We start from the raw sequence: 57,987 nt of genomic DNA, 5'->3' as shown, positions 1-57,987 counted from the left end.
AAAAGAATCTTATAAAAATGACAAGAGTGTGGTAAATAGTTTCAGCTTCTCAATAGCAGCAATGATCCAGGACTTCAAACTCCTCACAGGGGGTCACCATCTTGGAAAGTGTCTGCGACACTCACATGCTCAGTGGGCTCTGAGAAGCTGTTGAGAAGCTAAGCTTTGGGGTAATCACAAATTACCAATCAAAAAATGAGGTTTGCCTCTAATAGAAGTTGATGCTACAGGACTGATTATTAAATTCTGATGCTAATTGCACTAGTTTCTGTGATGCCATGTAGTATTTGCCTGTATTAATTACTAATCAGCCTTATATTGTGACATTTCTATTCTGTAAATACAGCATATTGTGTCAGTCCCTAAGCTCGGTAACTGACAGCAGCACAGAGCATGTGCAGTGAATCAGCAGAAAAGAAGATGGGGAGCCACTGGGGCATATTTGGAGAAACAGCAGGGTTGTGGTTGCCTTGGGCTGGTATAGAAGCTCAACACATAGGGGCAGATTTACTAAGGGTCGAATATCGAGGGTTAATTAACCCTCCATATTCGACCAGGAACTAAAATCGTTCGACTTCGAATATCCAACGATCGAAGGAATATCCTTCGATCAAAAAAACGCAGGCAAGCCTATGGGGACCTTTAGCTGCCGAACTAGGGGGTCGAAGTTTTTCTTAAAGAGACAGTACTTCGATTATCGAATGGTCGAATAGTCGAATGATTTTTAGTTCGAATCGTTCGATTCGAAGTCGAAGTAGTAGTCGAAGGTCGAACTAGCCCATTCGATGGTCGAAGTAGCCAAAAAAACACTTCAAAATTCGAAGTTTTTTTAATTCGAATCCTTCACTCGAGCTTTGTAAATGTGCCCCTAAATGTACAAAAATATGCACTACTTCTTTGGTTAAGCTTTAGTTCTCCTTTAAGCAATATCACAAAGAAGGAAATTAAAGCCAGGACATAAGAGATATAACTTTGTTTCATGTAAAAAATGAAGCCAATCATCAGTGCCACAGCTAGGATCTCCTTAAAATGTATATAAATTAGTATACACAAGAAGGACAAGATACACACTGGACATCCAGCATGCAAAGTGCAGCGCAATAGGCTGAAAAGTAGCTCTGTTAGCACAGGTCCATTTAATTTTGGACCATTTCAATTTTGAAAAAGTGCTAACATGCGTTTTGCTGTCCTTTTAAAGTGGACCTGTCACCTACACATAAAAAGCTGCATAATGAAAGTCCTCTGCAAATTAAATAACCCCAAAAATTGTTTTCATTAAAACATCCATACCTGTTATAAAGGTGTTTAAATATATAAACTGTAAATCAAATATTACTAAATTATTACTAAATAAATTAATTTCACTTTCCATTTAGCACTTCCTACATGTCACTGTTCTCCTTTCCCCTTCCCTCCTCAGGCTCTATAATTGTGTAGGGCACTGCACATGGACATCAGGTCCCCCATTCTGGTGCATACATAAGATTTTGGGGTGATACACAATTTCCCTTAATAACCGTGTCCACAAAATGGCTGCTGTAATTGTGTAAATCCAAGACAGAAGGAAACAAAATTTAAATAATAAATACAGTGTAAGTAAAGTTTATTTTGCTCAACTAACATGATAGTTAAAGGTCCCCTTTAATGTGGCAGAAATAAGGCTTGACAATAATGTTGGTTTGACATGCTGCTCCTCTGATGGTATAGTTGCTACTTGCTCTAGCTTTAGAAAAGATTCTGATGGTGTTGTTGCTTACCTGCTCTAGGTTAAGAATAGATTTGGAAAATACACATTTGTATTTTTTTTTAATACTTGATTAAATAAACACAATTCTTTGGTGGTGGATTTTTGGAACCTACTAATTGGACTGTTAGTCAACATTGCACCATATTACCAATGGTATAAATTAATTACTTGTAGTTTTGATTATAAACTTGACCACAAAAGCTACTTGTCATTTACCTGTATCAGCACATTATACTTCTTTCTCTTTTGGAAGATCCTGGTAGGATAAACCTCTCTGACATAAAGGATAAGATGAACAGAACAGCCACCTCTAGAAATTCATATAATATATCTGCAACAACTAAGGGAAATTCTATAGATTCTATAAAAGGTCAAAATAAATGAAGTTGTGAAGCCAATCTTAGCATGAAATGTACAGCCTTGGAGGACATTATATGAAATACAAAACAAGGAGCAGGTTGTCTAACATCTCTGTATGATCAAAAGGTGTCCTGTAAGTCCTAGTTATGATTTTAAATTTGCACATGCAAGGGCACACCAAGGTAGTGCTGATCCAGCAGAAAGGCAAAGTTTCCTTGTAGATTACAGTGAAAAAGCAGATCACACTATAACTTACTTTTGGAGGGAGGTCCAGTGCAAGAGTACTTTATTTGGCTTATTTTATGCAGTGCATAACGGCAACTAATTCAAAACAGGCTTCGTTAATTGTGGGGCATCTGACCCAAACAAAAAACTTAGAGGGAGATAATGCAAGCAAACTATGGGGAAGCTGTTTAAAATAGGGCCGTGTATCAAGTGCACCAGACAGATAATGAGATGATGTAATCCAAGATCGACATGAGTGAGATGGATCCAATGCAGAGAAACAGTTGGGGATTATTGTGTGTGTAGGGACACATAAACTGCAGTTGATACAATTGAAGGGCGTGTATTGTGATGTAGGTGCATAACTGACCAATGTAGAGATGTGCTTTTAGGAGATTATGCACAGTGGTGCACAACAACTTGATGCTATGCGTGAATACAGCTGTGAAAGCAAATACTTTACACTGAAATGGGAAGTGGAATTGAACTACTGTATAGAAATTGATGGGTAACTGATCATGCAGGGAGAGTCAGGGGGCCTGGTACTAGTCACTAGAGTCACAACAAATATATGTGAGATATTTAACGAAGAAACAAATCTTTTTTTCTTTAAGCTTCGGCAGTAATGCACAGCTGTCATGGGAGGCTAATGGCTTACTGATTGAACTGAGAGATGGCAGAAGTCTCTGTCCTCAAGTGAGATGGGGGTCCCAAGCAATTCTTTTATGAAGAAAAAAAATCCTGGTAAATCCTTTTTGGCAGTCGCTTGCAAAGAAAAAAAACATGGTATTTTAGAACATTAGGAGGAAATTCTATAGGAAACATCTTGCTTCATGGGTGTCCATGTATAAACTACATTTTCTTTCATGAGGCAACCATTTTGAGGCCTATAATGCCTGCTGAATGCACCCACTGCTAAGTCTTTGTGACTAATGCTGAAAGTGCAAGGCTTCATACTGATGTGTAGCATGAAAGCGGGGGCAACTTTCACTTAGTATACACCCACCTACATGCCGTTTACTTGTACTCTGTTCAGTAGGCATGAGAGCACATGTAGGCACAATACATTAATGGAATCTGGTACTTAACACCTGCCTGTAGAGCTCCATAGCACCCAAGAGCACTGCACTCTGTCCCTTGTGGTATGCAAAGAGTGGGCAGCTCATGGGTGTCCACCTACAACAAAGTAAATATAGCCACGGCTACACGGATACAATACATATAGTTGGCCCCAGATCCCCTTGTGGGAGCTATGTACTGTTTGGAATTTATACTTTAAACTGGGCATGCTCACCATATGGCACCCCATTGTTCCAGCCATATTAGGAATGATTGGCACTATCACTATTCCGGGCTGGTTTGGTCTCTGTAATGGCCCACCCAGAATGTAATGTAATTGGCCCCTCTGGAAGCAGCCTTTGTGGGTGACAGAAAGTATAAATCCCTGTTCTGAATTTACGACAGGGGCTGTTCCTTTTCTGGCATGCAAAGGTGGCTGTTAAGAATTTCAAATTGCTAGTCTTTTTATATACATGGAAGATTATAACTGTACAGTTGATAACAAATTGTTATCAACTGTACAGTCTACAAATTGACCAGCAGATGGCCTCTGTTGTTACAAAATTCACTATATTCGTTTATAATCAACGTGATAGCTTTGAAACGAAATATTTACAGTATAAAGTACCCCTATTGTAAATATAAAGATATTATAAGTCACATTGGAGTTCCAAAACCATATAAAAGCACAAGGCTGAAGGCCGAGTACTTTTATACAGGTCATGGAACTCCAAGGTGACTTATAAGATTCTTATATTTTTCAACAGGGGCTACTATATCTATAATAATATACACATTTCTGTTAGTCATTTGACAGAAATGACATAGTAATGTAGGAGAGCTGTGTACACTGTCTCTGATCTGTATTGATTCTGTGCAAGGAGGGGGAGGAGCCCCACCCTCTGTGAGCTGACAGGAAGGAAGAGAGAAAGTGCTGCTGGGAGAGAGAAGCAGCAGAGTCAGGGTTGCCAGTTTGGAGGGTTTTCTGCCAAATTGGGCTACTAATTTAAAGCCCAGGGGTATTTTGTAAGTACAAACTAGTCAAGGTACAGATTTGGGCTACTTTTGGGCTACTGGGCCAGCCTTTGGCTGGTTTGTACTTTGGAAACCAGGCAAAAAATATTATACTGTAAACCCTACAGGACAGTGTCCTCCATTTGTTTGTCTCCTTGACACTGACAATCTGTATTGTAATTATATTTTATATTTATGTGAATTGTATTTCTAATGATGCACTTATTGTTACTTTTTATATCAATGACCCCTTGTTTGTCACTACTAATTTATTGTTTTGCTGTACAGTGCTTTGCCCTCAAGGAGCGCTATACAAATAAAAATATACATACATACTTGCCCTAATGTGCCGAGCCTGCGTCTCCCAATGCATGTTGGGTAATGTAGTTTTTGTTTAACAATTTGCCAATCTGGCAAGTTTAATGTAAGACTACAATACCCAGCATGCAATGGGACTGACTTGTGTAGAAGACGGGCATTACCAGATTTTGAGCTCTGTACCCAATTTCCCATCCCTGAAGCATTCTTGCATTCCAGGCAATTTTGGAGTAAAAATCTGCTGGCCACCAAAAGTCTAGCGGTTGACCTGTTTTACCAATATTTATTGTATATGAATAAGGGCCCTGTACCTCCTGGGCCCCCTCTGTACCTACACCCCTGGTGACAGGTGAATCTGTCCTATTTTACTTCATGGACAAATTTGCAAATCAGTGAAAATTTGAAAAAGGTGAATTTTCACATATATTAATTTTTTTAGGCTCACTGCAAATATTGGGCTATTTTTGGGCTACTTTTGAAGTACCTCTTGGCTAGTTTTGGACTGGTTTTGTAGCTGACTTTGGCTGATTATGAAAATTAGACCTGGCATCCCTGAGCAGAGTACAAGCAAAGTGTGCATACTCCCAGAGTTTCTTTGTGGGAAACCCAGTGGCAGAAAAGCACACTCTCTTTAGAGTGTGGAAGGAAAGGGGGTCCTTGTCAGGGCTCTGAAGAGTAAAGCGTGCTCTTCTCAGGGCACGGAAAACTAAAGTGAGTCCTTCTCAGGACGCTGAAGCAACTGCCACATAAGTGGGGATTCCCTTCAGCAGTTCAGGGATCATCAGCAGGGCCACCATCAGGGGGGCACAGGGGGTACTAACTTACTGGGCCTAAAGGGGCTGTGGTGCACTTTTTGAAATAGCAGGGCCCCCCCCCTTGACAGCTCCTAAGCCACTGAAGTCGCGAAGAGCCAAAGCCACAAAAAGACCCAAAGCCACGAAAGGAGCTGAAGTTAAAGTCCTGAAGCCACAAAATTACCCGAAGCCACGAAAGGAGCCGAAATTGAAGTCCTGAAGCCACATAAAGACCTGAAGCCATAAAAGGAGCCATTTTTTTTAATTGTTGGGGGCCCTGAGATCTGACAATGTTTTTTTTAAAAAAATTTATGTGGGGCCCTGATGCCACAGTTTTTTTTTAACTCATAAGGGAGTCCTGACCATCAATGGCATTTTATAACTTGTGTGTGTTGGGGTTTTACTGTTTTTAGCGCTGATGTCTGTGTGGTCTTTTAACTGTGGTGGGTGGTATCTGGGGTGGGGCTTGGGGGCCCTGAAAATGTTGTTGCATGGGATATACAACCCCTTTTATTGTCTGAGTAACATTGTCCAGAATTACTATATATGCTATTGTTTCTAAAATTAAGAGCATTACAGTATTTAATTCTTTTTTAAACAAAAATCAGGGCAGGCCTTTGATAAAATATCTCCTTGTGTCATATAGGGCAATGGATGCCCCACAACTATTTGAATATCATTCAATATCTTGATCTACTGTATGCTAGAATCACAGCCAAAAGCTGGTTATCTACGTGTTCAGTGCATACTTGGAATCTAATATGAAAAACTATGTGTTTTACAGTTTGTATAATGCCAGTGTGACACACCACTTCCAAATGGCACCCTGTTTGGCCCCTCAGGTTAAATACTGCAAGGGCAGGAATAGGAAACAAAATATTGCATGAGATTTATATAGCCAAAAAATACAATTTATTTGCTCTGAATAGGTTTTATCACTTACATAATAATGTAAGTGCCCCCTTGCTTGGCTTACTTTTGTTTAGTAAAAATTCTGTTTTATAAATCATAATCCAAATGAAGCTATCCATTAGCAGCATAAAATGTGCATTCGAAATCCTTCATTTTTTAGAATATTTGCTGTAAAACAGTGCTGCAAACAATTTAGACAAAAAGAACATTTTTAAATAAATGACAGATTTGACCCCTTGAGCATTAGTTCTCCTGCAGCAGTCTTACGGGGTTAATTAGAAGTGCCCTGTGCCCGAGGCCACCAAACCATTGTGTATTGCTTGTACTGAATATTGCTTATCTTTGCAGAAACAAACCACGGGCTCATTGACCAGATGTTCTAGGATGCGCGACTCTGTATGCAAGACTGGATCCAAAAGTGAGAGTTCTGAGCTAGGCATGCATGAGTATACCAGCATACAAATTGAAAAAAGTAGACTGTAAACAATACAGACAGTTAGGCTTTTTTTATTCAGTTAACCTAAGTGTACTCCATTGTGTATTCACATAAGTCCTTGTGTTCCTTTTAACACATTGCTTCTCTTTGTTTCCAGACCCTCTCTCTCCTCACCAGGGAACACAAACAGGAGGGTGCAGGAGCTGAGGACGCTTTGTTAGTGACAGTTTTCTTATTGTTTTGGTTTTGTAAAGGTTTCGCTAAACCTAGACAATATCCGATTTCCACACCTTAATAGTAAGAACATATCTTTTTTTTTTGCTTCAAAATCGAAGTGAGCCACTAACACATACGTTATAGAGAGACACACAATAGAAGCACAAACACACAAAACCATTAGATTAATGTTCTTTTAATAATGTATAAATATAATTTACAGCAATCATTAATCTGTTCATGGCACCACATTAAAACACTCGGTATGCTTTCCCTCACCATACTGCTTAGTATACCTGCTCAGATTTTGGTCTCGATTGGCCTTCTCCCCCACCCTCCTCTTTACACCCCCTGCTACCCCTCCCCTCCTTCTGTACTTCCACTCTAGCCTGTGTGCTGCTACACAAGCAGATTTCAGCAAGCAGCCTCTGAAACAGGTAGAGGATCAGATTGTTCTCAGCATCCTATGCTCCCATCTAACCTCTAGGAGGGGTGAGTAAATAGAGCAAATTATAACCACCAGAGGGTTCTCACGTATAACATTATATCTCATATGAGTATGCCATTTGTTAAAGTCCTTATTTTTTGTTTTGTTTGTTTAAATATGTTATAATCTGAATGATATTAATGTCTTTGTGAGCACAAATTAATTTTCAAATCTCTCACTTTGGTTCATATCCTGTCTGCCTGTTTTCCTTTTCCTAAGCAGTTATTCAATATGCACTTAATTCTAAGCATTATATTACCAGTTTGATAAGCTTCTGCTTACTTAGTGATTAGCAACCTACAGTGTGCCTTCTTTCTCTGTCTCTGCTGTTTCCCATTCTTTCTTTCTCTTGTGTAGATGTGGGTGGGGGTTGCATCCAGAAATCATATTGCTGCCTTTTCTTTTTAAAGGTGGTACGTGCAGACATTATTCAATGGTGCACATTTTAATTATGGTGCTAGATTAATCACTATGCTACCCCACTGGTGTCAGTTACTTTATCATCCTATCTCCAAGCTACCTTCTTTATCCTGTCTCTAAGCTTTTTCATCCAGTCAACTTGTTTTTCTTTTTTGGGGTAGATAAAATACAAGTACAGCATTTATATACATTGGGCTTTAATGTGGAATTCTAGTGCATGTCTGCCCAAAAGAACACAATGAAACTTATTTTAAATCTTGATACACTCTTTATAATCATTGCATACTCAAGTGGCATATATAAGCACTTTCAAAACCAATAAATATGCTATTTTTTAGAAACAATGCTGATGGGCTTCCATACACTTTCCATTTGTTTGTCAGCTATCTCTCATTGTTTGTATTAAATAGCAAAACATCTTGCAATGTATGTTTATATTTCAGCTATTTCTATCATAAGCATATAAAAAATTCACCATACTACCATGCTTTATTTCCATATTCATTAGTCTGTATATTGATGTATACATAGTAATGAGTTTCCGATCCTCCAGATACCACTTTCTTCATTTTACACCATACCCAACGTCCTTTGGAGAAATCCCAATTTGCTTACTTCAGCTTGTGCTGCTGACCTAGTACCCTCTAGCACTGCTTGCAAGCCATACTGAAATAATTAACTGATATTGCCCACACTTTATTGCTCTCACCCTGGAATCCTTTTTAATGTCACAAATGGGTCCCCTAAATTTTTTTTTTGTTTGATTAAAGTGAACACGTGTACATGCTATTACTTGCAGTATAATTACAGCTCATTTTATTTGCTTGTTTCCCTCTGCTCCTCCTACTGATTGATCCCATTAACTAATTGTCTGCAAGGCAGCAGATCCTTGCAGCTGGCCTCTTTGACCTGTAAAGTATTAACATACATTATACATACAGCACTAGATAAAACGATGGTACTAAAAACATCTTAATATGCAGTTTGTAAAAGGATGTTATATCTTAAAGTGGACCTGTCACCCAGACACAAACATTTGTATAATAAAAGTCCTTTTCAAATTAAACATGAAATCCAATTTCTATTTTTTATTTAAGCATTCATAGCTGTTGTAAACTCATTTAAAAATCTCAGCTGTCAATCAAATATTGTCTGCCCCTCCTCTATGCCCGTGGCATAGAGGAGGGGCAGACAATTACTTTCACTTTCAATTCAGCACTTCCTAGAACTCACTGCTCCCCACACATTCCCCCACTTCTTTTTACCATACAATTGTGTAGACAGGGCATAGGGATGGACATTGGGTCCTCCATTCTGGTGCACAAACAAGATTCTGAGATGATACAAGACTTGTCTTAATAACAGTGTCCACAAAATGGCTCCTGCCTGCTTGTTATAATTATGAATTCCCAGACTGAAGAAAACAAGATTCAAATAATTTTTATTGTGTAATTAAAGTTCATTTTCCTTGACTAATCTGATAAAATAGGATTTTGAATAATTTTTTTGGGTGACGGGTCCCCTTTAAATAAACAGGTACAAATTATAGAAAGACCATCTCCCATAAAATCCATTTTATCTAAATAATCAAAATTTTTAAAAAATATTTCTTTTTCTGTTATTATAAAATAGTACATTGTACTTGATAAAAACTAATATATAATTAACCCTTGGAGGCAAAACCAGCCTTTTGGGTTTATTTAATGTTTACATGATTTTCTAGTAGACTTTAGGTATGAAGTTTCAAATTATGGAAAGATCCATTATCTGGAAAACCTCAGGTCCCGAGTATTCTGGATAACAGGTCCCATACCATATGAGAAATGTACAGTCTAACAAAATGTGCCCTCGTACCTTTAGCATGAGGTGTGTAATCAAAAATGGACCTGTAAACTTCTAAACTGATTTATTTCACACACACACTTTTTTCAACATTTAAGGCAAATAAAATATTTCTTCTCTTGTGTTTATATTAAATAAAAAAAGCATATTTATAAAGCTGCGTAAAATAGTTTTGTAAACAAGTTGGTGTAAAATGTATAAAGGGTCATAGTAGTACTTACATGAATTAATGGCATGCATTGCAATTCAGGAGTTATCCATAACATAGAGGAAGTTGCTGTTTTTAGATTAACGCTCAGAATTATGCCAATACTTTACACCACCTCAGATCAGTGACAATGTCAGCAAAACAAAAGCAAGTAGTATGTTCTATTGTAGAACTGCTAATCAGTTGTTTCTATATATCTATATATCTATATAATACTGTTCATTTTACAACTAGTGATTTTTGGTATATTTCAATGGCATTTTTTACACAGCCTTAGAAATATGTCATACAACATAGGGCAAGTATACCTGTGCTAACACAGTTGCCGATTTGTGCCTTGTTGTTTAGAAGGCATTAAATATAGGGCTCCCTAGCAACTGGTATTCCTGACCTGCACATTCTCAACCTTTGACTAAAACTCTGTACAATAATTCAGTTATTGCAAGGACTGTCCACCATGCTGGTCATACGCAGACTAATAAAAGCTGCCAACTCTGCCAGGGACAGATTTTGGCTCCAATAGGTCATCCAGCACCCAACACAACCCGCCCCCTACTGCACACGTGCTCTGTTTTTTAAAGGTAAGTTTTTATTAGATTTAGTAAATAAACAAACATAATATCACATTATACCAAGCCAACATTGCATTACAGTAAAAATCTGATTTTTTTATACAAGTTTGGTGGACAATACCATGTGTGAATTGCACAAATACACTGGCATTCACGGCAAGTTCAAGCAGGGAGGTCCCCGTGCGTATTTATTTGCAGAAAAGCAACGTTTCGGGCTATACCCCTTTGTCAAGCATAAAACAGTGTGCATGTGAATACAATTTAACACCCCACAAGCAAAATGATTGGTTAATGAATACATTTGCATAATTAATCCCAAATAGCGCCACACAGTGGTAAAAAGTTTTTGAATTAGCATATCAAAATTAGATCGTTAACGTATGATATATACAGTTATTGACCCAATATAAGGTGCATAAATTAATTAACCATAAGGAATTCTAAAGCAAATGTGTATAAAAAATATTGTGAAAAGTCCTAACAATCAAAAAAAAATTTTCAACAATCAGCATAAAGTATATTTAACAAGGCTTTGACCTGATTAGTTAACTTTATTCCATGAAGTCTTTTAGCAAAAACTTGGAAATCTGGAAGGAGAAAGGAAAACAAGAACGAGAAAAGCAAAACATAATCATCCAAAGATCAACCTGGGACTTGTAGGTAGGTGCAATCTGGATACATTGTTGCACCTACATGTATCTACAAGTCCCACATTAATCTTTGGATGATTATGTTTTGCTTTTCTCTGGACTTAGAATTTTCCTTTCTCCTTCCAGATCTCAGAGTTTTTGCTAAAAGACTTTGTGGAATAAAGATAACTAATGACTGAATGCTTTTGTCCTTATCATCCTATTTATCGCAAAACCTTTTTTTCTTGTAACTTGTGTTTAGCCAAACCACATTCTTCAAAAATTTGCAAACCATTTAATACTAATTTTCAATTTCCTCTGTTAGATATCTTAGCTTTAAGGTGGCCATAGACGTAACAATTAGGATCTTTCTTGGAAAAGATCTTTCCAAGAAAGATCGTTCGTTTCAATACACACGTGTAGAGCTGAATTGTCAGATATACAGGTAGATATACGGGAAAAAACAATAGAATTCTACCTGTATCTGACGATTCAGCACTAACAATGGTCGATGTGTGGGTCCCTTCAAAGGCACCCGATCAAAATTTTCCATCCAGCTCGATCGACGAGCCGACCGATATCCAAGTCTTCTGCCGATATCGGTCGGCTCTTTTTCCACCATACACGCAACGAATATCGGACGAAAATTCGTTTCGTACGATATTATCTGTGCGTCTATGGCCACCTTTAGAGTCAGCATTCGACAAATAAATATTCTTAGCTTTAAACACCACAATATGCAATCACTGCCTTCTTGAATTAAATGTTTACTATTATTGTGGATGTTTGCAAGGAATTAACCAACAATTAACTTATTGGGCTATTTGCAAATGTCAGATTGACTGCAATGACATCACCGTGCACAACTGCAAATAGTTTATATAAACCCATTTTATCCTTAAACTCTTTGTCTGAGCTTTATCCTTAAACTGTTTGGCTGAGATTATGCTATGCCTAAAGCATGGTAGGCATGCACAAAAGCTCTCATTTTTAATCTGCTGAGTTAGCCTATAAAAGGTATCACTTATGTTATCCATGTCATCAAGGTTACATAGTATAGATATGGGTATATATAATTTATGTGAAAGTAGGGAGGGGGAATGCAGAATCTGCAACTCTTTTGCCAGCAATCTAGATTCTACATTGTTGGTGGGGGTAGGGTTACTATTTATATATATTTTTTTCTTTTTAGTATTTATATTGCACTACTTGGCTTTTGCATTATATGTTTTTCCCACTGGGATATATCCATTTTACATTTTGCTAGCCTTCAATTGATGACTTGTTACATAATGCATTTTTTTTAACCATGCTCATCTCTTTACCACTGGCCATCCATTGCATTGACTATTGATCTTTTCTTCTTCTTTCGCATATCGGTTTTTCTGATTTGTATATCATGTTTCATAGTCCTCCCACTAATCATTATGATCCCTTTGTGAATTTATGTTGTGCACTCATTATAAAAGCGCATTTTTGCTTTATCTGCAAGACCTAGATGTCAGTGCAGGGACAACAAGGACACAAATAGATGATAGAACTGTACCAGTCGATTTTAGGATATGCCTTTAGATTTTTTATCCCAGTAGGGTTCAAAACAATGTGTAAGGGCTAGGATCTAACCATACATGCCAAAATTGAACATGTAACCATAAAACTATATTAATATAAATATATATATATATATATATATATATATATATATATATATATATATATGTATATGTATATGTATATGTATATATATTCAAACAAAATGTTTAAAAAAAAAAAAAAAAAAGACGTCTTCATGGATTCTTTCATTTCTATAATTGTGTTCTTTCCAAAACTTTTAAAGCTTGCCAGGTTTTAATTTTGTGTTATCCTTAAATGGTTATGTTGCTGCATTCCCTGTATGGTAAGGAGAGCTAGAACTAAGATAAAAGCAGTAATATAGTTTCCTATTATATTTGCACTACCAGTAAAAGCAACACTTTAATGAAATGACTGACAATCTATCTGTGCTATTTATAGTCCATCAGCTGATTCATACTCAATAGGTACATAGATAATTGTTTTATCATATGATCTGTAATCTCTATTTTTACCTTTGTTCAAGCTGTGTTCATCTGCCTGTTAATACAGCAGATGCCAACACACCACAGGTGCACCATACACCTTTGTGTATTCAACACTGTTTTCAGCTGTTAGTACAGTTTGGAAAACATTTTGTCTTTGCTTATACCTATGTATATTCAAAGCTTATTCCAATGAATTCAAAAGATTACATTAAGGTTTGCAACTACAGGTATGAGACCTATTTTCCAGAATGCTTAGGACTTGTAGTTTTCTGGAACTCCATACCTTAAATCTGCTAAAAAATCATTTAAACATTAAATAAACCCAATAGCATTGTTTTGCCTCTAATAAGGATTTATTATATCTTAGTTGGAATTAAATACATGTACTGTTTTATTATAACAGCATAATTTTTTTTTAAATATTTAATTATTTGATTAAATTGGAGTCCATGGGGCAAATTCACTAAGATGCGAAGTTGCGCCAGGCGCAACTTCGCCGCACTTCGCCGCACTTCGCCAGGCGTAGTTTCGCCAGCACTTCGCAAATTCACTAAAATCCGAAGTTGCGCACAGGGGTAGCGTAAGGTTGCGGAGTTGCGCTAGCGTTGTTTCGCTATATAAAGCGAAGTTGCGCTAGCGAAGGCTAATTTGCATACGGCGCGAAATTCAAATTTCAATGGAGGAACACGTATCTGCACTACAAATGCCTAGAAAACCTTCAAATCTGCAAATAAAAATTTTATTTTGCCCTACACATGTGCCCACTGTCTAGGTAAGTTGCCATGAGTCAGGAAATGTAGGGGGGAGGAAGGGGAGCCCCAAAAAATTTTCGATCTTTTTCAGCCTATCAGCCATCATGTAGAAAACACGCCAGCGTTTTTTGGGACTTAGAAAAAAAATTGACTTTTTTTTAAACAATCCCTATCTACTCTATTGCGCTTCGCCAGGTCTGAGGTGGCGAAGGAAGTCTAGCGTAAAAGGTAGCGTTCACTACACTGCGCAAGTTATTGAATTTGCGTAGTTTCGTCGCTAGCGAAGATTCGTCTGGCGTAAGGTTGCGAAGTAACACTAGCGAAGCTACACCAGCGTTCGTTAGTGAATTTGCGCAGTAGCGAAAATGCCAAACGCTAGCGAATTAACGCTAGCGTTCGGCGCTTCGCGCCATAGTGAATTTGCCCCATAAGAGATGGCAATCCCATAATTCAGAGCTTTCTGGTTTCCAGATAAAGGATCCTATACTTCATTTTAAAATTTCCATTTGCAATCATTTGTTCATTTTTTTTAGCGGAATTAATTTTAATGCAAAATGGAGAAATGAACACACTTCTTTATCATCTTCAAGAGTGATTACTGTTTTATCAAGGGAACTTAGATATGTGCAAGGAAGCATTAGGCAATAGGTTCAGTTTATTTCAAATACAAGATATTGTGGTAGTTTTGTCTTAAACATACAGATAAGTGAAGGAAAAACTCATCCCAGTTATTTAAAAGGGATTGGTACAGTCAAAATAAACGTGAACAACCATATATTCCAAACTTCTTCTTATTTTATTGTTCATTAATGCTGGGAGTTTCTCCATCTCCATCGTCCACCAGAGTTTGTTCCGTATGTCCTGCATTGTTGGTGGGGTTAGACATATTTGTGTGCATAGTTTATGTTCATTTGCTGTGGTCTGGTTTGGTTTTCTTAATAAAAGATGCAGCCATGGGTCAAGTGGTAGGTCCGTAGCCAAGGTTTCATTTATTGCTTTAAATACCTATTTCCATGTCTGTTTTATCATGGACATGTCCACCACATGTGCATTTTGTCTGCTATTAATCCACATCCGCGTGGGCATGAGTTTGTTGTGTTAAACCATCTGTGTAGTAAAGTTCTTTGGGTGTATAGTACCAGTCACAGTATAGTTTGTATACTTTTTCTTTTTATGCAGATGTTAATGGATGCTTTTGTCATATTTCTGTGTATTTTCTCCCATTCTTCTTCCTCTAGGGATTCCCCTAATCTTTGTTCCCATTTAAGCATTGCTTTTGTTTTTTTGTTGAGTTGAGTAGAGAATCTCAGAGTACAAAAGACTAATGTTGTGCTTGCGGATGAGTTGATTTTTTTCAAGTTAAAGATATTTGTTATTTCACAAAAGTGCTTTATTACTTGAATTTTGCATTGAAAAATAGTACTACTGGTAAGGAATCCATTATCCAGAAACCTGCTATCCAGAAATCTTAAAATAACTCAAAATAATCCAAATTTTAGAGATGATTACCTTTGTCTCTGTAAATTATAATTTGTACTTGATCCAAACTAAGATATAATTTATTCTTATTGGAAGCAAAACCAGCCTATTGGGTTTATTTAATGTTTACATGATTTTCTAGTAGACTTACAGTATGAAGATCCAAATTACGGAAAGATGCATTATCCGGAAAACCCCAGGTCCTGAGCATTTTGGATAGCAGGTTCCATACCTGTACTGTATGTTACAAGTCTATTCTTAATTTTTCAGCTGGTCTTTAGTTTCATTTGAGTTCTAAGTCTCCCTATTCTACCACTATCCAGGACAGTTAAAAATTCTGTCACTGTAAAATAAAATAAAAAAATGAAAGTGTTGTGAAGCTACATTTTTATTGCTTATCTCTATATAAAGGCTTTTTTTCATTTATATTTTTTCTGACTTCCAAAACTATGCCTGACTTCCTCCCAGTGTCTCTGGTGAATACCATTGTCTGCTAAATATTAAAATTAATAGGGACAACCCCTTTAACAGAGATATTTATATTTTACCTATTTGTAGGATATCAGAGTTTTTGATCTGACAGAGATCATGTGTTATTTGCAAGTATTTTCAAAACATACAAGCTGTAGTATTAATTACTGTTGCTGTCATCTGAGCATGATTTATCACGTTAATACTAAAATGCTGGTTTCTAACTTAAAAAATACTTCTTTGCTTAAATTAATTGATTAATTGTGTTTTCTTTTATATTTTCAGAGATAATATGCAGTTTTTCTTCAGCTTTGTTATTTATTAAAGGTTGAATTGTGTTTTCCCAAAAAAAATTTAGTTTTTCAAGGATAGTTTTAGTAAAAACTCAAATTGTTAGGGACTAAAAAAAACTTAAATTTTTTCGAGATTTATTATGCCCTGAACCTGCAAAAAGCCAGAATCCGAAAAAGACTCCAGGTAAAACCTGTTGAGGTCATGTAGAAGTCAACGGTAGAGGTCCATTGAGCCATTTGAAGATGTTTTTAGACTTCATGTTTTTCAGGTTTTTTTCCAGTGGTCTGCGCTTGAAAACTTGATCAATTCGAGGTATTCAAGTTTTTTTTGGCTGATAACCTGATCATTTTGAGTATTCAAGTTTTCACCTTGATTGCATTCAGACTAGTTTTTTTACATTTCGTTTTTTTCTTAAATAAGAAAACATTTGAGTACCTTACAGACTCAATCTTTGATAAATAACCCCTCTAGTATGTTATTCTTCTAGAATGTCTGAACATCACAGACACCTTTCAGCTGTAATGGATGCCTCAGACTTAACACACAGAGATCAGCCTATGTGTGAACAGATCTAGTGGCAAGAAGTCTGATGTGAATAGTAGCTTCATACATTGCTAACCCTTACTCGTGTACTTTCAGTTCTGCTAAGATATTGAAACCGGTACTCAGTATTTAGGAAAGGTCATTGTAACATTGTCACTGTTTTTCTACTGTATTTTTAGCGTATGGTAAAAATGTCAGTGCCCACATTGTTTAGTCACAGTTCGGTCACAGTCCTACTTTCAATCCACAATTTTTAGTAAATGAAATTGATAGTTTGCAACCACAAAAAAAGTGTGAAATAAGAAGTGAAAAAATATAAACCATTTATCTAAATACATGTGCTTGCTCAAGCAGATTTTGCCATAAAACGTGCACAAAAAGGCCTCATCTGGAGTATGCAGTTCAGTTTTGGACTCCAGTCCTTAAGAGGGATATAAATGAGCTGGAGAGAGTGCAGAGACGTGCAACTAAATTGGTTAGAGGGACGGAAGACTTAAATTATGAGGGTAGACTGTCAAGGTTGGGGTTGTTTTCTCTGGAAAAAAGGCGCTTACGAGGGGACATGATTACACTTTACAAGTACATTAGAGGACATTATAGACAAATGGCAGGGGACCTTTTTACCCATAAAGTGGATCACCGTACCAGAGGCCACCCCTTTAGACTAGAAGAAAAGAACTTTCATTTGAAGCAACGTAGAGGGTTCTTCACAGTCAGGACAGTGAGGTTGTGGAATGCACTGCCGGGTGATGTTGTGATGGCTGATTCAGTTAATGCCTTTAAGAATGGCTTGGATGATTTTTTGGACAGACATAATATTAAAGGCTATTGTGATACTAAACTCTATAGTTAATATAGGTATGGGTATATAGAATTTTAATTAAAAGTAGGGAGGGGTGTGTGTATGGATGCTGGGTTTTCATTTGGAGGGGTTGAACTTGATGGACTTTGTCTTTTTTCAACCCAATTTAACTATGTAACTATGTAACTATGTAACTATGTAAAAGATCTGTATTCACTACATGATAGCTGAAACAGCCTGCTTTATATCAAACAAGGATTTCAAAATCAAATAAGGATTTCAGTACAACAAGGATAGAAGGCTCACAAGGACCTACTTAGATTGAAAAGATAAATATCCTTGGTTCTAACTAACAATAAAAGGAAGAATATTCCTCTGATGGTTTACATTTGGTGTTTAGATAAAAAAAAATAATCTCCTATGCAATGTTGCTGCCTGTGATGCTGTGAACTGGTCACCCTCCTATGTATGTTCATCTCTCACATAAATCCTTTGTGGAATATCGGAGGTAGGGAACAAAAACATCTTTCATAAGAGCCTTGAGCTTCTTTATGCCCACCTTAGCTGCATCATTATAGAAGCCAAAGCTTTCTCTTTGTATTCACTCTCATGGAAAACCGTTAATATCTGCTCCAGAAAGTAACAATAAGAGTACTATGGTGGGAAACCAGCATGTGGAGTTGCTGGGGTATATATCTTTGATGTTTAATGAGACTTTAATTCAAGCTCAACATGAAGTCCTTGGTCCTGCCAAGCTCGTAGACTCAGAATTTATGTAGAACTAAAACAGTCCCGTCTTGATAAAAACACAAGTATTTGTAGCCTGAGAGGAGAGGCAGTAAATTGTAATGTGGGGGGTATTGATGTGAAGCACAGTACTCTCTGCTACTATGTGAAAGTGTACCCCCAGTCGTTGGTTTGGTAGGGAAGGCAATGATATGTAGTTGTATCTACTATCTTAAGTAGGTTATGCATTTAATGGAAGTTATATTTCTTGTTATATCAGTATACACACTGACATACACAAGTGCAATGCTACCAAAACTGCCCTGTGCAAAATTTGTTTCTAAATTGGCAGTTTCTCTCCAATTAACATTGCAGAAATACAGATATATACAGGGGAATGTAATAAAAGTCGCAAAGAGCAAAACAATTCGCACCAATAAGACTAAAAATCCACATCTCGCAATGTAATATTGTTCCTTAAACTGTTACTGCATTGCGAATCTTAATTGCGCACTCATAAGATGTGCTTGAAGGTGTTGTAATCTTTTGGAGCAAACATAACGACTTTTTCAGTAAGAAGTTTTATTACATTGACTGCGCATTAGCGCAAACTATAAAATTTGCAAACGGTCTTTCACTGTCGGAAGTGGTCGCTAAACAGTTTCAGGGCTCGCAAAAGCTATATTAAATTCGCACAAAGCAAAATTTGTTCGCGCAAAGGCATAACTTTTCGCATTGCGAATAGTTTTTGCGTTAGCGACTTTTATTACATTCCCCCGACAGTCTTGCTTAGCACAATAATACACAAAGCAATTACTAATCTTAGTATAACAGCAAGGTAAATGTTTTGAAAATGCAGTTTCTGTTATTAGAGTATTGCAATATGGTGCTGGGAATGCCATACTGCAAAACTGACATGTTCAGGGTTACGGAATTTTGACTCCTTCTATTTTTGAGTGCTGCAACAGAGTGTGAATCATCTGTTTTTCTGCAAAAGTCAGAATACCGAATAGTTGAGAAATGTAAACGTTTCTATGATCTATTAACATAAAACTGTCACTTTTTGTTGTCAAAAGATTTAAACTCACACAATATTAAGGGGCCTATTTATTAAACCTTGATTTTTTTCTGGTCGAGTTTTTAAAGGGGAAAACTGAAACAATTTGAGTTTTCGGAGCTTCAATTCGAAAAAAGTCAAACTATTCAAATTGCCACACTTTTTCGAGAATAATTAAGGGGGTGTGGGAGTATAGTCAAATTTTTTCTTATTACCGTAAAAAAAAGTCAAATTTTAGAAAATACTTCCCTAAGGTAGAGATGTGGAAGAAACTGAAAGTGTAAACCAATTCACAAAGTGAAAGCAAAAAGGAAAGTTACATTGGCAAAAGAAAATTATAGTGATTTTATAGTTTATATTTTAAGTTTATAGCAACACAAGTAGCCTCAAGGGACAAGAAAACTTAATTAGCATTTTCACAAATTCATACTCGAATTTCACGCATCATTTTGTTTTGCCAGAAAAAAATGCTGGAAAAACACAGACATTATTATTATGCACTCCTTGCCTTCTACATCAACAATCGGATCAGATTGAAGTCCATGCGGAGGAAGCTGTGCAGGCGCCATGTTTTAAAGAAATTGGCAACATGGGAGCATTTTTTTTTTCTGTAAAGAACAGTTGTGGAGTAATGGAAATAAGCTTTTCTAACAATGAAGGCCAATATATATGCTATTGCAGAGCAAAACATGCCTTAAAGGTCAAGTAAAGTCTATTTTATAGGGGCTATTAGATTGCTACATGCTAGCAGGAACACCAACTCAAGGGAAAAAGTGATATATTTCACAGGGGCGTGGCAGTCACAGTGAGAGAACTTTTCATGTCTTATACCTGTAACTGCAATATAGGTTTGCCTTTCCCTTGACTCAATGCATATGTTTTGGGAATTTTTTCACACTTTCACAAATTCTTCAGCAAAGTGAAATGTGCTTGTTTCACTAGTAGCCTCTGTATTATCTGATCATTCATTAACTTCGCTGACACCCGTTAAGACAGAATGAGATCAAGATACTAATTAATTTGATAACTCCTCCCAAGAGTGTAAAATGATTTATTTTTAAGATAAGAAGTACAATAATGAAACCAAAAACATCATCAAAATATTGTCCATTCAACAAATGGGTCATATTTGCTAATATTATTATTATTGTTGTTGTTAACATAATATATATCTATATATCTATATATATATATCTATCTATCTATATATATATCTATATATATATCTATATATCTATATATCTATATATATATATATATATATATATATATATATATATATATATATATATATATATCTATATATATATATATATCTATATCTATATATCTATATATCTATCTATATATCTATATATCTATATATCTATATATCTATATATCTATATATCTATATATCTATATATCTATATATCTATATATCTATATATCTATATATATATATATGCTAAAGAATAGAAACTGAATTAGGCATTTTCAGGCTAATCTTATATGATTTCACTCCATGAAGGAAGGTCTTTGCCAAGACCAGCTGGGCAGCACTGTTGGTGATCACAGCAGCTGTTCTGTCCTGGCAGAGTCCTTCATCTAAAGGAGGAGGCGTCCTTTTGCATATACAGTATGTGTAGCAGCAGGGAGAGAATAAATTGGATGGAGTTAAATTAAAAGGAAACATCAGAATGATTAATTAAACTAATTTGCATGTGAATCTGGAGCACATTTTCCTTGTGCAGATAGTGTCCGTTCATGTTCTTGCCAGTAAACAACTCAGTTCATATAAGACAATCTTTACTAATTTAATGACAAACCCTTGGGTGACCCACTGAACATCTACACTGGGAGTCCACTGTTGATACTGAACTTCCATTATTTCTCATTTGTTGGTGTTTATAGCTTTTAGCTAACCATATAATTTTCAGACTTAAACTCTGTGAATCAAGCTCCATTCTTTAGTAAGTACTAACACACAAAGGAGTGGATTGTAGATCCAGGCTTAATATCAGTGAATTCAGCAAGCCCCCTGCAGATGTATAGTGCTTGTCTTTTTTGAGGGAACTTACCAAGCCAGTTAAGTATTTTAGTTAAAAAATAGAATATTATTATTAAAAACAGGAGATGTAGTGTGTCATTTTATATTCTAATCAAGTATTTATAAAGCAACAATTAAAAAGGATACTGCTTCTAGTGATGAGTATTGGATATATGGGGATCAATATAGTGAATCAGTAAAATGTTTTTACAAAACGTCAAAAAATTTATATTGAATTCAAATTTCATTTCAAGGGACTATATTTCTATTTATTTGAAAGAATGATGGTGCTTGGCATTTATTCATTTTAAATTTGGTGCCAATATGCATCGCTCTGACATTACTTGCAGGGGCAGTGATATTATGTCAGTGTAATGATGTTGCACCGCCATTTTGGATCTGGTGACACAGGATATGGAGCACTGGACATCACTTCTGATGCTCTTTGTGACTTCTTAAAACCTTTATGATTCTCTCATGAAATCCATGTCAAGGTTCTTGAGGGATTTTTGTAAATTGTTCATTCTCTTGCCATACCAAGAGCACTGGATACCAACTGTTCCACAAACCCCTATACTGGTATGTTGCTTAACCCTTTAAGTGCCAGCAGAATTTCACATTTTGGTTACGCGAAATGCCAGCCGTTTTTGAAACATTTTGTGCTCTCTCACTTTAGGGGCATTTTCTGAGGGGAAACCTATAGTTTACCTAGGAAAACTATACATTGTTTTTTTCGGTAGAAACTGAGCTTTCTAAATCTGCCTGAGTTTTCATGTATTTCCACCTGTGCAAAAAAATTTATAGTGCTAAATACCAAAAAAAAATGAAAAATTACCATTTTTCATCGTATATCAATTTATACCAGAAAAATATTTCATTTTACGGATGAAAATCCAACTGATTTGGAAAGCCTTATGTCTCTCGAACGTGCCAATACCAGATATGTATAGTTTTAGGGAGATTTAGGATTTCTGTACAGCAAAAACTCCCGGCAGTATATTACCGAATTTTGAAAGCACTAAGGCAGAAAACGGCATGCTTTAGATTCCAAGGCAAAAAATCCTGAAACCGTAGGTTTACCCCAGAAAACCATACATTTTTGAAAAGTACACATTCTGCCGATTACAAAATGGGTAACTATGTCTCTCTACTCCCAACTACCAAACATAAAAGCTTGTCTGAACATAGTGGTTTTTCAACAAAAAATTCAAAATTCTGAAAAATCATTTCAAAGGTTTTATTTTGCTGCTCCGCATATCCCAAACTATATTAGGTACCAAGAAAAAGCACCTGAAATATGATTGCCAGGGGTCCACTGAACAGTTTGATACCCATTATGCATAGTTTTACCAAAGTATCTGGCATTTAGAGACACCAATATGTAGTTAGCACATCCAAATTGTTCAGGACTTTACTTCAGCTACTGAGAAATCAACACATTGACTGCATTTTTTGTGGGGTAAAAACACAGAAATATATGTTTACCCCCCAAACCCATATATTTTTGGAAAGTACACATTCTACTGAATCTAAAATGGGTACCCATGCCTTTCTGCTCCAAACTACTGAGTCGCAAGGCTTTCCCAAAATTGTCGGTTTTGGTGAAATATCTGAAAATTTCCTCAAACCTTCAACTTCCCAGCACCATATCGCCCATTTATCATTATGTACTAAGAAAAAGCACCCAAAATATGATTGCCAGGGTTCCTCTGAACATTTTGGTGGTCATTGTTCATAAGTTTACCAAAGTATCTGGCATTTAGAGGCCCCAAAATGAAGTTAGCGCATACAAACAGTCCCGTGGGTAACCAGCTAATGAAAGATCAACACATTGACTGCAGTTTTGTGGGGTAAAAACACAGAAATATATGTTTACCCCCCAAAACCCATATATTTTTGGAAAGTACACATTCTACTGAATCTAAAATGGGTACCCATGCCTTTCTGCTCCAAACTACTGAGTCGCAAGGCTTTCCCACAATTGTCGGTTTTGGTGAAATATCTGAAAATTGCCTCAAAGCTTCAACTTCTCAGCACCATATCACCCATGTATCGTTATGCACCAAGAAAAAGCACCCTAAATATGATTGCCATGGTTCCTCTGAACATTTTGGTGGCCATTGTTCATAAGTTTACCAAAGTATCTGGCATTTAGAGGCCCCAAAATTAAGTTAGCCCATACAAACAGTCCTGTGGGTAACTTCAGCTAATGAAAAATCAACACATTGACTGCATTTTTGTGGGGTAAAAACACAGAAATATATGTTTACCCCCCAAAACCCATATATTTTTGGAAAGTACACATTCTACAGAATCTAAAATGGGTACCCATGCCTTTCTGCTCCAAACTACTGAGTCGCAAGGCTTTCCCACAATTGTCGGTTTTGGTGAAATATCTGAAAATTGCCTCAAAGCTTCAACTTCCCAGCACCATATCACCCATGTATCATTATGCACCAAGAAAAAGCACCCTAAATATGATTGCCAGGGTTCCTCCGAACAGTTTGGTGGCCATTGTTCTTAGGTTTACCAAAGTATCTGGCATTTAGAGGCCCCAAAATGAAGTTAGTGCATACAAATAGTCCTGTGGGTAACTTCAGCTAATGAAAGATCAACACATTGACTGCATTTTTGTGGGGTAAAAACACAGAAATATATGTTTACCCCCCAAACCCATACATTTTTGGAAAGTACACATTCTACTGAATCTAAAATGGGTACCCATGCCTTATTGCTCCAAACTACTGAGTCGCAAGGCTTTCCCAAAGTTGTCGGTTTTGGTGAAATATCTGAAAATTGCCTCAAAGCTTCAACTTCCCAGCACCATATCACCCATGTGTCATTACGTACTAAGAAAAAGCACCCTAAATATGATTGCCAGGGTTCCTCTGAACATTTTGGTGGCCATTGTTCATAAGTTTACCAAAGTATCTGGCATTTAGAGGCCCCAAAATGAAGTTAGCGCATACAAACAGTCCCGTGGGTAACTTCAGCTAATGAAAAATCAACACATTGACTGCATTTTTTTGGGGTAAAAACACAGAAATATATGTTTACCCCCCAAAACCCATATATTTTTGGAAAGTACACATTCTACAGAATCTAAAATGGGTACCCATGCCTTTCTGCTCCAAACTACTGAGTCGCAAGGCTTTCCCACAATTGTCGGTTTTGGTGAAATATCTGAAAATTGCCTCAAAGCTTCAACTTCTCAGCACCATATCACCCATGTATCGTTATGCACCAAGAAAAAGCACCCTAAATATGATTGCCAGGGTTCCTCCGAACAGTTTGGTGGCCATTGTTCATAGGTTTACCAAAGTATCTGACATTTAGAGGCCCCAAAATGAAGTTAGCGCATACAAACAGTCCCGTGGGTAACTTCAGCTAATGAAAAATCAACACATTGACTGCATTTTTGTGGGGTAAAAACACAGAAATATATGTTGACCCCCCAAACCCATACATTTTTGGAAAGTACACATTCTACAGAATCTAAAATGGGTACCCATGCCTTATTGCTCCAAACTACTGAGTCGCAAGGCTTTCCCAAAGTTGTCGGTTTTGGTGAAATATCTGAAAATTGCCTCAAAGCTTCAACTTCCCAGCACCATATCACCCATGTGTCATTACGTACTAAGAAAAAGCACCCTAAATATGATTGCCAGGGTTCCTCTGAACATTTTGGTGGCCATTGTTCATAGGTTTACCAAAGTATATGGCATTTAGAGGCCCCAAAATGAAGTTAGCACATACAAATTGTCCTGTGGGTAACTTCATCTAATGAAAAATCAACACATTGACTGCATTTTTGTGGGGTAAAAACACAGAAATATATGTTTACCCCCCAACCCCATATATTTTTGGAAAGTACACATTCTACAGAATCTAAAATGGGTACCCATGCCTTTCTGCTCCAAACTACTGAGTCGCAAGGCTTTGCCAAATTTGGCGGTTTTGCTGAAATATCTGGAAATTGCCTCAAAGCTTCAACTTTCCAGCATCGTATTGTCCATGTATCATTACCAGCATAAAGCATCCTAAATATAAACATATGGGTCTACTAAACAGTTTGATGCCCAATGTGCATAGATATACCAAACTTTGTGGCGCACAGAGACCCCCAAATGACAATATGTATAGACATTTTCACGGCTGACGCGCTGGCTGCTTCAATATAACCACCTGGTGTGTGTATTATGCGACATTAGACCACCTAACAGTAAAGAGACCCCAGAAAACCATATATTTTCAGAAAGTACACATTCTGACGAATCCAATATGGGTAAATAAGTGTTTCTACTGCAAACTGCCAAACTGCAAAGCAATGCTGAACATAACGGTTTTTATCAAATTTCTGAAAATCGTCACAAAGCTTGAATTTTACCCCATTATATGCCCCACATTTCGTAACTTATCAGTATAAAACATCCTAAATATGAACGCCAGGGGTCTACTAAACACTTTGATGCCCAATATGCATAGATATACCAAACTATGTGGCGCACAGAGACCCCCAAATGACAATAGTGTATATACATTTTCACGGCTGACGCGCTCTGGCGCTGCAATATAAGCACCTGGTGTGTGTAATATGCGACATTAGACCCCCCCTAACAGTACAGAGACCCCAGAAAACCATATATTTTCAGAAAGTACACATTCTGACGAATCCAATATGGGTAAATAAGTGTTTCTACTGCAAACTGCCAAACTGCAAAGCAATGCTGAACATAACGGTTTTTATCAAATTTCTGAAAATCGTCACAAAGCTTGAATTTTACCCCATTATATGCCACACATTTCGTAACGTATCAGCATAAAACATCCTAAATATGAACGCCAGGGGTCTACTGAACACTTTGATGCCCAATATGCATAGATATACCAAACTATGTGGCGCACAGAGACCCCCAAATGACAATAGTGTATATACATTTTCACGGCTGACGCGCTGGCTGCTGCAATATGAGCACCTGGTGTGTGTATTATGCGACATTAGACCCCCTAACAGTACAGAGACCCCAGAAAACCATATATTTACAGAAAGTACACATTCTGACGAATCCAATATGGGTAAATAAGTGTTTCTACTGCAAACTGCCAAACTGCAAAGCAATGCTGAACATAACGGTTTTTATCAAATTTCGGAAAATCGTCACAAAGCTTGAATTCTACCACATTATATGCCACACATTTCGTAACTTATCAGCATAAAACATCCTAAATATGAACGCCAGGGGTCTACTGAACACTTTGATGCCCAGTATGCATAGATATACCAAACTATGTGGCGCACAGAGACCCCCAAATGACAATAGTGTATATACATTTTCACGGCTGATGCGCTGGCTGCTGCAATATAAGCACCTGGTGTGTGTATTATGCAACATTAGACCCCCCCTAACAGTACAGAGACCCCAGAAAACCATATATTTTCAGAAAGTACACATTCTGACGAATCCAATATGGGTAAATAAGTGTTTCTACTGCAAACTGCCAAACTGCAAAGCAATGCTGAACATAACGGTTTTTATCAAATTTCTGAAAATCGTCACAAAGCTTGAATTTTACCCCATTATATGCCACACATTTCGTAACGTATCAGCATAAAACATCCTTAATATGAACGCCAGGGGTCTACTGAACACTTTGATGCCCAATATGCATAGATATACCAAACTATGTGGCGCACAGAGACCCCCAAATGACAATAGTGTATATACATTTTCACGGCTGACGCGCTGGCTGCTGCAATATGAGCACCTGGTGTGTGTATTATGCGACATTAGACCCCCCTAACAGTACAGAGACCCCAGAAAACCATATATTTTCAGAAAGTACACATTCTGACGAATCCAATATGGGTAAATAAGTGTTTCTACTGCAAACTGCCAAACTGCAAAGCAATGCTGAACATAACGGTTTTTATCAAATTTCGGAAAATCGTCACAAAGCTTGAATTCTACCCCATTTTATGCCACACATTTCGTAACTTATCAGCATAAAACATCCTAAATATGAACGCCAGGGGTCTACTGAACACTTTGATGCCCAATATGCATAGATATACCAAACTATGTGGCGCACAATGACCCCCAAATGACAATAGTGTATATACATTTTCACGGCTGACGCGCTGGCTGCTGCAATATGAGCACCTGGTGTGTGTATTATGTGACATTAGACCCCCCTAACAGTACAGAGACCCCAGAAAACCATATATTTTCAGAAAGTACACATTCTGACGAATCCAATATGGGTAAATAAGTGTTTCTACTGCAAACTGCCAAACTGCAAAGCAATGCTGAACATAACGGTTTTTATCAAATTTCTGAAAATCGTCACAAAGCTTGAATTCTACCCCATTATATGCCACACATTTCGTAACTTATCAGCATAAAACATCCTAAATATGAACGCCAGGGGTCTACTGAACACTTTGATGCCCAGTATGCATAGATATACCAAACTATGTGGCGCACAGAGACCCCCAAATGACAATAGTGTATATACATTTTCACGGCTGACGCGCTGGCTGCTGCAATATAAGCACCTGGTGTGTGTATTATGCAACATTAGACCCCCCTAACAGTACAGAGACCCCAGAAAACCATATATTTTCAGAAAGTACACATTCTGACGAATCCAATATGGGTAAATAAGTGTTTCTACTGCAAACTGCCAAACTGCAAAGCAATGCTGAACATAACGGTTTTTATCAAATTTCTGAAAATCGTCACAAAGCTTGAATTTTACCCCATTATATGCCACACATTTCATAACGTATCAGCATAAAACATCCTAAATATGAACGCCAGGGGTCTACTGAACACTTTGATGCCCAATATGCATAGATATACCAAACTATGTGGCGCACAGAGACCCCCAAATGACAATAGTGTATATACATTTTCACGGCTGATGCGCTGGCTGCTGCAATATGAGCACCTGGTTTGTGTATTATGCGACATTAGACCCCCCTAACAGTACAGAGACCCCAGAAAACCATATATTTTCAGAAAGTACACATTCTGACGAATCCAATATGGGTAAATAAGTGTTTCTACTGCAAACTGCCAAACTGCAAAGCAATGCTGAACATAACGGTTTTTATAAAATTTCTGAAAATCGTCACAAAGCTTGAATTTTACCCCATTATATGCCACACATTTCGTAACGTATCAGCATAAAACATCCTAAATATGAATGCCAGGGGTCTACTGAACACTTTGATGCCCAATATGCATAGATATACCAAACTATGTGGCGCACAGAGACCCCCAAATGACAATAGTGTATATACATTTTCACGGCTGACGCGCTGGCTGCTGCAATATGAGCACCTGGTGTGTGTATTATGCGACATTAGACCCCCCTAACAGTACAGAGACCCCAGAAAACCATATATTTTCAGAAAGTACACATTCTGACGAATCCAATATGGGTAAATAAGTGTTTCTACTGCAAACTGCCAAACTGCAAAGCAATGCTGACCGTAACGGTTTTTATCAAATTTCTGAAAATCGTCACATAGCTTGAATTCTACCCCATTATATGCCACACATTTCGTAACTTATCAGCATAAAACATCCTAAATATGAACGCCAGGGGTCTACTGAACACTTTGATGCCCAATATGCATAGATATACCAAACTATGTGGCGCACAGAGACCCCCAAATGGATATATAGTAGATAAAATTTACAAGGCAAAACAAAATAAGGCAGTAAAGAGTGAAATGCAAAAAAATCCAATAAAACCACAAAAATCAATGTTTTTTTTTCCAGACTAGTGTTATCGGCCGTCAGAATCACAGTTTGAATATTTTAGCTGGGCCAAACAGGTTATACGGCTAGAAACAAGTGAACACAACATACGCAGAGCTGAAAATGCAATAAAATGGCTAAAAATTCAATAAAATGGCTAAAAATGCACCAAAATACCCAAAATTGCAATATAATCACCGAAATAACATACAAAAGATATTGCACAGTACGGTTAGCGAATACGCTATTCGTAATGGCAATAAAACATTTTTTTCAGCCAAAAAAAGAGACGATGCGATAAGAAAAAAAAAAAAAAGCCACAATGCCATGTATGTGCGTGTGGGTGTGTACAAATGGTAAATTACATGTTATGTGTGCGTGTGCACGTGTGTGTAAGTGCAGTGAGTGTAAGTGACCCCCCCAATCCCCAAAAATGTATGTGTAAGTGTGTGTAAGTGTGAATCTAAGTGTGTATTACTGTAATAAGTGTGTGTTGGTGTGTTTGTGTGTGTAATTGTTGCACTAACCTGAAAAAGTCGCTGGAGACTGTTGCAGACGATCAGGAAGAGCCCCTGGAAGAGATCTGCGACGTCATCTGTGTCCCTGTGCTGTGGGGGCGGAGATCTACGGCGCGGTGTAGGCTGCAGCAGCAGGACACGTAAGTAACACGTGCCTGCTGCTGTTTTTGGGCCCCTGGGCGATCGCACCCCAGGGGCCACTCGATCCCCTGCTCTGCTCGTTGTCTAGGGGCAGGGGATCGTGAAGGAGCGGAGCGAGCGGCTCTAACAGCCGCTCCTCCGCTCGCAAACCCGGAAGTGCTGCAGAACGTAGAATCTACGATCTGTGGCACTTTGGTCCTTTGATCCACAGAACGTAGATTCTACGTTCTGTGGCACTTAAAGGGTTAAAGGGGTTGTTCACCTTTGAGATAACTTTTAGTATGATGTAGAGAGTGATATTCTTAGACAATTTGCAATTTGTTTTCATTTTTTATTATTGAAGGTTTTTGAGTTATTTAGCTTTTTATTCAGCAGCTCTTCAATTTGCAAGTTACCCTAGCAACCATGCATTGATTTGTATAAGAGACTGAAATATGAATAGTAGAGGCCTGAATAGAAGGATCAGTGATAAAAAGTAACAATAACAATACATTTGTAGCCTTACATAGCATTTGTTTTTTAGAAGGGAGTCAGTGACACCCATTTGAAAGCTGCAAAGTGTCAGAAGAAAAAGGCAAATAACTATAAAACTATAAAAAAAATGAATAATGAAAAACAATTGAAAAGTTGCTTAGAATTGGCTCTATAACATAATTAAAGTTACCTTAAAGTTGAACCACCCCTTTAACAGTGGCTGCAGAGAGATGTTGATTGCCTGTTATTTCCTAAGTTTCTCTTTTCATCAGCACTTTTATAATTACCACTTTCATCTATCATGCTTTTAATAAGCATTTGGTATAGTAATAATCTTTTGTCTAGTCTGTCTCTACTTATGTTAAGAATTCCTTTTTTTGCAACAAAGATCTTCATGCTCCTGTGCATTCTGATGGTTACTAGGAAGTTCAGAGTATCCTTAATTAATCGGGAGGTAATTGGAAGTGCTTTGGTCATGAGAAAGTTTCAGGGTTGTTGCTAATTATGTTAATGCTTCATATTTGCTTAAAAATGTTCATGCTATGTTTATTGTTAAGTTCCCAGGCCTGTGCACCTGGAAGTATTCTTTGGTGCAGCCTACTTTATCATATATGCATGCCTTGGAGTCTGGGTGCCACTTTAAATAACATCCTTTTCTGTTTCTTGTGCCCAACCTATTGTGCTTGTTATTCATAAATTTGGACATCACTCTGTTTTCTGCTAATATATTCATAAAGGGTTACCATCTTGACATGCACATGTTAAACTTCATCTTCATTTATTCAAAAGCAAGGCAACGTTTCGGACCCCTCCGGGCCCTTTAACAAACCTTGAAAAAAGGGGCCGGAGGGGTCTGAAACGTTGCCTTGCTTTTGAATGCTTATGGGCTAAATAAATCACCTATTTACACACAGCAATTTTTGGTGTGCTGCTGGATTTTCTGATATCCATTTTTCAAACTGATGTCCAAAGCTTCTCTGGATCCAACAATGCACAAGTGCACCCCCTTTTTAAATGCATGCTGTTTCAAGCTCTGTTATATATAATATCCCCTAATTCCTTTTAGTGAATAATTTCAAAGGAAGGTTCAGTTTGTTTATAAGAAGCCTGTAGAATTATTTGCCAAATGAATAATTCTGCATTTTTGTACATCTAAACCAACCCAAAATTTCTCACCTCCCAAGATTTTTCACGTTCACTGACACAGATATTTGCCTTATGCAATGGTATCACCATTCTGCACTTTGCTATTTTGCAAGCATCAGAGACTTAAGATGAACATGTTTCCTTACATCACATTATTTGTTAATTCAGATAGTAAAACTGGTAATTCTAAAACCTTCCCAGTATCAATCTGGTAACATTAAATATTGCAAAAGTCTGTTGCTGGTATTTTAGTGAAAATCAGGATTTAATTAATTGTCAACTATGTTCTTTCACATTGACCATAATGTGAACTATAAATACAAAAGAGAAACATATTATTGTGTTTACCAACAAGCATAAGTTGTACCTAAATGCTTTCATTTTTTGCTTTGCAGGTGCAGGAGAATGTCTCTCTTCAGCTGCATTCAATTATTTGGGTTTATTATGATTGTGATTCTCAGTCATGTGGTCTGTATGAGCATGTATGAGACCAGAGCTAAACCTAAGAAAATGTCTGAGAATAGCCAGTATGAGCAAGACCTTTGGTCTCATCAGACTCAGGAAAGGAATCACAGAAGGTCACAGATGTCAAAGAAAGATAGGACTTTTGGTGCGTTGCCAACTCCAGCCTTTCTACCAAGTGAGGAGATGATTGGTTCCCCACTCTGGAGAGTGACAGGGGAAAAAGGGCAGCCAAGTGCTATGAAACAAAACAGAGATGAACTCCAAACCTTTCAGTTATCCTATAATCAACGAGTAAATCAGCCAGAAGATATAAAAGCCAAGAGAAAAAAGCACAGGGACCAAAAAAGGTCTAGTCTGAAAGACCGTGTCAGACATCACAGAGGTATGATGATTTATATTATTTAAGGTGGCCATAGACTCCAAGATCCGCTCGTCGGCAACATCGCCAAACGAGCGGATCTTTCCCCGATATGTCACTAAACTGCATGGCTATATCGGGGGTAATTCGAACGATCGAATTACGATGCGCCAAGCGGCTCCGACGGGTCGGTCGGGTAAAAATCCAACCTTCCCGATCGATATCGTGGCCAGATATCGATCGGGAAGACCCGTCGGAAGCCCCCATACACGGGCAGATAAGCTGTCAAATCGGTCCAAACGACCGATATCGGCAGCTTTATCTGCCCGTGTATGGCCACCTTTACAGTTATGGGATCGAAAGTTCTAAATTACGGGAATGTCATCTCCAGTAGACTCCTTTTTAATCAAATAATTCACATTTTAAAAAAAGATTTCCTTATTCTCTGTAATAATAAAACAATACCTATAATGAATCCATATTGGAGCAGCATACTTTTTACATGTACTGTATGTATGTTGCAGTGATGTTACAATGTATGGGGTAATATAAAAAGTTGTGATTTTAGGCCAGTTCTTGTGACCCACTGCAACCCAACAGATATTTGTGTTTACAGTGGACCAGTAAATGCTATGTTCTGGTTGTTTGTTATGATTTACTAGACCTGGTTCCAACATTATTACATGAGGACATGGCAGCTTTGAAAGCAAGAGTCTGCACTTTTACAAATGTTATTTCTCATCTAATACTATCAGATACAGCAGTTTGTTATTCTAGATAACATTAATATTTTATAGAATAACTGCAAAGTATATACGGAGACTTTCTTGAAGTTACTAAAGCCTATTCTACCTGCCACGGGCCCTATTAATCACTATCTTGTACCTTATATTTTAACCCTTCTTCAATCATGTTTTCACTTTTCATCACTGTTGTTTACTGATAGCATACATATGGATACAGTATAAGGACAGAAAACTACAAGGAAGATGTCCCAAATGTAAACTTTTTGTAAACATAAAGTTACTTAATTGTTAATAATAAAAAGCTAACAAACTCAGACAGGTACATTTTTGGACCACTGTCCTCTAGAGATGTTGCGAACTGTTCGCCGGCGAACTTGTTCGCGCGAACATCGGGTGTTCGCGCTCGCCGGAAGTTCGCGAACGTCGCGCGACGTTCGCCATTTTGGGTTCGCCATTGTTGGCGCTTTTTTTTGCCCTCTCACCCCAGACCAGCAGGTACATGGCAGCCAATCAGGAAGCTCTCCCCTGGACCACTCCCCTTCCCTATAAAAACCGAAGCCCTGCAGCGTTTTTTCACTCTGCCTGTGTGTGCTGAAGAGATAGTGTAGGGAGAGAGCTGCTGCCTGTTAGTGATTTCAGGGACAGTTGAAAGTTTGCTGGCTAGTAATCGTTTTGATACTGCTCTGTTATTGGAGGGACAGAAGTCTGCAGGGGTTTGAGGGACATTTAAGCTTAGGTAGCTTTGCTGGCTAGTAATCTACCTTCTACTGCAGTGCTCTGTATGTAGCTGCAGTGGGCAGCTGTCCTGCTTCTGATCTCATCTGCTGACTGCTGCAATAACAGTAGTCCTTGTAAGGACTGCTTTTATTTATTTTTTTGTTGTTTTACTACTACTACTACTACTACTACTATAAGAGCCCAGTGCTATTAGTCTAGCAGTGTTGGGGAGTGGGACTGGTGTGCTAATCTGCTGCTCCTAGTAGTTCAGCAGCACCAACTTTAATTTTTTTTTTTTTAATATTCATTTTTTTTTTATTTACTTTTTTTATTTTACTACCGCTGTAGTAGTGTATAAGTTGACCTTTTAGGCATTATTTGCCCTGTAGGCATTATTTGCACACTGTTTTCTTCAACCCGCCATCGAGCTGTGTGACCTTGTTCACATTCTGTCTAAATATCCATAATATTACCGTCTCCAGAAAAAACACCGGAGTCACTTTTTTCAAGCAGCCATAATATATTTTACGTAATCCGTATCCACCGCTGTAGTAGTGTATACGTTGGCCTTGTAGGCATTATTTGCACACTGTTTTCTTCAACCCGCCATCGAGCTGTGTGACCTTGTTCCCATTCTGTCTAAATATCCATAATATTACCGTCTCCAGAAAAAACACCGGAGTCACTTTTTTCAAGCAGCATTCATATATTTTACGTAATCCGTATCCACCGCTGTAGTAGTGTATACGTTGGCCTTGTAGGCATTATTTGCACACTGTTTTCTTCAACCCGCCATCGAGCTGTGTGACCTTGTTCACATTCTGTCTAAATATCCATAATATTACCGTCTCCAGAAAAAACACCGGAGTCACTTTTTTCAAGCAGCATTCATATATTTTACGTAATCCGTATCCACCGCTGTAGTAGTGTATACGTTGGCCTTGTAGGCATTATTTGCACACTGTTTTCTTCAACCCGCCATCTAGCTGTGTGACCTTGTTCACATTCTGTCTAAATATCCATAATATTACCGTCTCCAGAAAAAACACCAAACAATGCCTACAAGGTCAACGTATGGCAGTTGTTTAAAGAGAACAGTAGATTACTAGCCAGCAAAGCTACCTAAGCTAAAATGTCCCTCAAATCCCTGCAGACTTCTGTCCCTCCAATACAGAGCAGTATCAAGCAGATTACTAGCCAGCAAACTTACTATCATCTGTCCCTGAAATCACTAACAGCTCTCCCCCTACACTATCTCTTCCAAGCACACACAGGCAGATTTTTCAGATACATTTTTGCCCTTGATCCCCCTCTGGCATGCCACTGTCCAGGTCGTTGCACCCTTTAAACAACTTTAAAATCATTTTTCTGGCCAGAAATGTCTTCTAGATGTTAAAGTTCGCCTTCCCATTGAAGTCTATGGGGTTCGCGAACCGTTCGCGAACCGCTCGCGTTTTTGCGCAAGTTCGCGAATATGTTCGCGAACTTTTTTTCCGACGTTCGCTACATCCCTACTGTCCTCTTCCAAAAGTTTAAATGTCAGATCAGATACCAAGACAGGTACTAGACAATGCTACAGTAAAATGTTTGTTTACCTGTTGACATTTAAAAATCCCAAACCCTATTAATGTTTTATATTGTTATAAATACTTTTGTCTTTGGCTTCTATAAAGCAGGGTCTTTTTCCACATTTATCCTCAATGACTATATGGGCACTCATTTTATCTGCATTCCAATCAGGCTGCTGCCTTAGGAAGTTGATACTTGAGGAAATGGAATTCTGGGGAATGTAGTCTTATCTCCATCTCAAAGCACCTGTAAGGAAAAAAATGGGTTAGTTTCTTTAGTTTTCTAAGAATTTTAACATGTTCTTAACCCAATCAACAAAGCTATACAATAACAGAGCCCACTGAAATGGCCAATTAAACTCCATTACTCCCAGACTTGCCAGTAACTGCAAAAAGGACAAATGAGAATTTAATTAACCCACACTTGCCAGTAAGATCACTGCAGAAATGACCATGAAAACTCCATTAACTCCAAACTTGTTAGTTAAATCCCTGCAAAAATGGCCAATGATCACTCCACTATCCCCAGATTGGCCAGTAAGATCACTTCAGAAATGGCCATGAAAACTTGAAACAAAATTCAAAGATGGACTTGCATTCCACTGTGGAACGCACAACCATCTTTGATTTATGAGTGGCAGGAGCCCTTCAGGACCTGGAGCCCCCTGTGCTACAGGGTCTGTGGAGCCTTATTTATACCAATGATGTGTGTCCATTTAAAACACTGACAGCTCAATACTTTATTCACAGTAGGGATACACTGAATCCACTATTTTGGCATTGGCCGAGTACCAAACCAAATCCGAATCTGCATATGCAAATCAGGGTGTTTCTTCTTCCCTGTTTTGTGTTAAGTATTTGGATTCAGTTTGGCTGGAGGGATTTGTCAGAATCTGAATCCTGCTTAAAAAGGCTAAATCGTGGCCAAATACCGAACCAAATCCGGGATTCGGTGCATCACTAATTTACAGATATGTATTATTAAATGTACCTTATACAGAGCTGCACTAGTTTATACACAACCTAATAAACTAAATTTATTATTTTTAAACTAAGTTTTGGTTAGTAAAGGAGTAAGAGGGTAACCACCCCTTGCACTAAACTACAGTCCATAAATATTAGTCAGTTTAATTTTTTCACTGATCTGGTATAACCTTAGATGTACTGATATAGATGGTACACTAATGTATTTTGTTTGCACTGGATTACATTGGAATTGATTGGTGACAGGTAAAACAGTAACACAGTACTGTAAATTTGGTTGAAAAACGACACGTCCATCATGTTCAACCTTTTAACTTTTTTTAATCTTGCTAAGTGCTAGTTGATCCAGAGGAAGACAAAAAAAACCCTATCTGAAGCCTCTCCAATTTGCCTCAGAGGGGGAAAAACACCTTACTGACTCCTGACTCCAAATGGTATCAAACGCTTTGGCAAAATCCAAATAGATCTACTGACCCCCACTGTCCAGCATCTTACTTATCTCATCATAAAAAAACAAAATCAAATTTGTCTGACATGACCTATCCTTCATAAAGACATGTGGATTGTTGCTCATAATGCCATTCATTAGAATAACATTTTGAATCTGACCACTTAGCAAGCCTTCAAATAATTTACCCAACACAGATGTAAGAGATGTGAGATTGTAATCCCTTTTTAAATATTGGAATGACATCAGCTTTTCTCCAATCCATAGGTACCATACCAGATGAAAGCGAATCTGAGAAAATCATAAATAAATGCTGGTCTAAAACTGAACTAAGCTCTCTTAAAACCCGGGGGTGTATGCCATCAGGCCCTGGAGCCTTGTTTACCCTAATGTATATTAACACTTTATGAATCATATCCTGAGTCAGCCACTGACTAGATTGAGTTGAGCCATCAGTGCAGCTATTAAGTGAGCTCTAATACACTCTACATTTCCTTTCTTTGCCTTCCGAATTGCTGATTTACAAAATTTATTATAATGTTTATATTCATTAACTGCAGCTTCTGTCCCAACAGGTGAATGTGTTATATACATTTATATCAATCTTAGTATGTTGGCAGGCATACAGAAACTCTTTCTTTCATTATTAGATAGCCCTGCTCATAGCCAAGGTGCATCTAGATGTAGGTCATGATATATATGATAGACTTTTCTTTCCTGAAGCATTACCTTTGGCAGCAGCCACTAAATGGAGTCAGGTAAAAGTGCACTTGAGAAAAGGCACCATTCTGGGGGAGAAACATGTTATGTCAGTTAAAATGAAAAAGTTAAAATAAACATTACTGTAGCAGTTAATCTGCTCCTTTCATCTATATTAGCATTATTCTCCTAAAGTACTTAGCTCATACTTAGTTAAGTAATTAGTACATAGCTTTGGGAGAGCCAGCATTGTACCTCTTCTTACTTCCATTTTATACTTCAGTATTCAGTTCCAGTGAATGTTAATGGACACTGGTTTTGTTAGCATAAATGGTGTTATGTTCAAAGAGGTTTGCAACAGACCATTCGCCTTTAATTGATGAAGCCACCCCGCAGGACTGCTGAAGTCTACTCTTTTGGAACTATATTTATAGAAGTGTATGGAATTGCTAAAAGCAGATAAAACTGGACATAGACAATATTATCTCTATTTATCCTTTGAGTGTGGTCCCATTGTTACAGTCCCTATAATGAAGAAGAGGGTCACTTAACTTCTGTGTTCCACACAGAAACCTAGGTTAAAAAACCTACTGTATGTGTAAGAACCCCTAAAAGTGTATCTTTTGTTCCCCACTGAGGCCCTTTGAAATTTGCTATACACTCCCAACAGAAAATTGTTTACTGCAACTATCTGAAATAATCAGAGATAATGAGAATATAAACTTGCCAATTATACGGAAGAAATTTGGCCCTACAACATTAGAGGAAGTTTCCTTGCAGGTTAGGCTTACTTAATATTGCTTATTGCTTTATCTTCATTACTAGCTACAGTGTCCACTGATCCAGTCTTGTTTTGTAGGATCATGTATTTCTTGCTTCTGTTTTGCTCTTTAATCTCAGTTTGTATGTTTGCAGGGAGAGGCTTTGAAGTGGAATCCAGCGGTCTCATAAAAGAAGATTTAACCTTCAAAGCGCCCACTCAGTACACTTATTTGGACATGTCCTCAAGTGGTCCTGCTGCCATGCTTCCCCAGAGCACATCCAATCCAATGTTTATTAATGAGCAGCCTACAACAATGTTAGAAACAGCTCATCGAATGCGGGTAAATGCTGTGTAGTTTTAGTATTTCACATTATGATGTACGGTTTTACATACCATTTTGAATGGTTTTTATACAACAGTCACATTATACAGACATACAATGTATGTTATTTATATGAACAAGTATTATTGCAGTTTGTGTGTGTGTCTGTGTGTTTATGTGTGCACATACACATGATGCAATATCTACAACTTTACTTATGTAAGCCTTAAATTAGGTTTTTCTTCTTGCTTATAGCAGAACACCATTTTTCAAGAGAGAAAGTTGGACTTTAGCATTAGGTGACACTGCTTTGTTAAGACTCTTTTGGCACTGATGATGAGAAAGTAAAAAAAGGGGATTAATACTAAGACCTCTCCAGGCTATTACACTCCAATTGCTTTGAAAATAGGCTCCATTGTACCATCTGAGGCCCATCTCTCAGCATGTTCCTCCAACTAATGCCATCTGGTTTTTTTAACTCTTGTTCGAGTATTAGAATTGGATGGAAATCCAGTAATAAAATCCTTATCTATGTTAATGTTGTTGATATTGTTATTATAAATATACTTTATTTATACAGTACGGATACCATCTAAACGCTGGTGAGGTCATGTAGAAGTCAAAGGGAGATGTATTAGCAAAATTCAAACTATTTTTCATTTGGGAGTTTTTGACATGAATTCAAAATTTGTAAGACTCTTTTTGTTGTATTCTGTCTGATTTGGGAAGTGGTCAGTGTATTTCTTGGGCCCAGGCTCAACCATTTTTACTCAATATATGGAAATATGGGGGGAATGTAATATCGGTTGCTAACACAAACATCGTTTGCATTTCGTTTGCAATGTGAATAAATGTTTGCACAGTGAAAAATATTGCCTTTGCGAACACTTTTCCCCTCATGCAACAGTTGGATAGCGATATCGAATTTTATAGTTTTCTATAGTGTGCAGTGCATGTAATTCAATTTTGCAATAAAAAAACTTTTTATGCAACAAAATATTTAACGAAACTCCAGAGCAGGTGTTAAAGTTTTGCAATGCGCAATTAAGATTCGCGATGCAATAAAAGACAAAGAATATTGTATTGCAACATGTGAATATTTATTTGCAAAGTTTTGTTCTTTGCAGATTTTATTACATTTCCCCCTATGTATTGTTGTGTGACTCTGATATATGCTCTTACATAATGACTTATGAAGTGCCCTGAGTTATTCAGCTCTGAATTCATATGGCTCTGACTTTGAAAGGATAAACACTACGAGGAATTATGCTGCACGATAAAGGGGTTCTAATAAATAGTGTATTTATACAATGGCAAGTAGTGATGGGCGAATTTGCGACGTTTCGCTTCGTCGAAAAATTCGCGAAACATATACCATGTATATTTTCCTCACCCAAGCCACATTATTTGTACTTCATATACCCCCTCCATTTTACACATCATCAGTAACATTGACATGTGCAAACAGGACATGTGTGCTGTAAAGTCGTGCAATGCAGAATGCGGGTTTACAAAGGTACAACATACATATATAAAAAGTTCTGCTGGGGTTGAGCACTGTAATGGTCAGGAGCAGGGCTGCCATTAGGAATCTCGGGGTCCCATATAACAACATTTTCTGGGCCCCGCCCATCCCAAGCCCCAACCCAGATCCTGCCCACACCACAGTTAAAAGACCACACAGACATCAGCGCTAAAAATGGTAAACCCTCCCCCCACACAAGTTATAAAAAGCCATTGATGGTGAAGGCTCCCTTGTAAGTTAAAAAAAACTGTGATGCCAGGGCCCCCCATAAAAGTTTTTTTAAAAAAGCATTGTTGATCAGGGCCCACTACAAGTTGAAAAAAATATTTGGTGACCATGGCCCACCTATAAGTAAAAAAAAAAAACATTGGAGCCAGGGCCCCCCATAAAAGTTTTTTTTTTAAAAAAACAAAAAACATTGGCACCAGGGCCCCCCATAAAAGTTTGTAAAAAATCACTGGTGGTTTTTTAAAAAAAACACATTGGTGTTCAGTATAACTGAACTCATGGCTTCACAACTTCGGCTCCTTTCGTGGCTTCAGGACTTCAACTTTGGCTCCTTTTGTGGCTTTGGGTCTTTTTGCGGCTTCGGGACTTTGACTTCAGGCTCCTTTTGTGGCTTTGGGACTTCAACTTTGACTCCTTTCATGGCTTTGGGTATTTTCGTGACCTCAGCTCTTTGGGACTGTCAAGAGGGGAAGGCTATTTCTAAAAGTGCAGCACAGCCAGGCCCCCCTTTAGGCCCGGGACCAGTACAAGAGTACCCCCTGTGCCCCCCTGATGGCGCCCTGCTTAGGAGTGGTGGTTAGGAGAAAAAAATAGAATCAAACAGCTAAAGATTCTATGGGAACCAGCAATGCCATCTCTTTGTTAGACTGTTAGACTTTGTGTGTTTAGTAATCTGAGCTGAGAAGAACTGAGCATGCTCATTAGCCAACAGCCAAAGTAAATCCCTAAGGGAGGGGGCCAAGTGAGTTGGAGGAGGAGAAGGATGTTCTTTAAATTTTGTCCCATGCCACAAAAGAGGTGTGTGTGTGCAGGTCTTGGACTGGGATTCAAAATAGGCCCTGGCATTGCAGCAGCCTCCCACAGACCAGATAATATACAAGTTATGCCACTAGATCATTTATCGCCAGATGGCAAGGTGCAAAGTACAAAAAAAACAGGCACAGGGTACAAAAGAGCCTTATGGCAGGTGGTATCAGGACTATTGTTTGCCGCAGACACTAAATTGTGAAACTTAAGTGGGAAATGTAGTTAAAATTTGCAAGCCTTATTTAAAATGTTTTTTTGCAAAAGTTTAGCACTGTTCACAATGTGAAATCATTAGCTGGCAAATATTACATTGTGCATTAGCAAAGGTTTAGTGTTAATACCTGCTCTGGGGTTTCATTAAATATTTTTTTTTGAAGTCATTGAGGTCTTTAATCAGTCAAAAAGGATGCAAACATGGGTTGCTAACGTTCGCAATCATCTTTCGCAGGATTTTTGCACATATTACATCCCCCCTTAGGTGGTATTAAAACTATGTTTCTAATTTTTTTTTTATTAAAACAAAGTCGACCTCATTCCCATGCACAAATTTAACTCATTTAACAAAAAATCAGTTAGGAAAAGTCTGTGCAGGAAAAGTCTTGACAAAATCAATGACAATTCGAACCTCATATTTAATCTCACCCAAATCGTACAATTTTTTTGAGTTGTCACCCGAAAACCCAACTTTTATGGATTATCATATGAAAACTAGTGCAGATCACAACATTTTCAAATTGTAAAAGGGAAATCTGCCATTGATTTGTCCATGACCTCGACAGGTTTTAGAGTATTTTTGGATCCGAACTTTTTGCAGTTTTGGAGTATAATAAATCTCTAAAAATTCTATTTTTTCCCCTCCAAAAATTAGAATTTTCACTTTTAAAAATTTGACCATAAAAAAATCGAGGTTTAATAAATAGCTCTTTAAGGTAACAATTTTGCACCCCTCTGTACGTTATCACTTGTTACCTGGACATACGTTATTGATCCTGATAATTATCATGCAGATATTTCAAGAACTTCCAGGAAAACTACCTGGAATGTGATTTGTCACCCTAGAACTGGCTGCAAATCTTAGTCAGGTACTTCTCTTAATAAGGGAACTTCACATAGTCCCTTGTGTCAGTTTTCCTAAAGTACCTGTTCTTGTGCATGTCCACCTACAATAACTGAAGGTGCTAACTCCCCCTTTATGACTGTGTTAAACTTCACCACACTACCCTGGCCATTGGAACTTGGATTATCCTAAAGTAAAGGCCCTTTATTGATTTAGTTGTATGGAAAACCTTATTGTTTTTGCGTTAATTAGCTTGTTAAAGTTCACAGTTCATTATAAAGTAATGGATGACTGAATGTCCTTACAATGATGATTTTGTTCATACTTGCAGACTCATGGAAAGAAGGGAGCAGATGTGATGCCAACTCTAGACATGACCCTTTTTGATTGGACAGATTATGAAGATATGAAACCAGAAACATGGCTATCATCAAAAAAGAAAGGTAAATTCGTAATAATCTCTTATTGGTATTTTAGTTGTTTGTCTATTATTTGAATTACACATTTTTTAAGCTTTTTCAAGGAACAGGCAATGATATCAAGAAAATGAAGTGTAATTATACCCAGAAGTTATTTTGATCCTACCTAATGTAACCACACTGTGCCTACAAACATCTGTCGAATTTCGAGTTTTCAGGTCGTTTCTATTTGATCGAATCGTGTTTTTTTCTTAAATAAGATACCATTTGAGTTTCGAGGTCATTCAAGTTCATTCGAGGTAAAAAAAAACTCTATCACTCGACCTTTGATAAATATGCCCTTAATTCATCCTTATGTTCTCAATTCCCTGGCATGTGGTGGCGAATTCAATGAAATCTGAAACTTAAAAGCAGAAGACAAAGTGAGAAGGCAATGTCTATTTTGGCCTAGATGCCGAGTGCATTACATAGTTATTATTAAAAACCACCTTGTGCTGTGATACAGTCCACTGGAAAGCTGTTACAGTGCAGCATTAAAGCCTTTCCACTTGTCACACAGTGAAAAAAGCAAATAGCATACATAGTCCACAAATTGCCCACCAGAGTGCTTTCCAATAAATAGCCAAGTGTAAATAGTAGTGTCTTGTTTCCATTCCAACAATAAAATCATTCAATACAAATCATAAGACACAAACATTATTGCAAAACTAAAAGTCCATTGACTGGATACCAAGTCCCTCTATTAAAAACAACTCCAGACTCCCAAGGCACCCAAGATTTATAGCTGGCTTAATAGCATAAAAAATATGCTTTCCTAAGGGCCTTTGAATCCAATATACAAGATATAAAAACCGAGCCAATTTAAACACACATCAAATATTAATACCAAAAGAATATTAACACAACCTTAAAAGAAAGAGCTGTGCTTCATAAACTGTACCCACATATAATTCTGGAGATTGAAGGGAGTAGACCCTTAGATACATGCACCCTGGGGGTTATAAATCATCATTGCACATGAAATATTTATCTCTGGTTATGCCACTGTGCAAGGTGTAAAATGTTTACATACATTTATATTGTCCAACCTTTTCGGTCCCTCTGTGAGTTAAAGTTCCCTATTAGGACTGTGGCCCTGAGGTCACTTATACTGTGGTTAACACTGTTAAAATGTGCCCCCTCTGGACATTTTGTCTTCTAAACTGAAAATATTAAGGCGTGAATATGTCATTATTTACCTCTTGCATGTTGTTTCCTAGTTCCAATTTAAGGCAACAACCATATAGCGACCAGTGGAATGGGACCAGAACTTTGCCAGCTTGGTCTTGCCCTTTACTAAGCATAATGTATTGGTAAATGAACAAAACAATACAGGGGTCATTTGCAACCACAAGCCAATTAAGCAAAGTGCAATTTTGAGCAGATTAGTCATATTGTTTTAACAATGCATTTTTTTTAGCATTCATTGTGACATGTGTGCCCTAACACCCATATGTAATAAAAGGAATTTAGTTTGCCCAGTGGCAGTAACCCATAGCAACCAATAAGATGTTTGCTTTAAACAGTGATGGGAAAATTCTACTTTCTGTTTGGTTGCTATGGGTTACTGCTGTTGGGCAAACTTAGTATGGGTCATTGGGCTCATTTGCACCTGGGTAGTAACCCATGCCAACCAATCAGATGATTGCTTTCAGTGTTCAACCTGCAGCTAGCTGAAAAAAGCTAATAACTAATTGGTTGCTATGGGTTTCTATGCAGGTACAAATTTGCCCAGTGTTTATAAATGAGCCCCAGTGCCTTTTATTATATTACTCCCTTAATATTTTAGCACAACTTTGCTGTGGTGATTGATGCAAGGCACTGTGGGATCCCTGGAGCTACTGTCTGGGTTGGAGGTATGGAACAGTAGCTCTAGTGGTAGTTCCCTGCATCAATAGGCACAACTGCCCTTGATTCAAAACAGAAGACAGAAAGTTCTGCTAACTATATGGAAGTGCAAGGAGCACCTTCTGGTGCAAATACCTTTAAAGGGGTTGTTCACCTTCCAACACTTTTTTCAGTTCAGGTGGTTTCAGATAGTTTACCGGAAATATCTTTTCAGTTTATCCCTATTTTTCTATTTGTGACCATTTATCTAATATTGAAGTTTTAAGCAATTCTGACATGGGAAAATGTGTTTTTTCCCCAAAATGCATCAGTTAATAGTACTGCTCCAACAGAATTCTGCACTTAAATCCATTTTTCAAAAGATTAAACAGTTTTTTTATGTTTAATTTGAATCAAACCAACCTATTAACAGATAGGTACATAATCAGGGCCGCCATCAGGGGGGGACAGGGGGGACAAGCGTACCGGGCCCGGGCATGAAGGGGGGCCCGGCAGCGCTGCATTTTTTGAAGATCCGGGCCCCCCTTACGAGCACCCGAGCCGTACGTCTTGCCTCTTGAGTGCCGAATGCGGAAGTGCCGAAAAGCCGAAGCCGATGCGCCGAAAAGACCCGAAGTCACGGAAAAAGCCGAAGTCCCGAAGTCACGAAGCGCCGAAAAGACCCGAAGTCACGAAAACAGCCGAAGCCGAAGTCCTGAAGCAGCGCAAAGACCCGAAGTCACGGAAACAGCCGAAATTGAAGTCCTGAAGCGGTGAAAAGACCCGAAGTCACGAAAGGAGGCGAAGTTGAAGTACTGAAGCCATGAGTTCAATTCTACTGAACACCAGTTTGTGGTTTTTTTTTTTTTAATCCCCTGGCCACCAATGTATTATTTTAATATTCTATAGGCCCCTGCCACCAATCTTTTTTTTAAAACTTTTTTTTGGGGCCCCAATTTTTTTTTAACTCGTAAGGGGCCCCTTGCCACCATTGTTTTTTTTTGGTTTTTTTTTTTTTTAAAAAAAATTAATTTTCTTTTTGGTGGCCCCAAATTTTTTTAACTTGTAAGGGGGCCCCTGCCACCAGTTTTTTTTTTTTTTCAAATTTTTTTTGGGGCCCCAATTTGTTTTTGACTTATAAGGGGGCCCCTGCCGCCAATGGTTTTTTTTTTTTCAAATTTTTTTTTGGGGCCCCAATTTGTTTTTAACTTGTAAGGGGGGCCCTGCCACCAGTTTTGGGTTTTTTTTCAAAAAAATTTTTTTTTTTTCCAAATTTTTTTTTTTGGGGCCCCAATTTGTTTTTAACTTATAAGGGGGCCAATGCCGCCAATGGTTTTTTTTTTTTTTTGTTTTTAAAAATTAATTTTTTTTCAAATTTTTTTTTGGGGCCCCAATTTGTTTTTGACTTATAAGGGGGCCCCTGCCGCCAATGGTTTTTTTTTTTTTCAAAAAAAAAATTTTTTTTTGGGGCCCCAATTTGTTTTTAACTTATAAGGGGGCCCCTGCCACCAATGTTTGTTTATTTTTTAGTTTTTTTTACATTTTTTTTTGTTGGGGCCCCAAGTTTTTTTTAACTTATAAGGGGGCCCCTGCCACCAATGTTTTTAAAAAAAAAAAAAAAAAAAAAATTTAAATTTTTTTTTTTTTGGGGCCCCAATTTTTTATAAGGGGGCCCTGACCATCAATAGCTTTTTACAACTTGTGTGTGGGGGGGGGGTTACTTTTTTAGCGCTGATGTCTGTGTGGTCTTTTAACTGCGATGTGGAGTGGGCGGGATATAGGGCGGAGCTTGGTCGTCAGTGTGGGCGGGGCCCAGGGGGCCCCAAAAATTTTGTTGTACGGGGCCCCGTGATTTCTAATGGCAGCCCTCTACATAATACATAAGTGAATACATTTCTTATCTTTGGCCCTGCTGAGCAGAATCCCTGAGTTTCAACCCCTTTAATGAATGAGACTGGCAACTGATTGCTGGGAAATTTGAACTAGCAGTTAGAAATGACCCCTTATATATAAACACCGGTATACGTCTTTGATAAAAAAAATTCTGGAATAAATAGGGCTTTTGTTGAAAATGTATATTACCTATTTTTTCAATTAAGAAAAAAATACTTTACTCATTTTAAAGCACTTATGAAACATTGTCATTGTATTCACACACACCCTCCCTCTATAAAAAGGGAGATGGTTCTGTGTTTAATATGCTAAGATTTTATTTTTTAATTATGCTATTTTCTACAACAACACATTTACTGTAGTTTTGTGTTTTCATTATAAAAGGTAAAAACAAGGAGAACACAAAAAATGCTACTTTGTCAGTTGAAGAACCATGTGATCATCATCTTGATTGTCTTCCAGGTAACAATTTGTGTGTGATAAACAATTCAATGTAAACATTTGTCTGCCGGGTATGGTATCGACTCTTGGTGGCTGTAAAACAAATACAGTAGGGATACACCATATCCTTGATTCGGCCTTTTTGAGCAGAATTTGGTCAAATCATTGCCAAACTGAATCTTGATTTGCATATGTAAATTAGCAGTGGGAAGGGAATTCACATGACTTTTCATCATGAAGGATCTGGGGATTCGTCTGACTCCCAAATAGTGGATTCGCTGCATCCTTAGAATACAGATGGAGGGGGTCCCAGAAATATTTTATTGAAGTTTAACCAATGCATCTGAGATTTTTAAAGCATGTCATAAGAAATAATTTTTATACACAAGTAAAATCAATTCTTGCTTCTTGATTGCTATGGTTACTGAACAGGCAATATTTAAAGGACAGGGAAAGGTTAATTTACTGTATAATAAGTTACGCAACCCTACACCCCCCACCCCCCAAGTGAATTCAACCACTTTTTTCCCCAAGCTGGTGTTCCTTTTAGGAAATAAATATACAATCATGGTAAAACTGGCAACTGGAAAAGTTAAGTCTTTCCCCAGGCTTTATAGCAATTGTATTTACTGGGGTGTCTAACATATTGTTACCCCCATTCAATTTGTCCTCAATTCACATTTTCTTGTCCTTTAATCAGTGTTACTGCAAACACAGTAGCATTACATTATTTGATTATGCTAATGCAGTATTCCCTGTAAGTAAAACTTTCGATATATTCGATATTGACATGTTCTGTTCTGATTTTTTCATTAAGCCCCAAACTTCAACAGGATGTGACTAAAAGGAGTTTTACAATTAGCAGACAAGTAGTCAGCACAACATTCACTTTCTTCCTTGAGCAGGTGCACGTTCTATAATGGCCACATTCCACTGGCAATACTGATTTAGAAAAGCACTCAATATATTTCTGAATAAAAAGCCGTTATTGGTACAAGGGCATTACAGCAACGTTTCAGATCGTGCGGCCTTTTATCAAGCTAAATAAAAGGCCGCATGGCCTGAAATGTTACTCTAATTCTCTTGCATCAATAAAGGCTTTTTTATTCAGAAATATATTGGGTGCTGTTCTAACTTCTTTAAAAGGAGTTTTGCTCCATAAAATTGTCAGGAAAGCATTTTACAATATGTAGACCATTATGACCCCTGGGGCAATGTTTCATGAAAAAAATGTTGTATTTTCTAATGTAGATATGGAAATCCCACATATATAAATCATCAAAAATATGCACAAAATAGAGGGATCATAAGCTTGCTGCTAAACATATTTTCCCTTTATAGTCCAATCAGTTTTACAGTGAAGAATTAATGTCATTGCATTTTTATGTATATTTTTACAGGATTTTGCTGTGACTTACGAGAACACCTCTGCAAACCTAACAATCGAGGACTTAACAATAAGTGTTACGATGACTGTATGTGTACTGAAGGTATGAATCCTGCCAATGTCAAATGGGCAGTACCTTTTTATAAATATGATTTTTCTTTCTTTAAAATGTCACTGTGACATAAATATTCAACTTTATTCATGCCATAAGCCAAATGAGTGGAATGCATAATCGATTAATATTATATTGACAAAGATTATTTGAAAGAGTAATTTGAAGGATGTGAAAGCAGATCAGACCAAACATAGCAAAAACACTTCCTGGTTGCAAAGGTAAACAACTTGTTTCATTGTCTAGCCTGAGCTACAGAACAAAAAATCCAAAAAAAAAAAAAAAACACACATTCTTGTACACACAATAACTGTCCAAATCTTTTCTCCCTGCATGCATCAGAGACTATCACTTAATCACTTAATTACATGTAGTTATTACTTTGTAATAAATGTTTTGTTCAGAGGTATGCAGCCAAGAAAAGCTGTATACGTAAAAAGATATACTTTTCCCAGCTTAGGGTGACTTGTTTTTTAAAGACAAGGAAATACAAGGTAATACACTGGAGGGTAGCATTATCTTAGGCACCCCCCGCACCACCACCAACTTTTTTTCCTGACTGGTGCACCCACTCAGTAAAAAATCTTACAAAGCTGCATATTTTTGCCAAAAATTCAAATTCGCAATTTTTTTCACAAAATTCACATCTTCTTATCTGGAAGGTAATAAATTTTGAGTCATGCTGATTGCAAAGCAAAGGTCATTTATTTTCTCCCATACATTTGTAAGTTAATGTTGGGTCTTAGGCTTTTTTTCCACATGTCCATTTAAACTTGTTGTGCCCTCTTATACTTGCCTCTTATGCTTGAAGATAATTTTGTTACTATAGAAACAAATAACTTTGCTGTCTGCAATAATGTGTCCCTTTATCCCATTCAGAAACAAATAACTTTGCTGTCTGCAATAATGTGTCCCTTTATCCCATTCAGGTCTTCGCTGTTATGCCAAATTCCATCGGAATCAAAGAGTAACTAGACGGAAAGGACGATGTGTGGATCCAGAAAATATAAATAAAGATCAAGGATCATTTATTTCTATTTAAAACATACAAATATGTCTGCCAACTCTACAGTATTTATAAACTGATCTTACTTCATGGATGAAGTGTGTGTCAAGCAGTCTATGATGTTCTTCTATTGCAGCAGCTGAAACTTTTCTACAGTAGTCAGGCTTTATTGGAATTAAAGATATAAAACACTTTACCAATAAAGAAATGAAGGTTAATAAGCCTGCAAAAAATAATTAGAGATGTATTAAAACTGCCTTTGCAAATTCTTCAGACAAAGGCAGTTTAAATACACCTATACCGGATGTAGCTGTATTAATGTAATATGTATATATATAATAAAATATGATGATATACACTATAGTAATTTACTATGGGCATTTGTGCAAACATGATGCCCCTTAGAGCACACACAAAGCACCCTACCAATGCTACTAGGTACAAGGAACCATGGTAATTAACACACCCTGAGATTGTGAAAATTTAAAATTGAATATGTGCTTCCTTCTATGAAAGTAAGAAACTATCTTTATAATCAAAATGTTTAAAATGTTAGAATCTTAAAAGTGTAACTCGATCTTAATGGGCCCTACAGCAAATTATTTTTCAGGCCCCCAAAATGTCTAGTCTTCTTTTACCAAAATGTATAACATTTGTATATGAATTAGGGCCTCATGGGCCCTGTTGCAATCGCAGGGTCTTCTTCCTCTGTAGTGCCACCCCTGATGTTACATGTACTTCATCTCATGGCAATAAAGAACTTTCAAAAAACAATTGGTTAAAAAATCTGTACAGTTTCTGAAATAATCAAGGTACTCTTCCCTGTCCCCCCCCCTCAGTAATCTGTCTCTTTTCATGCAGCTTTGTTTGATAGTTAAGTGTGTGCTGCCTTCGCATAGACAATGTATTAGAGCTACATTTCGAAATGACTGACACAAAGCTGCACGAAGAGAGACAAATGGTAAGAAAGGGATAGCGATGGGTGAATTGATTATTTCAGAAACTGTACAGGATTTTTAACCTTTTTTTCCAGAAAGTTCTTTATTGCCATGGATAACTTGAAATGTATGCAAGTGCTCCCTTTTAAAATTCTGTACCATTTGTGAAATAATAAGATAATAACTTTCTCTTCAGCATCCCCCTTTAATCAATCTGTCTGCCAGGACAAATACATTGGTTTGTGCTGCTTTGCTTAGAAAGTGTACTACGGCTTACTGTCTTCCAAAATAACCAAAAAGCTGCATGTGGATAAAGACAAATGGCTGAGAGGGGAATGGTAAAGAGTGTTCTGATTATTTAAAAAAAAATGCACATTTTAATTGATTACATGTAGAAAGTTTCTTTTTTCCTTAAGTTGTAGCATATATAATTTTTTTTAATTTGGTCCCCTGGTCCTTCTTAGCAACAATGTGAGGCCTTGCACATTGAGTCCAGTGGCCCTCCTTTATAGTGGATTTTATATGGTGCACTATAAGGGGCATGCCCATGTGAAGCTCTTCTCTTATACAGCATTTGCATACACCAATAGTTGCATCACTTTGAGTTCTATTCAGGGAGTGAAACAGCAGGGCAACTCAAAGTTGGCAAGGTGCATTACTGGCAAAGCATGTCAATTGGTATTTGTTTTTGTACTTTGCATCTTGTATCCCATGTAAATGATTTCTTGTATCTATTTACATTCAGTAGTGTGAATTATAATATAGCTGTTACTAAATAACAGTGAGTAGTGTTATAATCCTGTAAAACGTAAACACACACAATCATAGGGCGTTTTCATTTCCTTATTATTTATTCTGCTGCCTTAGCAGATATTTCAGCTTATTCACATACTCTATCTTGTCTAATTACAGTGAGCTGCTATACAGTATATAATATGCCTATAGCCAATAGATAAGTTGTTTTGAGATCTATGATTTTACTTTTGGCTCTAAATTGTAATGAAGTAAGAAGAATGTCTTTCTAACAATATTGATAAACTATTGCTGTTTGTGTTTTCAGACTGAATTAACATTCAAATCACTTTCAAGTTCAGATAAGGCAAAAACTGCCAGTGTAAGTTTTTTCCAATAGGTTATTACTGAACGGTTAGACCTCCACCATCCAAATGGTCAGATCTCGGCATATATACACCACTTCATTTGCCCATCTGTGTGTGTGACCTCATTGGACGAATTTATTGATTTAATCAAACTAGTATAGAGTATTGTATTGCGGGCTTTAGCCATCAGACTTTGTAAACAGGGTGGCAGATAATAATTGTCACAGAAACTGAATCATGGATATCTAGATCAGTATTAATGTATGAATAATTAGATATTTTAGAGGGGATTTAGTTAGAAATATGCCTTATTATATTGTAGAACTGGACTTGCATTTACTGTAGAGATTTGCCAAGAGGGCAATGTTGCTTGTAAAGTACATTTAATATGTGGAATATTTTTTACTGTAAATAAATAATGAAAAGAGAAAAACATTTTTTTTTCTTTTGCCAAATACACAAATGCCTATAATAATAATAAAAATAATTGTTTGCTTAAGTATGCTTATGTGTATCTCTATCTGTCTGTCTGGCTATTCAAGCTAGCTAACGCCCTAGCTACAGTCAGGGGATCCCAGTGATGGTGACCCTTAAAAAGGGCAACCATTTGGAAGATTTGACCTTGGAAAGAAAGTTGCAGGTAAAACAGTCCTTGTAAAATTGTATAATGAAGCTGTAGAATCCTTAATTAATCAGATGAAAGAAAGGACAAGGGGACACTGAGCGGATCATCTGCTTTCCTCAGGCTGTGTTTTGTCACATTTAAGTTGTAAAATCTGCTCCACACAGGCCGACAACATTCCTGTCATTGGGGCAACATCTGCCTTAGTGTCCTTAGCATATTGATTATGGGTGAGTGCAAAGAACCTTGACTCTCTCTCTCTCTCTCTCTCTCTCTCTTTCTAACAAAAAAAAAAAAAAAATATATATATATATATATATATATATATATATATATATATATAAACAGCACATAAAGCAGGATGCGGCACTCACAGGGAGTTGATGCAAAAACAAAATATCTTTATTGGACACAACGTTTCGATGCCCCACAGGGATCTTCGTAATCAAAAAACAGCAAACAACCAGAAAGCCCACCAACCCCCACAATATAAACCCACAGATCACATTTGGTGCCAAAATTTCTAGGCAACCACTGCTGTCACTGAGCCATCAGGAAGCAAATCATTTAATATACAGAAATACCGAAAGCAGAATATATTCAGGCTATTGTATAGACTAGAAAAAAAGTTATTTTGTTGAAAACAGAGTTTAAAGTAAGAAGAAGCACGGTGCCAGATTAAAACCACCAGACACAGCTCCTCCTAACGGCCAATCAAATCTGGCGCCGCCGGCAACTGTGCTGATTGTGATTATAGTATACTGACTTTATGAAGAAAAACAACACAACTGACTGGACAACAAAAACAGGAAAAGACTTCCCCCATCCCCACACCCACACAGGCAAGAGGTTTAAAATTCAAAACAGACTCACCTGGACCACTTCCTTTGTGGTATACATTGTTAAATGCCCGTGTGGCCTGTAGTATGTAGGCAAAGCCACCATCCCACTGAGATACCGAATCGCAAATCATAGATAGGCCATCAGTAAAGCACTATATATCCTTTATGCTGGCACCCGGGCAAAAACCTAGTCAACGGCAGGCCCGGACTGGCAATCTGTGGGTTCTGGCAAATGCCAGAGGGGCTGCTATAAGGTGCCATAAAAAAGTCAGTATTTAGTGGGCTGGTGTGGGCTGTTTGGGCCTCTGTGTGGGCTGATTGGGCCTCTGTGTACCTGAAATGGCAGGGCCTATTTTAATTCTCAGTCCGGACCTGGTCAACGGTGTGCACCTTGGATATGGCCACCTCTCTCAAACCTGTTACATACCTCTACTTGATTCCGGCAGCCCTAGAAAGAAACACTGGCATATACCACTAGTAATACATGCATACATAGAGCCATCTGGTGGTCAACTGCACCATAACAATTATATTAAATACATACAGTATATTAATAGATATTATGAAAAATAAACCGCGGGCAACATCATTGTAATGTATCCCATTTTGATGTTCACATAATTTTGTAACATTTATAATATATATAATTAATATACAGAGATCCTACAAAGTCCAGTATGATCCAATATATTTTCAATCTCCCTGAAAAGATGCTTTGCATATAAACCAACTCATACAGATATGGAAATAAACACAATAGGGCTCATTTAGAATACAGGGTTAAAGTGCAAAAAACAGGTGCAAACCTAAATGGCTTTCGACTTTTGGGCCCTGCCCTGGCTGCCCATGTGAGAGGCTCTTTGCAATACTAGCCAAGCTCAAAGACCTGTATCCAATGAATACAGTGCTGTTTGAATTAAGCAGCGTTGTATTCAGGAAGGGCAGGCTGGGGGCATCCCATTGACATTGCCTATCCTGCTCTTCAACCTGCACATTAGGAAGCACCAGCAGGTGGATGATGTAACAGAGCCCTGTACATACTACCTGTCCTATGGCAGGTTCATGTTGACCCTGCAACAATGTGCTTTGCATTAGATGTCCGCATTCTGTAAGAGGAATATATGATACAGATAAGGAACCTTTTGTGAAGAATGCTTGGGACCTGGGGTTTTCTGCTAAAAATCATTTAAACATTAAAAACACCCAACTGGATTGTTTTGCATCCAATTAGGATTAATTGTATCTTAGTTGGGATAAAGTACATGGCAGGGTCGGACTGGGGGGCCCGGGGCCCACCGGGGCTGCTGCCCCAGGGCCCCCCTCTGGCCCCACTGCCGCGCCGGTGTGTACACCGCGTCTCTGCGCCGGCGTGTGCGCTGTGTGCCTGCGCATGCGTGCGGAGCCGAGTTTATACAGAGTGCGCACTAAATTTTTTTGTCCGCGACCTCCGATAAAGGGGGGTCGCGGCATTAACAGGCAGTTATGGGTACGGATCTGGGCCGGCGGGGCCCACAACAGCCGGGGCCCACAACACCCGGGGCCCACCGGGTTTTTTCCCGGTGTCCCGCCGGCCCAGTCCGACACTGGTACATGGTACTGTTTAATATTAGAGAAAAAAGCTTAATTTTAAAACTTTGTAAAATTATTTAAATTAGAATGGAGTTTATGGGAGATGACCTTTCTGTAATTTGGAGCTATCTGGAAAACAAGTTTACAGATAATGGATCCCATACCTGTACTGACATAAACCGAATGGAGGCTTGTGCTTCCTATAGGCCAAACAGCATTATGGGGAATGTATTGTGACAAGCTAGCTGCCTGTGCACACAGTTTTAGCTATGGTAGGTAGGTAAGAGGAGGATTAGGAGCATAAAAACAGGGACACCACATCTTCAGGCAAAAACACAAGTTTATTCAGGCAAACTAACAAAAAGTCACAGGAACACAGTTCATTGCCATTTAAACAACATGCATTCAAGACTTTTCCCCACTCTGGGGTTCTCACCGTACAGGGTGCCTTCCACACTCTGGAATGTTCTGGGCTTCCCCCTAAGCCCTGCTGACTCTCCCTTCCTGGGATACAAGCTCACTAGCCTTGCCTACCAGTGGCAGGCAGCTCCCCCAGCACCTCTGGGAGTTCCTAACAGAGAGACTTCCTAACAATTTCACTACAATTATTTACCTTTCAACATGACAGCCTTCCTGTGGAAATTGAGCTCCAACATGTGAACTGGACCACTGGAATGGATTGTCTGGCTTGCCTGTTCCTTCCAGAACACTATAGTTTCCAGGGTCAGACGGCAATATCATTTAAACAGAGAAACCATTTCATGTTTAGTAACATCTCCTTTGCAGCTTACATGTCCAATTGGGAAGAAATTAAAGGCAAAATTCACCTTTTGACTCGGTTCTTTGATCATTCTACCAAAGTATGTATGTATGAGATTAAAAGCATCCTAACTAAGTAAAGATTTCAGATATTCCAAGTCAACTATTAGTTAGAAAAACAGCAATCTACATAGAATTATCTGTTTTGTTTACAAAAAATGATTATTACTACCCCAGGGCAATTCCTACCCCTCACTGGCACTAGAAGACCCTCTCCTGCTAGAACCTTCTACACCATGGTGATTTTGTGTTTGTCTTGTAACATAGCAACATAGTAAGTAAGGTTGAAAAAAGTCACATGCCCATCAAGTTCAACCTTTTAGTTTTTTTTTTAATCTGCCTAACTACTAGTTGATCCAGAGGAAGGCAAAAAAAACCCCATCTGAAGCCTCTCAAATTTCCAAAAAATTCCTTCCTGACTCCAAAATGGCAATCAAACTAGTCCCTGGATCAACTTGTACTATGCGTTATCTCCCATAACCCTGTATTCCCTCACTTGCTAAAAAGCCACCCAACCCCGTCTTAAAGCTATCTAATGTATCAGCCTGTACCACTGATTCAGGGAGAGAATTTCACATCTTCACAGCTCTCACTGTAAAAAACTATTCCGAATATTTAGAGGGAACCTCTTTTCTTCTAATCGGAATGGGTGACCTCGTGTCAGCTGGAAAGACCTACTGGTAAATAATCATATCTCCCCTTAAGCGCCTCTTCTACAGCGTGAACATCCCCAATTTGGCCAGTCTTTCCTCATAGCTAAGATTTTCCATACCTTTTACCAGCTTAGTTGCCCTTCTCTGTGCCCTCTCTAATACAATAATGTCCTGTTTGAGTGATGGAGACCAAAACTGTATGGCATATTCTAGATGGGGCCTTACAAGTGCTCTATACAGTGGAAGAATGACCCCCTCCTCCCGTGACTATATGCCCCTTTTAATACAGCTCAAGACCTTATTTGCCCTTGATGCTGCTGACTGGCATTGCTTGCTACACCAAATTAATCATCTACAAGGACTCCAAGGTCCTTTTCCATAATGGATTTGCCTAGTGCAGTCCCATTAAGGGTATAAGTGGCTTGGATATTTTTACATCCCAGGTGCATGACTTTACATTTATCAACATTGAATCTCATTTGCCACTTAGCTGCCCAGATTGCCAGTTTGTCAAGATCGTGTTGCAAGGATGCCACATCTTGGATCCTGTAGGCAGTTTCCTATCCATGTGCAAAGGACTTCATTAAGCCCAACAGACCTTAGTTTAGAAACCAGTCATTTGTGGGGCACAGTATCAAACGCAAAATCCAAATAGATCACATCTACTGCCCCCTCACTATCAAGCATCTTACTTATCTTATCATAAAAAGCAATCAAATTTGTCTGACATGACCTATCCTTCATAAAGCCATGCTGATTGCTGCTCATAATGCCATTCACTAGGACAAAATTTTGAATGTGATCCCTTAACAAGCCTTCAAATAATTTGCCCACCACAGATGTCAAACTTACTGGCCTATAGTTGCCAGGCTGAGATCGTAATCCCTTTTTAAATATTGAAATAACATCAGCTTTTCTCCAATCATAGGCACCATACCAGATGAAAGTGAATCTGAGAAAATCAGAAATAGGGGCTAGTCTAAAACTGAACTAAGCTCTCTTAGAACCCGGGGGTGTATGCCATCAGGCCCTGGAGCCTTGTTTACATTAATTTTTATGAAAGCTTCATGAATCATATACTGAGTCAGCCAATGACTAGATTGAGTTGAGCCATTAGTGCAGCTATGAAGTGAGCCTGGGAACTCAGACTCCTCTATTGTATACACTGAAGAAAAGAACTGATTTAGCACATTTGACTTTTCTGTATCTGTTACAACCATACTGGTACCATTATTTAATGGAGCAACACTCTCAACCTCCATCTTTTTACTATTAATATATTTAAAAAACTTTTTAGGGTTAGTTTTCACCTCCACCGCAATTAACTCTTCATTTCCATTCTTTGCCTTCCAGATTGCTGATTTACAACATTTATTACAGTGTTTATATTCATTAAATGCAGCTTCTGTAGCAACAGATTTGTAGTTTTTAAATGCCTTTCTCTTCTTTCGTATTAACTATTTACTTATTAAGCCACATAGGATGATTCTTAGAGCTTCTACATTTCCTCCTTAAAGGGATACTGTCATGGAAAAACACGTTTTTTACAAAATGTATCAGTTAATAGTGCTACTACAGCAGAATCCTGCATTGAAATCCGTTTTTCAAAACAAGAAATGGATTTTTTTATATTGAATTTTAAAATTTGCTATGGGGCTAGACATTTTGACATTTCCCAGCTGCCCTCAGGTCATGTGACTTGTGCTCTGATAAACTTCAGTCACACTTTACTGCTGCACTGCAAGTTGGAGTGATGTCATTACCCCTCCCTCCTACAAGCTGCTGTAATGTAAATAGAGCCTTGTCTGTTGAGCCTGTCAATTGAACAATAGGCAGGTATCAAGATAAGCTCCCACTGACACCACTTCAGAAGGACTGAAATAAGATAGTCCTGTGATCACTGCCCCCACTTACGTTTCAAAAAAAAAAAAGGAAAACTTAGGAGGAAGTCTAGGAAGGGTTAAAATAGCTCAGGAGAAAGGAGGCAGTAAGTAGTTAATGAAAAAAGAAGAATTGCAGGCAGGAAAGGAGCAAGGTCTGTGTGAGGTGGATAGCAGAGGGAACTCACAGCTCCTTTACCTCATCTAGTAACCAGTAAAATAAACTAGGAAGGCAGAAAGAATGGCAGGAGCT

General features: G+C 37.9%; 1 protein-coding gene across 1 annotated transcript; it reads left to right on the top strand.

The window, feature by feature from the left end:
* Window positions 1–7,453: 7,453 nt before the first annotated feature.
* Window positions 7,454–50,787, top strand: LOC108696368 (draxin). Its single transcript, XM_018225669.2, has 7 exons — window positions 7,454–7,573; window positions 31,896–32,347; window positions 38,401–38,588; window positions 42,519–42,630; window positions 46,750–46,827; window positions 48,207–48,296; window positions 49,235–50,787. The coding sequence occupies exons 2-7, from the start codon at window positions 31,906–31,908 to the stop codon at window positions 49,345–49,347; spliced, it is 1,023 nt and encodes a 340-aa protein (XP_018081158.1). The 5' UTR covers window positions 7,454–7,573; window positions 31,896–31,905; the 3' UTR covers window positions 49,348–50,787.
* The last annotated feature ends 7,200 nt before the right edge of the window (window positions 50,788–57,987 follow it).

The sequence above is a fragment of the Xenopus laevis genome, chromosome 7L (genome assembly GCF_017654675.1).
Source record: "Xenopus laevis strain J_2021 chromosome 7L, Xenopus_laevis_v10.1, whole genome shotgun sequence".
Classification (NCBI taxonomy): domain Eukaryota; kingdom Metazoa; phylum Chordata; class Amphibia; order Anura; family Pipidae; genus Xenopus; species Xenopus laevis.
This window is presented reverse-complemented; position numbering and strand designations above follow the sequence as displayed.

Excerpts from the sequence above, each read along its gene's own strand:
- LOC108696368 (XM_018225669.2), top strand. The coding sequence starts at position 31,906 with ATGTCTCTCTTCAGCTGCATTCAATTATTTGGGTTTATTATGATTGTG. Across the intron at positions 32,348-38,400 it reads CCGTGTCAGACATCACAGAG|GGAGAGGCTTTGAAGTGGAA; the intron begins GTATGATGATTT and ends GTATGTTTGCAG. Across the intron at positions 38,589-42,518 it reads AAACAGCTCATCGAATGCGG|ACTCATGGAAAGAAGGGAGC; the intron begins GTAAATGCTGTG and ends TCATACTTGCAG.